General features: G+C 37.7%; 4 protein-coding genes and 1 pseudogene across 6 annotated transcripts; all 5 read left to right on the forward strand.

The window, feature by feature from the left end:
* Window positions 1-6179: 6179 nt before the first annotated feature.
* Window positions 6180-12450, forward strand: LOC143548247 (guanosine nucleotide diphosphate dissociation inhibitor 2-like). Its single transcript, XM_077039468.1, has 13 exons — window positions 6180-6329; window positions 9198-9260; window positions 9347-9430; window positions 9531-9638; window positions 9750-9922; window positions 10338-10449; window positions 10555-10635; window positions 10757-10819; window positions 10889-10990; window positions 11071-11195; window positions 11289-11499; window positions 11581-11655; window positions 12271-12450. The coding sequence occupies exons 1-13, from the start codon at window positions 6243-6245 to the stop codon at window positions 12319-12321; spliced, it is 1335 nt and encodes a 444-aa protein (XP_076895583.1). The 5' UTR covers window positions 6180-6242; the 3' UTR covers window positions 12322-12450.
* A 1986-nt stretch (window positions 12451-14436) lies between these two features.
* LOC143548248 (ankyrin repeat protein SKIP35-like) lies at window positions 14437-17116 on the forward strand. The gene is made up of 3 exons (XM_077039469.1): window positions 14437-15050; window positions 15128-15560; window positions 16292-17116. Exons 1-3 carry the CDS (start codon window positions 14437-14439, stop codon window positions 17084-17086), a joined length of 1842 nt encoding a protein of 613 aa, XP_076895584.1. The 3' UTR covers window positions 17087-17116.
* Window positions 17117-34037: 16921 nt separating this feature from the next.
* On the forward strand, window positions 34038-37362 carry LOC143548223 (uncharacterized; annotated as a pseudogene). Its single transcript, XR_013137913.1, has 2 exons — window positions 34038-35314; window positions 36452-37362. The product of XR_013137913.1 is annotated as an uncharacterized LOC143548223 (transcript).
* A 9102-nt stretch (window positions 37363-46464) lies between these two features.
* LOC143548249 (la-related protein 6B-like) lies at window positions 46465-51833 on the forward strand. Of its 2 annotated transcripts, none has more exons than XM_077039470.1 (10): window positions 46465-46920; window positions 48696-48777; window positions 48915-49009; window positions 49107-49178; window positions 49296-49375; window positions 49478-49577; window positions 49716-49763; window positions 49850-49915; window positions 50921-51076; window positions 51235-51833. In XM_077039470.1, exons 1-10 carry the CDS (start codon window positions 46465-46467, stop codon window positions 51505-51507), a joined length of 1428 nt encoding a protein of 475 aa, XP_076895585.1. In that variant the 3' UTR covers window positions 51508-51833. The 2 variants fall into 2 exon arrangements, with proteins under 2 accessions (XP_076895585.1, XP_076895586.1); XM_077039471.1 differs by having other exon boundaries at window positions 46882-46920; window positions 50915-51076.
* Window positions 51834-53800: 1967 nt separating this feature from the next.
* Window positions 53801-56929, forward strand: LOC143548239 (uncharacterized). Its single transcript, XM_077039462.1, has 7 exons — window positions 53801-53941; window positions 54732-54923; window positions 54999-55115; window positions 55212-55361; window positions 55450-55508; window positions 55585-55696; window positions 56663-56929. The coding sequence occupies exons 1-7, from the start codon at window positions 53801-53803 to the stop codon at window positions 56927-56929; spliced, it is 1038 nt and encodes a 345-aa protein (XP_076895577.1).
* The last annotated feature ends 15160 nt before the right edge of the window (window positions 56930-72089 follow it).

Consider the following 72089-nt stretch of genomic DNA (forward strand, 5'->3'; position numbering starts at 1 on the left):
AGTTTTTGGTTCTCCTCCCGGATAGCCCGCGCCTGAGCTACTTCTTTAGCGCGAGCTGCTTTTAACTTGTCGTTTTCACGACAAAGCAGCTCGACGCGCGGCTGCATCCGGGCGAGGAGAACCCGAAGCTCATTGCTTAGCCTACCCTCCTGGTAGCTAGCCATGGCTTCCCCCAACGCACCACTGGGAGCAGCGTGACGAGCCCATTCCACGCACTCCACAGGGGTACGAAGGGTTGTTCCTCGGAGTATGTTCCATCGCGGAACATACACTTCATTGGAATCCGACACTGCAAAAAACAAAAAAGCAGTTAGGAAAAAGATGATAAAAAATATAAGTGAAAAAGGGCCAAAGGAACCCTACGCACCTGTAGGGTCTATAACAGGCCGATAGCCGCCGAACCCATCACCTGAACCCAAAGGAAATCCATCCAAAAGGTCAGGCAGATGGGAAGGTGGCAAAGATTGGCGAGAGCCCCCATGCGTACCTGATGGGCCGGCCGTCGGTGCCGGTGGCGGGGGGCATGGTGGCTGCCGCCGCAGTCGCTGCCGCAGAATCCGCAGCAATCGTAACCGCCGGCTCGGTGAAGGAAGCTGTAAAAATCGCACTCACCGCCGGCGGAGACGTCATCTCGGCTGGAACAGTTGGCTCAAAGGAGTGAGCAACTGGACCAGCGGAAGCAGGCGCAGGCGCCTGGGTCGTCGCCTCAGGTAGGCTGACCAAGCCTACCGTCATTGGCGGGGAGGTACTACTCGGCACTCCACCCTGGAATGCGTCAACATCCACGCCTGCGTAAAGAAGAAAAGTGTTAAAAGAATATTAAACCATGAAGATAAAAGCTGAAGGAAGTTGTACTTACGGGTTTTCTTGAGCCTGAAAGTACGGACGGGCGGGGACGAACCCGATGGAGCCGGCCTCTTTGCGCCGGTCACCGTCGTCTTCTTGGGCTCTCCGGAGGTGACAGTCGCAACCTCCGGAGCAGTGGTCTTATCACCACCGGGATTCCCCGCCACCTCGTCGCTCTCTGTCTCCGAGTCAGACAGAGGCACCGGATCGGCAGTGGAGGCCACCTTCTCCTTTCCCTTCCCGCCGGCAGCCTTCTTCTTCCGCACCAACGGAGGACCATCTGCGGATTCCTCATCAGAACAGACGATTAGAGGAATTCCAGCAGAGGTTTCAACATTGAGGGGTCGAGGGTTGAAGAGCGCCTTACCTGGCCGCCTGGCGCTAAGGATCTCATGGCCTTGCGGATAGACCTCCACGAACCGATCCGCAGTTTGTTCGAGGATTGGCAACTCGTTCTCGTCAAGAGCGCGAGTACCCATCCGTACGGGACCGTCAGCCTCCCGCGGGTTGAGGAGCGACTTCAGGTCGTTCCCCTCTGAAATAAACAGAAAAAGTTAGAAGAAATTTAAAATCAACAAAGGGAAAGAAAGCATACCGTAAGGAACAGAGTTCGAACCGTATTCGAGGACGATCGGAACCTTCTGGTAGTTGGAGGCGTGAAGGCTTGGGAGAGCTTGCCCATTTTTAAACTTCATGGCAAGGGGAATGGCGCGGGCGGAATGGTTGTCAACGTGTACCACCCCTGGATGCACCTCCAAGTGTAGAAGGTCATCAGGCGGTCAACGTAGGGCTCAACACCCAGTATCCGGCACACCCACTCAAAATGGCGAATCTTGGCGATCGCCATGGGGTGCAACTCGGTCAAATGAACACCGTGTCTCTCAAGGACACGGTAAACAAACTTTGTCAATAGGAACCTAAGATTCCCATAGACAAAGAATGCTGCATAAACCCCGATCTTGCCTCTGGGGGCATCGTACACGGTCTGATGGGGTTCAGGAAACTCAGGCTCGAGATGATCGAGCATGAACTTCCTGACAACATACCGGTACAGATCGCCGGGCAGAGCACACTGGCACTCGCCAGCAGTACTCTTGTCATCGGCCGAAGACTCGAGATCACGTGAAGACATCTTGCAGAAAGAAGAAAGCGATTTCGGGAAAATGCTTGCCTGAAAAGGGGAGTATTTGCCAGAAATCGCTAAGAAGAAGAAGAGAAGGGTGAAAGTGTGGATTACAAAGAGGTCTCTCCCCCTTTATATACTAATCGCAATTAATGCGATGAATTTAATGCGGAGGAGAGAGAAATCGAAGGTGCAATGAAACTATGACACGTCAAAAAGCAAGCTGGCAACAGCTGTTGACAGGACGCGTACCATTAATTTCGCAGCCACGCGCCCGAAAAATCGCGCCCACGCGCCTGAAAAGCGTCTGGAATGACCATGTACTGTCACGTCACCATAACTTCCTGCACGTCCTGACAAAGTCAGAAGAAACCGTCGCACGACGTTTCAGAGGTTTGGACTGTTCCTATCTTTCCACCAACCTTTCGAATTTCAAAATTCAAAATTTAAAAATATTAAAAAGTAAGCGGGAAAATACCCCTTACCTTGGCAAACAAGTAACCGTAAGACGGATGCGGGTACAGTGTAAAGGCAAAACCCTTCACGTACCTAGCACCCGCAGGGAATTGAAGCCAAGTAAAACCTTGGCAAACAAGTAACCGTAAGACGGATGCGGGTACAGTGTAAAGGCAAAACCCTTCACATACCTAGTACCCGCAGGGAATTGAAGCCAAGTAAACTTTGGCGAACAAGTAACCGTAAGACGGATGCGGGTACAGTGTAAAGGCAAAACCCTTCACGTACCTAGCACCCGCAGGGAATTGAAGCCAAGTAAAACCTTGGCAAACAAGTAACCGTAAGACGGATGCGGGTACAGTGTAAAGGCAAAACCCTTCACATACCTAGCACCCGCAGGGAATTGAAGCCAAGTAAACTTTGGCGAACAAGTAACCGTAAGACGGATGCGGGTACAGTGTAAAGGCAAAACCCTTCACATACCTAGCACCCGCAGGGAATTGAAGCCAAATATTCCTCGGCAACCAAGTAACTATAAGACGGGTGCGGGTACAGTGTAAAGGCAAAACCCTTCACATACCTAGCACCCGCAGGGAATTGACGCCAGGAATACCTTGGAAGTAAAGTAACCGTAAGACGAGCGCTGGTACAGTGTTAAGGCAAAACCCTTCACATACCTAGCGCTCCGCTGGGAATTGAAACCAAGAAGGATCTTCTGGGCAATGCTTGCGGAAACGGAAATAACATCCCCGCATAGCGGGAACGTCGAGAACTACGTTGTTTGAAGCTCCAGGATGGAATTGGTGGTTTTAACATAATTGATCACTATGTTCAAAACTACCAAAACCTCATGGAGAGTCCACACAAGTGGGACTCAACGCTCCTGACTTGCGAGGAGGTTACAGACCTACCCGCATCATACCCAAAGACCAAGCAGGAAACTCGGGAATTTCTGCAAGTGACAAGGACTTCCGCGGGAAGAATCCCCATGGAAAACCTTAAAAAACCCTTTTCAAAACCCTTTGCTTAAGTCCAAAAGTTCACCTCACTTTATTAAACACGCATGAGAAGAACATTGGACTGGGGGGACTTGAAGAGGTAGGTCCCAGCAGAGCCCAGTTGGACCCGCAAGACTCACCTTAAACAGGGACGTCTGCGCAGAAACCAACTGGATCCGCAGGACCAACCATGCTCAGAGACGTGACGTCCTTACGCGCAGTACGCAAGCTGGTCCCGCAGGAAATGCCTCCCAATGGTGAAGGACTCCGCATGTCCCCGCAGCCTCGGATACAAGCCATTAGGGAAGGCCACCCGCGCAGCAAGGCTACACGCACAAGGCACTTAGCTCTCAATCATTCAGTGTCACCTGAAGGAATGAGCGAAGCCGGGAACAATCCCGCACAAGGGCGGGAGGGGGAATACTCCCGCCCAAATAAGCCAGTCCGTACGATACGGGAAGATCTTCTGTACTGTACCTGACGAGGTATGGGAAAAAGATCTGACTAAAGATACGACAGCTTATGGACAACAGTATGGCGAGCAGCATGCTCCTACACTGTATGTCACTATTAGCCGCTGCCTACTCACCAACTCTTGTCATACCACGTGCGTAGCCGACAGTTGGTGGAAAAGGAATAGTATACAGCAGGCCTGGTCGCTATCAGCCGCTACCTACCCACCAACTACCAGCAGGGCACGTGCGTAGGCTACTGTTGGTAGAACAGGAACACTGTTGCAGCCGGCCATACCTCCTTGGAAACCTACCTTCGGCTATAAATACCACAAATGGTATGACCATCATATCTTATCTTATATCATCATATTATACCTGATATCTGCTCTAGCAATCTCTTAATATACATTTATATTTAAAGAGCAATCTAGTCTGATTCTCACGCCGGAGGGTGGTCACAAGGAGGAACCCCCCCCCTTCTCAGTGACAAGCTCACGGTGTCTGTTTTGCAGGTTATCAGAAGAACCATCTTCTCAGGGTCTAACCCCTCGTGGGAAACAGCTATCTAACCCCCAGGTTATCCGTAATCTGCCCGGGGTCCGGTTAGTGTTTCTTCAATGCCTAACAACAATTGTGGTAAAATAGTGATTTTATACAAATATGAGTTGGAATGAATATTTAGCATCAAATTAAGATTCCAATATGATTGTGATTGGGTAGCTATGATCAGTAAAATTGTTTATAAACCGGAATAAATATCTTAGGGAAAAACGATGAAGTTGAAAGATCACAAGTAGGTGTCTCTTCATCAAAAGGTAAGTTACTATTCCATGTAGCTTAAACGTATGTGTAAGGCTTTTAACTTGTAGGAGAAATTAGCTGGGAGATTTATATTTTTAGCTAATTATATGTGAGCGTATTAAAAGAAAAGGGTATCTGTAACAGCCCAGCTACCACCCATTATGATACTATTCTCATTCGAGCACGCTTAACTGTGGAGTTCTCCTCTCATTCACTACCATTAAGCGCCTAAAACGCGTTATGATGGGGAATGTATCCACCTCCTTATAAATAAGGCTTAGTCTCCTCCCAAGCCGATGTCGGATGTCACTGTATTCAGGTACGTTTTTGTGTTTTGAAATATAACATGAGACGTCTAGTATTTTACTCAATGAAAATGCAGGTTATACAGGGAGGGTTTATTTCTTTCCAAAGTTAATATGGTTATGTTAGACTACCATAGTTTTAATATAGACTTGTCAATGCATTGTCGTTAGTAATAGAGCAAATAGATTGAAATACACTGTAAGTGGATAAACTTGGTTTCGACGATAAAGTAATACAAAAATGACGAGTTTTTAGTGCACTTGTTGGTAACGGGCTCAAAGAGGAGTTAGTAATGCCATTTCAAAACATTGACTTTCAAATCCATCCACTTTGAACAAAGTTGATGTTTGGTACGACTACTGCGCCAAAAAAACGACACTGAAAAGCGGCATGAACTGCTAACCAAAAATGGTTTTCCAGTTGTACGTTGTTGTAGCCCGTCACGTGTATCCAAGTTATTTCCAAAGCAATCTTGTCACCGTCAATCCACAGATTCGTGCGTGTTCTCAAGGCCATTTGTTGATTTGATAAAATTAAATGAGTTTTTAGAGAGAGAATCAGATGAAAGAGTAAAACTTTATGTTAAAAACGGTTGAATAGAGGTTAAATTTATAAGATAAATTCAATTTCAAATATAATAAAAAAAATGACCAATTGGTGTCCATATGACTCAGGAGAAGCCTCAAACACACCCCAATCGGGGTTTCTTTTTTCGGATCAAGCCCCCACGACCACGAGATGATGTTCCCGTCAAGGGCTCATCCTAGGGATGAGCTCGGAACCGTACCGGTACCGAAAATTCCGATACTGAAAATCATAAATTTTTGGTACCGGTACTGAAATGTTCGGTTCGGTACCGGTATTTAAGGTTAAATTCGGGAAATACCAGTACCGTACCGGTCCCGAAAACTCAAAACCTTGGTACCGATTTGATATCGACGGTACCAAATAGGTACCGATTTCGGTACCGGTACCAATCGGTAGCATACCGACTTTTGCTCATCCGTAGCTCATCCCGTGGGCGCGCCTTACATACATCAACTTGAAGGACTGATCTTGCAACTAAACAAAAATAAAAGTCAAATGTGTTGGTCTACTTATACCCCCCCACGAGGCAAAGCATCTATGTGTTTCTTCGGTTATATATATAAATCCAATCCCATAAGACACGCATTTGACTCCATTTTGAACAAACAAACCCTACCTGTACTGCATCTCATCCAGTTTACTTTCTTTCATTCACCGATTCGATCCGATATGGATGAAGAGTATGACGTCATCGTCCTCGGAACTGGCCTCAAGGAATGCATCCTCAGCGGTCTTCTCTCCGTTGACGGTCTCAAGGTATCATCATCATCATTTATGTATTTGAATTGATAAATCGGACTTATGTAACTTATATCTCGTTAATTTGTAGTTACGAATCTGATATGTGAAGAATTGTAGTTGATTCGTTTTTTTAGGTCAACATTTGCGTTCGATAGTTTGTACGGATTATTGGATCTGAAATGAAATGATTGATTAGGTGTGTATGCTATGTTAGAATATGTTATGATTGCGTGTTGTAATGATCCTAGGCTTTCGTGATATGAGAGCTGCTGCATTTTATCAAAGTGCGTGGATTCATTTTAAGCTTTGTGTATTTTTAAATTAGCAAAAAGTTGTGATTAGAGTTGCGAAGTATAAGGTGCTTTGTGAATATGTTGTATTGCTAATTATAAGTTTGTTCTAGTTAAATGTTTGTTGCGGTGTGAAATTGTTAACACTTGTCAGTTTGGATTTGAACTGGCTGCTATTTCGCTAATTATTATTTTGTGCTAGTTAAATGTCTGTTGATACAAAAGTTGGCAGTGTGTGAAGTTGGTTAATGTATGCGTCAATTTGGATTTGATCCGTCTGCTATTTTGTTAATTATAATTTTGAGCTAATTAAATGTCTGTTGATTCAAAAGCTGGCAGTGTGTGAAATTAGTTTATGTGTGCATTAATTTGGATTTGAATTGCCTCTGCTCATTTGCTAACTATAATTTTGTGCTAATTAAACGTCTGTTGATGTCGAAGTTGACGGTGTGAAATTGTTAAAACACGCGTTAAATATGGATTTGAATTGCCTCTGCTCATTTGCTAATTATAATTTTGTGCTAATTAAATGTCTGTTGATACAAAAGTTGGCAGCATGTGAAATTAGTTTATGTTATTTATTTATGCGTCAATCTGGATTTGAACTGTTGATTAATAAGGTTTAAGTTTTAATTTATTTGTTTTAAGTATGTGATGATTTTGTTATCAATCCACGGGGATCGAGTCTATTAGAGCTGCTGATCTAGCGAGATTTGATTTTTGGCATTTATTTTTGCAACTAGATGACACTATTAAGGTTAAAAATGATTTATATGCATTTTTGAGTTCTGAGACTATATAATAAAACAGAATGATAACTATTTTAGCTGATTTTGTAGTTTTGTTGTTTAAAGGAGACAATGTTACATATAAATATATTTGTATATCACTATCTAATACGTTAAGGTGAATTATAAGTAAACAGCAGTACAGTACATCAAAGCATCATCTAAAGTCAATCTTTTATCTGGATTATATATAGCCTAATTTTCACGTATGCTAATGTTTTTTACTTTTTGAGTACTAATGCGGTTAATAATCAGCGAAGGTACCCACAATCTCTTTATAATCTGTCTAAATACAATAATTACTGCAGCTTTTTATGAGTTTTCAAATAAATTATTTTGTGAATAAAGTATATTTTAAGCAAAGTATGCCTTCACGCTCTTATATATATGTAGTAGGGATTTGCCGTTTCTTCGTGGTCGTAACAATCACTTTCTTTTACAAAGGTTATCATGAATATATATATGTATGTAATCACTTTTAGATGAGTTATATGTTATTTGGTTACAGTTCTTTTTACTCCAGAAAAAGTTCTATTTGACATGTAATCTGATAAGACGTGGTTTTTAGATTATGAAAAAAAACCTTGTTACGCGTGCATGTGTGCGTGTGTATACACGTACATATCATAAAGTTATTTTTTCGTTAACTTTCTTTCTAAATGCTGAACATAGTAAATAGATGTATCGGTTACTTTTATTTTGTTATGCTGTCTAAGGCTAAAAATTGTGTTTATTTTGACGGATGCAAATATAGATATATATTCAAGCTATATTGAGATTTTTGAATAACAAATACCTTTCTTGAACAAATTGCATTCAATAAGGGTTTCGTATTTAATGACTACAGTATGTTAAGTTTATGGAACTTTATATTAAGTAATGTATATGTTTTCATTTTATGTTTTGAAGACTGATTTTTATCTTCAACCTTTAGTTAAAACTTAAGTTTTTTTATTTAAGAATTCTGATTGTTTCTTCTATGGTTGTCACTATCTACATTTTCTACAATCTTTTGACTCGGTAAATTATGGTTTTTGGACTTTTCTACCTTCAATTATGTGTTAGGTTTCTTTTTGTATTGCATTATGTATTTGGTGGAACCGTTGAGTTGGTATTATTTTGGTTAAAGTTGATTTTATAGAATATAAATGTACTTGATTGAAAATACGTTACTTGTCAATGGTAATATTTTGGTCAAATTTGATTTCATAGAATATAAATTTATTTATTTGAAAATCTGTTACGCGTCTGATGCGTTATGGTTAATACATGTATCGCTACAATATATAAGGTATCAACTTCTATTGTATATATTGAATGCAAGAATAAGAAGGAAACGAATACAAATAGAGACTGTAATCTACTTTTTCACTTTAGTATTGCATATTAAATCATCAACACACAAAACGCTGAAGCAAGGACCAGGTTTGCCAAATGATGTTGCCTAAGCATATTAGTGTTAATAGCATGATCTGAAATTTTGGTATTGTTTAAATTTAATTGTTGTGTTCTCAATCTAGTAATCAGTAGGCTGTCTTATAATTCGTATTATATTAGTTCCGGAGAAGATATTTTTAATTGAAATCTTGGATTTTTATTTGCTTATAAAGAAGTATACAATCTCAATGAGTTCTTCATTTGACAGATGTACACTATAGCTTTGTTCCACACTTGTTACGTGTTTTTTTTTATGTGGTGCACATGTTTGTGAGTTTGAAATGATATTTATTTTGAGTACGAAGTGACAATTTTCATGTTATCGGCCAAATAGATTAATGGCCTCTTATACTTTGTCTGTAAATCAGGTTTTGCACATGGACAGGAATGATTATTATGGGGGAGAATCAACCTCACTCAACCTTATTCAGGTTTTGTTTTTCGAACCTTGTTTAATATGATGTCTAGACACTGTTTGGTATCGATTTTAGTAACATAACCGGTTGAACAATTACAGCTGTGGAAGAAATTTAGAGGAAGTGATAAGCCTCCAGCTCACTTAGGGTCTAGCAGAGATTACAACGTGGACATGATCCCGAAGGTATCTATATCTTGTTAACTTTTTTTTTATCTGGCTCTAATTCTTTTTCTTTTTTTAACATTTTTATACCATCTTATGATATTTTTTTTTATTTTGCAAGTTTATAATGGCAAATGGGGCTCTAGTACGTGTCCTCATTCACACCGATGTCACAAAATATCTGTACTTCAAAGCAGTGGATGGCAGTTTTGTTTACAATAAAGGAAAGGTATGTTGTTTGTGTCAAATAACTGCGATTTCTACCTGGTTTTCTAACAACTGCCAATTTCCTGATATAATCTTTTAAGTCTTCTGCTATTTGATAATTTTAACTGCATAGGTGCACAAAGTTCCTGCTACTGACATGGAGGCCCTCAAGTCCCCTCTGATGGGTATCTTTGAGAAGCGTCGGGCCCGCAAGTTCTTCATTTATGTTCAGGACTACAATGAGAATGATCCCAAAACACACGAGGGGATGGATTTGACACGAGTGACAACTAGAGAGCTTATTGCGTATGCTTCTCGCTTTTTAAGATAAACGTCTCATAGTTATTTTTGATATTTTATCCTGCATTATACTATGTGAGATTTGGTTAACTGAGTTATATGGTATTTTCACATAGGCGCAAAACGATAGAATATCTATAGAGCCTCCAAGACTCTTCAACAATTAAATAAACAAGCCATCAATTATTGGCTTAGCACACAGCTTGACAGTGCATTATATCACTGGGAGATGATATGTTAGATTTCTGTATATCATTTTCTTTAGTGTGGCATAATTCACACTTGCGTATTAGATTAGTAAATTTATTCTCTAATTAAATAGAATTATTTTGGTGTAAATGCTAATTATGGGCTTTTGTAATATTATTAACATCTATTATTTTCATCTGAAAGCATTACTAATAATATATTATTTTTCCAGTAAATACGGTCTTGATGACAACACTGTGGATTTCATTGGCCATGCTTTAGCCTTGCACAGAGATGATCGCTACTTAAACGAACCTGCTCTGGATACAGTGAAAAGAATGAAGGTGTTAACATTTTATGATTTTTATCAATTATCAGTTTCTGTCATTTTCTATTGCTTTATAAATTAGATTATAACTAATTGATTTTCAATGTTACTTCTGCACTAGCTCTATGCTGAGTCACTTGCTCGTTTTCAAGGAGGGTCACCTTACATCTATCCTTTATATGGATTAGGCGAGCTTCCTCAGGTACAACTTTCATGCTACATTTCCTCTATATCTATATTTTATCATGTTACTTTGTTTACTTACAAAATAGTATTACTAAATATCAAGTCACTTAATGTTTGATTCCAATATATTTTCGTAGGCCTTTGCTCGTCTCAGTGCTGTTTATGGTGGAACCTATATGCTGAATAAACCTGAATGCAAGGTATTCCATATCACTATATTCTACATCTTAATGATTTTGGTCACTAAATACTTTTTAAAAATATATTAGGTTGAGTTTGATGAAGAAGGCAAGGTTTGTGGTGTCACTTCAGAGGGCGAAACCGCCAAGTGCAAGAAAGTCGTTTGTGATCCTTCCTATTTGCCTAACAAGGTATTATAAAATCATGTTAATTTTATATTTGTTTTTGTCATAATCCTTGTTCAAATTCATTTAAGCATGATTCATGACAGGTGAGAAAGGTGGGCAAGGTGGCCAGAGCAATTTGCATTATGAGCCACCCAATTCCAAACACAAATGACTCACACTCAGTTCAGGTTATTCTTCCACAAAAGCAGCTGGGCCGCAGATCAGACATGTGAGTGTAAACACAATATCTGAATATTTACATTCATCTTGGTTTATTTGAAATGCAATTATTTTACTTTACATTGTGATTTGAATTCTGCAGGTATCTCTTCTGCTGTTCATACTCCCACAATGTTGCTCCAAAAGAGAAGTTTATTGCGTTTGTATCTACCGAGGCGGAAACTGATCAACCTGAAATTGAATTGAAGCCAGGGCTTGACCTTCTCGGTCCTGTTGATGAAATCTTTTATGATGTTTATGATAGATACGAACCAGTCAACGAGCCATCTTTGGATAACTGCTTTATATCCACAGTAAGATTTTATAACTCATTTTTCTATACTTAGTTTTGTTACATAGTATCCGGTTGTAATTTTTTTTCTTATGTTCAATAGAGCTATGATGCTACAACTCACTTTGAGTCAACTGTGATTGATGTGCTCAACATGTATTCAATGATCACAGGAAAGGTATGTAAAGACTTCTGTTAAAATAAAGTTTCATTCTTTTTTGAATTGAACAAATTAAAAGGTTTGAAACATTTGGTTATGGCTATGGGCTACTTTCAACTCGATCTACTTGCTTCTTTTTCTGCCAGGCTAATGCATTATTATTACTGTTGTTAAAATAAAGTTTCAATCTTTTTGAATGGGACAATTTAAAAGACCGTAAACATTTAGTTATGGCTTTGGGCCACTTTCAACCTGATCAACATGTTTCTTTTTCAGCCAAGCGAATATTATTATTATACTAGCTTAAAGTAGATTTTCAAGCTTTTCTAGTAAAATAATTTAAAAGGCGATGAACATTTAGTTATGGCTATGGACTACTTTGTATTTGATCTATCTGTTTCCTTTTCCGCCAGTTAATATATTATTATACTTGCATGAAAATAAAGCTTCAATCTTTGTAAATAGATTAATTTAAAAGGATGCAAACATTTGGTTATGGTCATGCCCTACTTTCAACCCTAATCAGCCCGTTACTTTTTCAGCTATGTTTAGTTTACTTATTTAACCCGTTAGCTGAAAGAATAATACCCAAATCAAACTCTTTTTTACTAACATGCGCGTGTGTTGATGTAGGTTCTTGACCTGAATGTTGACCTAAGTGCTGCAAGTGCTGCTGAAGAGTAGAAAAACGAGAAGTATGTTGTTTCTCTATATCTACAAGACTGGTGGCAAAAAAAAACTTCACTTTCAGTTTTAAGTTTCTACTTTCAAGATATTATCTGTACTATTGTAAAATGCGACTTGTGGTGTGCAAATCTGTTCTTAATTGTTTCTCATAATTCTAGACGAAACGCATAGTTATTGACCCATGATATCTCGAGCTGTTCAATCCGAATAGCTCGATCATGGGTTAAGATTGATCAATCTGGTGGGCTTTGGTTTAGAGAGGGATTTAGGTTTAAATATGGAAGATATATTTTTTGTGGGTTTTGTATATTTGTGAGAGCTGAGAATCTCTGTAAAAGTGGGGCCCAAGGTGTAAGCAATCTGAAGTCTTGACCCCAGATGGCCATAACTTTATGGTGTGACGAGTCATTTTAGAATTGAATCGAGGCCCAACATGTCACTGTTAGACTTTAATGCGTTTATGACGGAGTCTCTACATGTCATTTTAAAAAAGTATACATATTTTACTAAAAGAAAAGTGCTATATTCTTTATTTTAAAACAAAACATATTCTTCATTTATAAATAGTTTTCATAATTACAATTTTATGTAAAAACATACAAGGGTTTCAGTTTCAAATACAACGAGAAAGTCAAGCAACTAACACTAAAGAACCTATACTATATGACTACTTTTAGCTATGAAAATAACGTACACCCTATTATACGTGCTATACAATTTCCTATTTAAAATTAATTATACAAAAATTACGCACAAGTATATTATACGCGCTCTTTGTAACATATTATACGCGTTGTACAATTTTCTATTTAAAATTAATTATAAAAAATTACGTACATGTATATTATTCGCACTTTACAGTTTTCTATTAAAAATCAATTACATAATCACCAAATTCCCCTTAAGCTATATTTATTTTTGATAAATTATCCGTATCTTAGCCTAACCCTTTCATTTCACTAATCCAAACCAAAACACGTTTATTTACACATTAAAATCACATCAACCGAACCACAAAAGACAAAACCTACCCAAAAACATAAACTCAAAATCAGGTTTAACCCAACCACCACCCATTTTACCTGCGTACAGTAAAAATCGAAAAACACAAACCATTATTATATATTTTATTATTATAGAAAACTCCAAGAACAATTTGGGCCCGAAAACAACAAGAGGAGAGAGAGGGTGAGAGGGTGAGACAGGAGTGGGGAAAGGAAAGGTAAAGGTGAGGCGAGAAACTCATTTCCAGAAAAACCAAACCAAACCAAGCCAAGCCTCTCTCACACACGCACTCTCCTTCCTTCAACCCTAGCAGCTAATCATATTATTTCATTCCATCAATCAATCAGGTTCAGTCTTCCTGCCTTATTCCTAACCCTAAGGCTAAGGGGTGTGGGGGCTCTAATGGGACTCCAGTGGGGGCTCCAGCCAATAATATTATGACGTGTGGCAGAGAGAGAAACTGGATAAGGGGGTGTTGGAGCCTCTGGCCCTGGTGTGGAGGGGCTCCAGCAGCGGCTCTAGCGGATTTTTTTTTTAGGTTTTTAAGGTTTTTTTTTTTATTAATTCTGAGCTCAACGGCTCTTTTGGGCATCCACACCAGCTTTTTCTCTCTCTTCTCCCGCGACCACACTCACTCCTGCCTGGGGGCTCGCGCTCGCGCCCCGTTCGCGCCCCGGTTCGCGCCCGGTTAGCGCCTGGGGGCGCGAGCGGAGGGGCTCTCGCGCCCAGGTTAGCGCCCCACACCACTCAGCCTAACAATCAATCTCTTTCTTCCTTTTCGCAATATAAGTTATTTTGTACTTTTTTATTATTATTGTTTGTGGTTAGTTTATATTGTTGCTTCTCTTTGCAGACTATGTTAACCTAGATCTGGTTTTGGTTGGTGGAGAGATATGAATCAAGGTTGAATTTGTTTTTCCTTTTCTTTTCTTTCCTTTCTCTGTTATTATTATTATTATTATTATTATCCGATTCGATCGAGTCGAGGATTTCGAGGATTCGGAGGATTTGAAGGATTTGATATCGTGATGCATTCGGCTGCTGCTTCGAGCGATTGATTTGTTGATAGTTAATTAACGAATCTCTAGTTGTTAATTGGGACTAGAAATGGATAAGAAGAAAGATGTGGCGGCCGTGGGAGACGAGGACGCGTTGTTCGTGTTAGGGAATCATGGAAGCCATGACGATGTGGGTGACGAAATGGAAACCGATCGTCCGGATGATGGAAGTTTAGTGTGCAAGTCGGAGTCAGACGAGAGGGATGAAAATGAAAAGCTTCTTGTTGTTAAAGAGCGTGGCGGTTGTACTTGTAACGATGGGAGTAAACTCAAATCCAGCTTGTTGACTACGGGTTCGGGAGTTACGAATGTTGAGAAATGTGGTCAAGAGAAGAAGCTTAGTAGGCAAGATCGGATTGAGCTGGGGCGGTTGTATCAGGGTGCTGTGAGTTCTCATGACTGGGAGCTTGCGGAGAGTTTGATATTGTTAGCGGATCCGCAAACGCTTAATGATGCTTTGTGTATTTCATTGGATTCGATTTGGTTCTTGACCTCCCATCAGGAGCTTGACGGGATTACGGGGTTGATTAAGACGATAATCTCCAATGGTGCTTCTGACTTCACACGAGCGGCTCTTAGGACTTCGTTCTTGGCGTCGTGTGTTTCAGCCTGTCAAAGCCGAACCATGAGCCTTGCAGACACTGTTTCTGTTATGGCACAACGGTAATCTTTATAACATCATTTTTAGATTGATAATATATTGAATCTTTATTAAATTAATAGTTATGCTTCGTTTTCAGTTTACATGAGCGATTACAAGAGTGTAACGGAGATGAGGTTTTGAAGGCGGAAGCTGGTGCTAAGGTCCAGAAGTTCACGGAATGGGCTTTGAAATGTATAGGGTTTCATTCCCGCTGCCAAGGGAACAAAGATAGGGTTAACCATAACTCTGCTGTTCAGGTTCAGTTACAGCTGTCAGCTTTCAAGACTTTCTTGGATCTAGCGGGCAATCATCTGACTGGAAAGGACTTCACAGAAGCATTTGATGCAGCTTGCTTTCCGCTTACTCTTTTCTCAAGCTCCTTTGATCCTGGTTGGGCTTCAGGCATGTCTGCAACTGCTGTTCAAGGGCTGCTAGCCATGTTGGTTGAAGGCGGTGCAGATAATGTTAATCAATGCTTTCTTGAAGCTTCACGGTTTGGAAGCACAGAACTCGTTCGCATATTGTTACAGGTAACCAGAAATATATAGGCTTGTAAACGAGCAGAATAAACACGAATGAGGCATGCTCATGTTCGTTCGTTTAACTTTTACCAAGCAAACGATCGAACAAGAACAGTTAAACGAACGGGGTCTTCTTTCTTGTGTTTGGCTGTTAAGAAATTGAGTGTGTTCATGTTTGTTCATCTATATTAACGAACGTATTTTGAACGTAAACGAACCAACATAACTGTATGCAGATTAACGAACATAACACCGATCAATCTGTTGGGTCTAAAACCTGTTATTAAAACTGAACTAAATTGTGATGGCTGTATTTCAATTTAAAAAAACTTGACTAATTTGTAGTGGGCCTAAATACGAACGAACCTACACAAACATAAATGAACGTAAGCAAACGGACACTGACGAGCATAAATGGACGAACACGACAGATGTTCATGTTCATTTTACTAAACAAACAAAAAGTCCCGTTCATGTTTGTCTGTTTATTAAATAAACGGACATAAGCGAACTTTCACTGAACGCTTCACGAGCCGTTCACTGCTTGCTTGGTTCGTTCACAAACTTAATCATATATAATATCTTATATATAAGAACATTTCTGTTTGTTTGTAACGATCATATTAGGACTTTGACTTGAATATATTTTTGTATACATATTGTTTGTTTATCATCTCATTCTTTTGCTTACTTGTTTTCTCCTTTTTGTATTTGTGCCAATCTGGGAGTTGACTTTTTAGATTGCTCAAAGGAACAGTTTGGATGTAGACGTTGACCTGGCATTGGGGTTTGCTTCCCACTATGGAAAAATAGGCACCATGGAATGCTTAGTGGAAGAAGGAAACGCAATGGCCTTTTTAGGCCCGTTAATGAGAGCCGCCGAGCGGGGCTGCATGCAAGTGGTCCAATGGTTTGTCAAACGAGGCTGCAGAGACATGGAACTTTGTCTAGCCCTAACAGCCGCCACATCCAGCAGTCAAGTTGACATCGCCGCCTATCTCCTCCCACACGTCCCACAACACGTCCTGGCGGCACTCAGCATTGAAATCCTCAAAGCTGCTGGCGAACGAAGCGGCGGGTCCCTCGATGGTGTCGCCTTTCTCCTACAATCCAACTTCCTTGGCGACCCAGTCGCCACGTATGCAGTGGCCGACACCATTTCCAGGTCAGACGACGACTCCGTCGCCCCCGAGCTGCGTGACTTCCTGCATGAACAGTGGTCTGAGGCGGCTTTCTTAGACGGGTTGGAACAAGGTCAGGTCCATTACTCTAACCTGGTTAGCATCTTGAAGTGGGGCGGGTCGCCCATATGCTTAATGGATCTGCCCGGCCCGTTAAGGGTTGCAATAGCGTACCTGCCACTGTACAGGGAGTGTGTGAAGGCGGGTGGGTGTTTGTTGTCCCAACAACTAAGGGGGCAGTTGGTGGAAGCGGCTAAGCGGTTGGGTGGTGTAGTGATGGAGGGGGCGGGCCAGGGGCAAGAGCTTTTGGCTGTTGTAGAGCAACATCTTCCTCCATTTTTGCTTCATGCATGAATGATGATGGTGAATGAAACATGTTTAAGAAGAAGAAAATTTTGGATCTTTGTGGGTCCTGTTTTTAATGAATGTATGTCAAATGATCAGTCTTATCTTAATAATCACACATTCATATATCATGGTAGGGGGTCATATATCGTAATCCGTTGAAACCCTCTGAACCGAAAAAGCTGACCGGCTTGGCCAGTTTAAAATATGTATGGTCTGGTTCATGGTTCGGTTTTATTGGTTTAATGGTTTATGATTCGGTTTAAAGTTTGGAACTTGGAACTGCCTGTGTAGACTGAATCAGCTGTTTTACATTCATGATTTAATATGCTTTTGTTTAAAAATACAAAGTTATGTATGACCATGGTTAGCTATTAGGCCCAAAATTTTCATCAAAACCAAGCGAATCGGATCAACAAATGTGTGCAACACAACTTGAGAATCGGGACCTAGCTATTGATTGATCAGTTCTAACAGTTAATTTGTGACCTTAGACAAGTTGTTGGGCTGACCCGCCACCAATTTCAGGGAAAACTCAATGTACTCTCCTCAATTTCCGCCCCTTTTCTCTAAGGTCACAAATTAACCTCGTTTGCGTTTCGTTTCTGTATTGCTCCTATTTTTCCATGATCGTTTCTTTACCATTTAGATAACAAGCAGTATAAGTTGAAATCTATTGAAAGTTTAAACGTCTAAGTTGAAGCAAGTTAGTCTATTTAGCCAGTCTAAGACTTACATTGTTAGGTTTTGACGTTTGGTGGCATACAATTTGGCTTTTGCATAAGTGTTTTGAACTAGAGTTGCAAGACGTGTTACAGTTTGGTAATTAGAGATTTAGCCGTTTCTACTTGAAGGACCAAAGTGTACAAGCTACGTAAAAGCCGTACTACGGTCCTAGTTTATCATGCTTGATAAAAGTTGAAATGTTTACATGCCACAGGGACTGGCGATGTTATTTAATATTTACTCTAGTTTTAGTAATAGGCACGTTAAAACTGTAGTTAAGTATTTGGCATTTCAAATTCATATTTGAGGTGAGGTTAAGATCTAGTTTCGGACATTGGTCATACGGTGGGTTACTTAGTTAACATGAATGGATACCGGATAGGCGGATACCAACTTCAAACCCAATACTTAATTAACGAGTAAAGAGTGTAAGACACAAATCATATATGAAATCATGTATGAGACTATGATTACTAAAACCCATCTCATGCTTATCCACCGACATCCTTAAGCTTTACCAATATTTTTTTTATTGAAACCGGCCAAACCGAATCGTGAATATCACTAAAACAAATGTTCTGATCCAATATTTGAAAGTTAATTCCACAAATAATGCATGTGGCTTAGCAAAATAACATTTTTTGCGGTCTAAAAATATAAAACACTTGTATGCTTCAGATATGTGGTTTTCATTGGTAATATTTTGGGGTTCTAAAACACAATTGCCGTTAAAAGAAATTATCAAATTTGTATAAAATGAATATTTTATCATTGACAGCCCAAATGAACTATTTGTTATATATATATATAGGGGAGGGATATTTTGAGAACCATATTGAGTTTTAAGAACTTAAGAACTCGATTCTAGGCCACACATTTAATTAAATGGATTGAAATATGTAGTTGAGATTAAATCTGACAAAAAAGTCAAAATAGGAGAGAGAATAAATATGTAAGTGGTTACACTAACTTTTACGTCCGTTACACATGTGAAAAAAGTCGACTCGGCACGTAAAAAATTCTGTAATTTTTTTACGTGTATGTAACTTACATATATTACGCATGTGTAAAAAAATTCAAAAAAAATCGTTACACTGAGTTCTTTCGAGTTCTTAAAACTCAAAGGGGTTCTTAATTGAAATCTCTCTCTCTCTATATATATATATATAAACATAAATGCAATAATAATACAAACTTAGCCCCTTCGTACCCCAACCCAATCTCTGTCAGTCTGTTGTAGCCGGCTAAGGACACGTGTATAATGGTGATTGGATCTTGTGTAATCCCTTATTGTCTGAGCCTACATGTCATCGTTTAATTGGTTTATTTTGAGTTTCTTATTATTTCACCTTCTCGAATGGTTTTTTTTCCTTCTCCTTTTTTCAACGACGAACGCTAGCAAAACCTTTGACTAAACCATTGGCGAATCCACTCATTGGTGCCTCACCCATGCTTAAACTCGAGAATGTGATAGGTGAGTGAGATTCAAATCCACAACGTCAAACGTAAAAAGCCCTTAGATGAGCTATGGTAACACTCTTGATCACCTACTCACCTCACCAAAGTGATGACGGCTCTTAAATGGGTTTATTTAGGATTTACTTGTTCATATATCTATTTTAGTGAGAGACTGGGTTTTTTTCGTTTCTATAAAAAAAATAATTTATTTTTAAACTCACATGTAAACACTTGTACTTAAATCTGACTCATTTATTTTGTTGAGTTGTTTGGTTTATTTAATGAAGAAGTTTTATCTTTAATAAATCACAACTCTTTATCTAATCATAGATCTTCAACAAGTAAATCTAGTAAGTTATAAAAGTTGTTTATTTTCAATCAAAAAGCTTATCTGAGGCACCAAATTAACCGATATAAGTTTTATTACAGCTTTACTAAATTACAAATCTCAGAAATAAAATAATGAACATTTTTAGCAAGTAACTAAAAGTATAATCCTTCTTTACATCTCTTAAAATTAACACAAACCATTTTAACCATAAAAAATGGACATTCACACCTTCACTTTGTGTCGACCGGCAGTCGCAGGCATGAAGGCGAACGCAGTCAGAACCGCCATTATGAAGATCGGAAGCAGCAACAGCATAAGCGGTGGCGGTGGAAGAGGCGGAAGTATCAGTGGCAGTAGCAGCAATGAAGCTGTCAGCCCTGCTAGCACCAACATTGACTCCATGCTGAAATAGCTCTTTGATTTTGATTTCGATTTCGGTTTCGATATCATCATTATCTTTTTTCCTCCTAAGTTATTGTTATTTGATGATGATCGGTTATCGTACTGTGCGGGTGTGTTTCGCCCTTGCTGAACCACCAAGGTGCCGCCAGCAGCGGTTTTATGGGAACTCGTATTCATATTCATATTCATTCTTCTTGCTTCCATAAAACTTATTGATCTACTTAAATTTTAATGGTGAGAGTTGTTGGCTGATTTTCAAAAGCATGTCAGATTGATTTGATCTGTAGATTTTCAACCTGTAATTCACATATGACATAAGTTAGATCATAAACCTTTATTAATGAAACGCCGGTATTAAGAATTTAAGAGGGTGTTTGGGATTCTTTATGAAAACTCCTTATAATTTTTTAATAAGTTAATAAGTTACAAAAATGTAACTTATTAACTTATCACTCTCACACCAAACGCAAACCCAAACAAGTTATTACTTTTCAATAAGTTAATAAGTAGGCTAAAATAAGCAACCCCCAACCGATCATCAACCGACAGATTATGAGCATTATGCTATATCTATACGGCTATACCGCCTTATTTGATTTCACACCGTCAAACTGTCATCCATGAAACACAAAAAAAAAAAAGGTCACACTTTATTGGTCATAAAGGCAGCAGTTTGAATAAAAACCGGAGCGACCATAGTGGGGCCAATCTTAGAAAATTATTGGCCACAATCTGAACGTTATGACTTCTGCCATACGTCATCATAATTATTGATTAGATTATTGAGTTCGTTTGAACATTGGCCGTAGTTATAAAGATATCAAACTTTGAAAATTATTGGCCTTCTACACATTCAAAATTAGTGGTGATAGGGCCGTGTGAACAAAATCCAGACGGCCGTTGTAACCATAGTGGAGACAAAAAAGGCCGTACGTTTTGGCAAATATTTAAATGGTCCATCTCATCTCTAATCATAGAGAGTTGGGGCTGTTTGGTAGCCTCATAACAATCATTTACCTCCGCTTAATGGCTCATAACCTTTTCTGGATGGACCATTCAAATATTTGAAAACGGCCATCCAGAAGGTCGTTCCAAAAACTTAAAAAAAAAACAGATTTAAAAGGAAAGTTAAAATCCATGGGCATGATTACAAAATCATGAATGCATGACAATTAATATCAACAATGAGATACACATTACCTGGCAGAAGCTGTTTGCTTCTTGGAAGGAAATTGTGGGTGGAATGAGAAGAGAAATGAGGGGATGTGAATAATGAGAAGAAGAAGAAGAAGAAGAAGAAGAAGAAGATGGGTGTGAAACGATGATTGATATCCATAGAAAGATGGATAGAGTAGGCGTGGTGGTCGGGTTCAGTGAATATAGCACAACAAGTGGGCGGGTGGGGGCTTTCCTCTTTTGAAACTGTGGGTGGTGGTTTTCTATACCGCCTGGATTGGTTTGGTTCGTCGTAACTGGACCATATCTTCGGTACTAGTCAATACTCTTTACCGCCTTTTTTACTCATCACGCTACGTTAACCATTTTTCAACCATCTATTTATATTATTATTATTATTATTATTATACAGAATTACAAATTTTGTCCTTTAAAATAAGACGAATTACGGTTCGTGTACTTTTCTAAGTTTCTTTGCAGGCGGTGTACTTTAAACTTTTTTTTCCTACAAGTTATGTCCTTTACGCTAACTGGGTTAGAAAAACTCTGTTAAATCCCATCACGTGAGAAGCATGTGAGGGTAGTTTTGTCTTTTTGCCTACCCTGCAACTTCCACTTCTCTCTCTATGTTCTACCACACCATCACCATAACCACTTCTCTCTCTAATAATAAACCACTGGTTAGGGTTTTGTTTGCCTGCGAAATTGGGGGTTAGGGTTTTGGTGACGAAAATGAAATCGGTGGTGGGAATGGTGGTGTCGAACAAAATGCAGAAGTCGGTGGTGGTGGCCGTCGACAGGCTCTTCCATAACAAGCTTTACAATCGCTACGTCAAGCGCACCTCCAAGTTCATGGCACACGACGAAACCAATCGGTGCAATATCGGCGATCGGGTATTATATATGTTTCTATTATTATTATTATTATTTGTTATGTTCTATTTAGATTCCAACAACTGCTTCGTGTTTCCTAATTCATCCAATTTGATGTATATAATGAATGACGTGTTACAATATGTATTTGCAGAAGAAACTTGTTTGATTCAAATTATCCCATACAGGTATTCAAAAGCAATATTACTATTTTTTAGGCGTAATCGACGGGCGGTGAGGCGACGGCGGTGGTGTTTTTTTCGTCTTTCTTTTTTGGATGGGAATAAGTTGTTGAGGATTGATTGTGGTGGTAGTGGTGGTGGTGGTGGCGGTGGCGGAGACGGCGGCGGGAGGTGGGTGTTGACCGGAGGTTGTGAATGGTGTAAAAGAATGTCTAAATTGTCTACACTTCTTTTTCTTTGTCTTTGTTTTCTTTTCTTCTTTTTAAGATAAAAGCTTGTGAAAAACTCTTTAGCATTGGACCCGGTTCTTTTCGGGTATGTTTTACCGGATTTTTGGTCGGAATCTTGAAACTCCGGCGATATTTCCGTCGGAGACGACGGTTCAGCCGCAAAATCGTTAATTTCTGGCACCATTTTTCTGGGTTCATTTTTCTGGATTTTTGGTCGGAATCTTGAATCCAAAGTGTGTGTGTTAATAGATACAGAAACAGAAGAAGAAGAAGAAGAAGAAGAAGAAGAAGTTGCAGGGTAGGCAAAAAGACAAAACTACCCTCACATGCTTCTCACGTGATGGGATTTAACAGAGTTTTTCTAACCCAGTTAGCGTAAAGGACATAACTTGTAGGAAAAAAAAGTTTAAAGCACACCGCCTTCAAGGAAACTTAGAAAAGGACACGAACCGTAATTCGTCTTATTTTAAAGGACAAAATTTGTAATTCTGTCTTATTATTATTATTATTATTTTTAATCTTCTTTTTCTTTTTTTTTTTTTGGGAATTTTATAGTATATATACTTGTCTTGAATTGGTAACCTAGATGGATGGATGGATGGATGGATGGATGATCTTTCTTTCTTTTCTATTCCTTTTTAATAAAGCATGTTGGTACCGGTTTTTGTTTTTTACTTTCATCTTTAAAGATTAAAATAATGGAACACACACGAATTCATCTGGATCAAGATTTTTGCTTAAATTAACTTTTTTTATTTTGCGCCTAGAAAGAATTTGGTATTGCTTTGAATCATTAACAAGGTGGAAGGGAAATAATTATCTATGCAATTTCTTGGTTAACTTATATAGTGGGATATTTATACTAATTTATTATTTGAGTTAAGACCACGTGTAGCGGATAAAAGTTCATGACGTCACTACCACCCACGTCGTATCCCTTTTGCAGGTTTCGGGTATGAGGTGGTGTTGTACACCACGCACTAGGAGGCGCGATGGCTTCGGCCTGAGCACATTAACAGCAGAAGAAGCAAGGGATGGCACAAATGGAACGTGGACTGTTGCTCCGATATGTCTTCGACGTGGGTGTTGGCATTAATCCACTACACCCCGTCTAATATAAGTCACTAATTAACCTATATAATGTGATTCACTTGATGTTTCTATTGACCCATTATCGGTCAACTCAAAGTTAACTTTATTAGCGGGTTATTATTAGTCTAAGCATATTAGTTGAATTTGAACATCGAGATTAAAGAAAAGAATCACATCATTGCAAGAGAAAAAAAGATGTGAAAACTACGAGTCAATAATAAGAGGGATTTTTTTTTTTTTGGACTAAAGAGATGTCATGAACATTTATAAGATTTAAGTCTTTCAATGTGATTATAACATATTTGTGTAGGTCACCAAGTCTTGAACAAAAATCTGGTTATTAGGGAACTAAGCGTTAAAAATATAATTTATGTTACTAAAATTGATAACTTTCAATATAAAACTATAGAATTAAGGTAGTAAAACTACTCACAAACTAAAGAAATTGCCCAGCGGATCATCAATATAATCCGTGGACCGCCAGTGAGTATCCGCGGGTCGCATAAGGAACCTCACGCGAATGAAGTTTTCACATGACAAACTGTTTTTAGAAGATTACCACAACATTCCCTGACAACGACATCAGCCAATAAAAGGAAGATAGCTGGACACCTGGTAGCCGCCCTGAACATGACCAGACTGTCATATCCTATAAACGCACGACACGTGTCCATTCAGGTGAAAAATGAATATCCTAGACAGTGCCAACTCCATCAATCACCTTTCCATCCCCGGCAATAAATACTTCTATCATCGACATGAGGTATTCATTCACTCCCCACTAATCACAACAATTACTAGTACTTTGTAGTTCACAATACAGTACGTATTCTCACGCCGGATGATGGTTACGGGAAGACCCCCGTCTTGTCCTTCCCGTAGCGAGTCTCACAGTTTGTTTCGCAGGAACTTGACTGGAATCTGATTTCATATGAAGTTTAGTGTGTTCGACAACCCGTACTTGTGGAAACATAGATCTGAACACCTCGGTTTAGATTCGTGCTTCTTCAAAAACAAATATATGTTACATATTTGCATACATTTACGGAGAATTCAAAATATTGCAAACGTTTTATAAAGTGCTAAAGAGTTCGTAGCCAAATTCGATACCTAGTAAGTTCTACGGAAGTTTTTAGTTGATTTTGCTTTGTTACATAGTTAATTTATTGTTTTCAATCTGTTTACTTGTTTCCACAAAGAATTCATTATTTTTGTTGATTAGTCAAAAATATTCTAAAATTGGCTTGAGGTTGAAATCATATTCATCACTTCATAGGATAAATTAAAATGCATAATCATCTTGGATTCTAACATTTGTTTTTTTAATAAATATGTATAAGAGGACACTTTTCTCTAAATAATGACGTAAGTTCAATTTTGCGTACAATTTATTAAAGAATAGATGTTTTTTTTAATGCTCACAACTTACTCTAATAAATCATATATACATGCATTTAAGTGGATTTGAACCCCAAAATTTTAAAATAAAGAGGACATAGCTTACTACTAGTATGTCTCAATATCATTCGTTGAACTGTCATATTTTCAATTTCCTATGTTTAGTGAGTCCTTTACTCCTTATTGAATAAATAAAAAGAAATTGGATGGGCATAGTGATGCACAAAGCTGGTTCATGACCAACCCAAACCGAGTTGGAAATATGGGTTCGATCAAGACAAACAAAATCAAAACCGATTCGACTGAAACCATATAAACTTCTGACTTAAAATGGGTTTCATCTCCAAGCCTGGCTTGGGTTGGTTTGATTATTCACTATACGGGCCTAATAAATTAATAGAAAATACTGGTATGTTGGATCCTAACTTATTTTTACACCAAATTGATGTTTTGAAAACTGGACTAGATCGTTAGGTTAAACTGTTCAACTTGAACCCGTGCATAGGGCCGGTTCGGTTTTTGGTTGGACAAGTTGGTTCGAGGCAGTCAGATCAGTGACTTGGTTTTATAATCAGATAAGTTCTAAACAAATCTATATTGTTTTTTTGTTGTTTTTTTTTGTTATTATTTTTTTTTGTAATTTATAAATTTGAACTAGGAGCTCTTGTATATATATATATTTTTTGAAATAACTTACCAACTATTCTAGAAAGAAATTGATACAATATATCATGATATCTTAATTAAATATACTTTACAACTCATTTATATATAAAAAAGGGTAATTATTCTATATATATATATATTATATTCTATACTTACAACTCATTTATATATAAAAAAACAGTAATTATTCTATATTATATGTAAAGTCCTAATGCATATAGGCATCTTTTCAACTTCCCATTCTCTCTCCTTAAGACACCGTAAAATTAAATGTACATTAACGCTCTGTCAACGACCTAATGCATGTTACCGATCTTACTCCGGCGACCATCAATTTCACTTCGGTTACGTAATGTAATAAGACGGGCCAAGCAATCAATTCCGTTCTTTAGACGTGTCAAGATGAATGCGAACCACCAGTGTCACTTTATAAGCCTACCTTTCGTTTCAATCCCTACACCTTTCAGGTCGCAACACCTATTTCACCTTTCAATTGTCGTTCCTTTGACCTCTAATCGCTTTCTTCTACAACTGCCATTATTCAGGTATTCAATTTCGCATCAAATTGACGTTCCAAATCACCAAATTGTATCAATTGTATACCTTATTTCATGGTTCGTAATTTCAGCAATTAATTGTAATATTTTTTTTAAAATTTTTTAGCGACTTATTTTGGATAACGACGGTAAATTGCTAACTTGGTAACTGAATGCATTCATTTGCTATGATTATGATGCGGGGCTTTAGCCTAAAGAGCGTAGGCGAGTAAAGGTTGGAAAATTATGGTAATGAGGCATGGATGGAGAAACAAATATAATATAAATATTATTTGCTTTCACTTTGAATGTATATGTAAGTTCATTCCTTTTAAGTTTTCATTTTTTTTTTGTTAGGGTCATCACCACATGCCCGAGACTAGATGACTATGTCTTTATGAGGAACAAAGTGTGAGTAAGTTAAGGACTTCTATAAACAAGATATTGGTTTATTTGGCACTTTTTGTTTCATTTGATTAGATTTATTCGGTTCATTTTCCGCTTAAACCGGTTATAATTTAGTTATTTAATTAAACTGGGCACAAAGATTTGTGGAACCAGTCACCGAACGGAACTGAATTCACAATATGGATGCGATTAGAAATCGATCAGATAACCAAATTTACCATTTGCTTCGGTTTTTTCAAGTTCCATTTTTTGCATTTTTTTGGTTTTTTGGCACAACTCTACGCGTAACTCGCGACCTTAGCTCGATAATTAATATATAACACAATATATTATTTTACTTATTATCACAATTTTATATACAATAATAACGTACCATAACGAACCAAGCCCCTAACGACCCCCGTTGCGACCCTAAATATCTATGTTCTTATATGAATTTTATTCAGAACCAAGTTTACCCGCTGCTAGGTGGATTCTATACGACGACTTTTTAGTCATCTAATCTCTTGCCATTTTAAATAAAACTCATATCGACGTGCCAAAAACCAAATTTCCGTTGTATCCCCATTGCAACACGCGACCGTCTTAAAAAGGTATCAATTTAACTCAGGGTCAAAACATGTTATAGGCAGTATAGTTGGTTGAAATGAGTTTTTTTTTAGAGTACCATAATAGACCGTTATATTTTCTTATAATTCTAAGCATTAGTTGATATGTTTATCTTAAAAACAACCTATCATAGTTTACTTTTTTTTTTCAACTTTCATTTCTTTAGTATAGTGGAATTAGCTGCAACTGTTGACCTTCTGATGGTTAAAACAGGTTAAATAATCAATAGTGGTAAAAAGTTTCAGAATAACATAAATATCAGGAAATGCATTATTTGCATATTAATTAAATTAGTTCATATTCATAAATATTTAGATTTCTGTTGTTTTCATTAGAATTTATTTATAATATTTGTTAGTAATTAAAACTTAGTTAAGTGTATTTTGTTGTTATTGGTTAAAACTGTTATTAATAGTATTTTATTATTTATAACTTATGATATTTCTATTATTGTTTTCATTGTAATCAATAGTATTAGTATTATTAGTATAACTATTTTAAATATTATTATTGTTATATGATTAAGTATGTCATGCTTGTGACATACTAATGCTATTAACTCCAAAACTTTAATTTAAATAAAACTATAAAATAAATAAATAAATAAATAAATAAGGAACCTAACAGATTATTCTACAGTATATCGCAATATGATTGACATAAACGAATAACGTCTTTCAAATTGTCTTGTGTTGACCTTAAACACTTCTCATTCTCTTTGTCTCATTTGTCTTGTTTTTACTAAACCTCTACTAAGATCTCTTGTATTGACCTATAGCGAACTACGATACAGTCATGAACCGTACCCGTGTCATCGAATATCTATAGCATCCCCACTCCAAACCAAATCATACCGACTGAATACATGTTGTATCCCCGCCGCAACGCGCGGGCACACCTACTAGTATACTTAAATATACTTGCAACTCATTTATATATAAAAAACGGTAATTATTCTAGATTTTAAGATTAAGATTAAACTTGTGACCTCTTATGTAAATGTTAAGCCCTTATCCACTATTTTAATATAATACTTTTGTTATCTTTCTATCTATATGAACTTAATATAATATCCTTTCTAGTTTCTAACAATAACCTATAGAATGTGATTCACTGAATGCTTCTTTCTATTGGCCCATTGTCGGTTAACTTAAAGCTAATTTATTTAACGGGTTATTAGAAGTCTAAACACTTTAGTTAAAGTCGAACATCAAGATTAAAAGAAAGAACCATATCATTGCAAGAAAAGTGAAAACTACAAGTCAACAATAGGAGGGTGTTTTCTGATTTAAAAAATGTCACAAACATTTATAAAATTTTAAATATTTTCAACATAACGGCAGTGGGTGACGAGTGAGATTATTTTTTTAAACCCATAATCATTACATGACAAATTAAATTGATTTCATACGACTATAAAAAGCCACTTAAGTTTACTATTTTGATGTATGCATATTTCCATTTATTATTGATGTAGTGCAAGCTATTATTATTGTTCGATGTAGTTGATTTATTATGTGAGTACAACACGATTTTATGAAAATAATAAATAATAATTCATCTAGTTTGCATAATATTCTAAAATTGGATTGAGATTAAAATCATATTCATCACTTAAAAAGCATGATTTAAAACGCATAGTCATTTAGGAATTAGAATTGTAGCATGTAATATTTAATAATAAATGTATTAGTAAGAGACTTTCTCTAAATAATGACATAACTATAGCGGAGTTGGTGGTCCAGTGACAAAAGCAAAGTCTTTTAAATACCCAAAGGTTATGATTTCGAGTTCCACGTAGTACAAAGAAGCTTGCCTTAGAAGAATAGTAAAGAAGAATTGTCTCTTGATATCCTACGTAGAATTGCCGTATAATTCCAATTTTCCATGTCTAGCGAGACCTAACGAATTAAAAAAAAAAAAAAAAAAAAACCCATATGTGGGCATAGTGGTGCGCATAACCGGTTTTAGCCCAAACCAAACTGAGTTGAAAAATAAAAAAAATGACTTGGAACGAGCCAAACAATGTCAAAACCACTTTGGCTCAAACCATATGCATTTAGAATTGTTTTTTCTACACTAGAAAACCATATTAGGTTGGATTAGATCGGCTTCAAATCAAATTCACAACCAATTCCATCTCTAGACTGGTTTCAAAACCGAATTCCAAGTATATACATCCAAACTGGTGTGGCTTGGTTGTGCAATATATATAGCCTAACATTTGGAGTCCTAACTTTTTAGAGACCTAAAAACCTTTCTTTTATGTTGTAAAGTTGACTTTGATTTTTTAGTTCTTAGTTAATAGCTATGATCAGTGTTTAAATATCAGCCATTTCAATCCAATTTTGTTAAAACATGTTAATTTGAGTTGCATTTTACTTAACTTGTAACACGAGAACGGGTCAAAACGTACTAAATATTGTCTACCACTTTATTATTACCTGCTAACTCTTTCTTTCTAAATGCTTTAGTAAATTATATTCAAAAAATTTAATACGAAAATGTCAAGTGTTGGTTGCAAATCGAAACGACAAATTCTAGCACGCACATAAAAAATTATATATTATTAGGCTTATGATGGATTAAGTATATGTGTGGCTTATGATGGATCAAGTATACGTGTGGTGTTCTTCTCGTCATCTAACTTAAATAAGAAAACAATATATTATTAGGCATTAGAAAAGTATTAGTAAGGTATCACAATATCCAAATGAATATTGTCATGGAGGGACCATATGTCTAGTTATATATAAAGACTTTATTGGTTAATTAATAAACTTATCAAATTGTCACAATATCATATAATCAAACAAACTCCTGATAACACTTGTTTCCTTGCAAAGCACATCAGTGGCCTACCTTAACTATTTAAATCATTCCTCTTTTTTCTTTTAAGAAAAAAAAAAAAAAACTATTCCATCCACATTTCCTCAAATCCTTGCATCCGGTTTGTTAATCATCATCTAAATTCTAATTAAATTAGTCATCCCTTTGCTTCTTGTTTCATATGGTATGATGGCAAAAAAAAACATAGTACCAATTCTAATATATAGTCAGTCATCCCTTTGACGTTGTTTTAGTGTCGGATGTTCGAAGGACCAAACATGAACATATGATGAAAATAGGACCAACTTCATAACGAGGGATGATATTTACTGACTTGATCGCTACAAGAACAATTTATATAATCCACCTTTTGAATTATGTGCCATTAACTTGCTCATTACTATTCTTGAACCTCATGCAAACCTACACCAATTTAAACATAACTCATAAACAAATCAAAGCTTTATGGAATCAAGATAAATATTCAAAACCAACATAAAAACAAATGTTTTCGAACATACGTAGATCAAGCAAATTTTTTAGCCAAAATCTAAAACACACGAATTTGATCGAAACGCTCAAAAAGAAATTCCAAATATACACCTAGGTATACTTAAAAAAAATTATTTAAAACCACAAAGGAAACCAAATCCTTTGAACCAAAGCCCACATAGATCTAGTCATCTAGAATCAAACCTAACACACAACACAACACAACGTAGATATATTGACATGAACCTAAGATAGATTTAAAGACCCACACATAATCCATGCGTCACATTCATACCCTAAACACATGTACATAGATCCAGGACGATAAGCAAATAAATATGTATATATAATATATATAATATTATATGGTCCAATTATCCTAAAAAGAGCAAATTCACAGCAAGCGTGAGAAGCAATCGGATTGTTACCAGGCATGAGAGGTAAATGCGTCCAACTTTTATAAAAATATGGACAACGAATTTACAAAATAATGACACACCGTTATATGAGATAGGTAGACTATGTTCTAGGTGGTCATTGAAGCTAGACCTAATGCTAAGAAAACCATGAAGCATCGAGTCTAATACTCGTTATTTTTTTTTTCCTAAAAGATGATATTTGACCATCGAGCCAATCTCATGATGCCTACTTCTAAGTTCTAACTTTAAGTTCTATCTCACAACCCAAATTAATTAATTAAAAGCCCATAATCAGTTTATTTTTATATATTGACAACCAAAACTTTTGAATGACTCTTTGTTAGCTCAGCCCACTTGGTTGGCTGTGTATATAAAAGTCTATCATTATCACAATTCCTATAATTTAACTAAAAATTATAATTTTTTAAAGGTTTACTGTCACAAATCTTATTTCCCATCCTACCTTTGTAGGCTTATATGCCATCATGCAATTGCCTTGTTTGAATACTCTTCTCTCTTTATTTAATTTGTGGTGATGAATACTTAATCCCTATATATAGGTATCTTCTTTAGCTTTCCTTAAAAATGTAGGGATGTGGTATGAGAATGAATAATGTGATGGCGTGGTATTTTTAGATGATTTCCTAAAGGATGACTATGTAGATAGGTAGTGAGTTGGAAATGCTCCAAACATATAGTGCGCGAGTGATATGACGATCAAGGATACAATCAATAATAGAGTTGCGGTGGATGTCGTGACTCGAGGATGCCTTAGCGATGATGCAACAATAGTGAGGCAACGAGAGGATGTGATGCGAGAAAATCACCAAAATGACCGTGGTCCTCATAACCAAATATCAAAATAACTAAGAAATGTCTAAAAGTTAGAGACTTCACAAAAATGAGGACTTCAGAACCTGACACATGGGTGAAGCGCCTGTACTTTATACGCTTTATCTAACAGCCAGACTCACCAATAAACTACTTATTTCATGAGACGTGGCACTTTTCAAAGGAAACGTCTACACATACGTCTTCTTAGGGATGTCTAATAACGTCTTCTCTGAAAAACCTAAATATTGACCTGAAGCGTCTAGCATCAGAGTAAACGTCTGAGCCTTAGACATTTCCATCGTCTTAGACAACTCAGACTCTAGCTCCACTTTTTATAGACGCTTTCGTTCGTTTTTTAGACTTTTTAAACATATCTATTTAAAAAAAAAATGCTTTGTACGATTTTTGACATTTTTGTAATTATTATTTTTAACTTATAAAAATAAAATGGCTTCTAAAAAATTAAAAAAAAAGGTAGGGAACAAATCATTTATTTATTGAAATATAGGGTTAGGTTCAAATAAGAAGTTTGATTTTCCTAAAAAGGCTAGAAAGGAGGGTATTTTATGGTATGTTTGGGAAAACTAGCTGGTAGCTGTTGGCTGGAGGCTTGAAGCTGGTAGTTGGTAACTGTAGCTTTTTAAATATATTTATATGTTTGGCAAAGTAGTTGGAGCTTTTAATAAAATGCATAAAATGACCAAAATGGACATAACTAAAAAAATAATAATATTAAATGTACTTATTTTGGAAGGTTATTTAAGTAATTAAAACACTAAAAGCTTGTAATTCCTTCTAAACGCTACTAGTTGGAGCTTCAAGCTTTAAGCTTTTTCTCATGACCTAAAAGCTTCAAACTCCCTTCAACCAAACAAGGCTTTTAATTGAGTATGAGTTTTTTCTTAAAAGCTTGAAGCTTGAAGCCCCTAAAAGCTCCTAAAAGCTCTTTGCCAAACATACCCTTAGTCTAACACTTAAATATCAAAACCCACTTAATTTTATTTAAAAAACCCACTTACATAAAACCTAATTACATATTTACTCTCTACAACCACCACCACTCCACCACCCACCGCCACCACAACTGTCACCCACCGCTACCACCTCGTCAGAAAAGTCCGGAAAATAACAATGAAAAACACTATGAAAAACACAATGTAAAAAACACAATGGAAAAAACACAATTGTATGACACAATGTAAAAGATACAATGGAAAAAACACAATAAAAAAAAAACACAATGAAAAATACTATTGTATAACACAATTTTGTAAAACACAATTTGTAGAAACCCACTAATTTTTTTTAAAATTTTATATTACAATATGGTACTCATATGAAAGATAAAAAGACACTCGTTATCATGGTGAATTTTTTTTTCAATAAAAACGTCATAAAAAAAAGTTATGGACGTTTTAAAATAATGGGGGAATTTGGCATGTGTCTTGCATGTGGAAAGAGAAAGTCAACAAATGTGTTATTTCTTTTATACCCTTTACCTTGTGTTCACACTTGATTTCCTCATAAACTAATCTCAAACCTTCATATTCAAAATCAATGGAAAAGATTACTTCTTACCCTTCCTACAAAAACTATACTTACTGTTATAACCTAACTCAATATAAATTAGTAACGTATATTTGAACATTAAAGTAGTGTATTCAATGAAAAGAAGTGAATAGCACCATTAAACTAAAGTTATATTTTTGAAATAAGCCTTTTTGTTTCAGAAAGAAAAAACCCCCCACTCCACTTGACTGCAATTCATTCCCCAAATCGAATCAAATCTTCCAGTGTTGCCGCTCGGTGATCGGCCAATTGGTATTAGGTTTCAGGCGATGCGTCAACATCAGGTATCACTACTACTTATGCTCTTCATTCAATTTCTTTTTATATAACATGCTGCACTCACTAATTGTTTCTTCAATTATGTCTGTTTTGACCTGTACTATCTATCTGCTAGGTTAATGGTGTAGAATTTAAGTAAAGTGTACGCGTGAGTATTTGCGCTAGGTTAAGTTTTTATTCTAGTTACAATACAATAGATAGTTGTTGATAATGTAAATACACCATTCAAAATGCTTTTTTAGGTTTACGGCTGGCATAATAGGTCGGTCAGATACAACACGATAACCACACTATTACTTGTGGTGCTAGACACAAATACGACACGATAATTGATAACTTTGATCTAGACATGGTTTGGGATTTTTTTTAGTGTTAGCCGGTACATTCATTTTGAAAAGTACAGCGTATCGTAGGTAGCGTGTTATTTAGAACTGAAACTATACAGATGTGTGCTGTTATTTAGATCTGTGAGGCTGGCTTAATATGCTAGGTATAGATGGTCAGAGTTTATAATTGGAACAATTTTGATACTCAGTTTTTGTTTTATCATCAACCGTGTTTCAGCAGACGTGTTCTAGATATAAGTTTATGATGATTTCATATGATTTGAGCTTCTTAAGTGTCTACAATCATAAGTTAAGTTCTCATCAGATCTGTTAATCAGTGTTTTCTGGCCTTTTCTAATGCAGCGTGACCGTTCATAATTTTTTCATTTATCGGATTCATTGTTTTAAAACTCTGAGAAATCAACTCAATGAGCATGGACAAACATATCGCTGACTGTCCATACCCTGGATGTTTCTTTTGTGTCATGAAAGAAGGTAACCCTAACAAACGGCGAACCAGCATCATGAAGTTTTTCAGAGAGCTTCCTTCACAAGATGATGATGGTCAGGTTCTCCCAATAAGTGGCCTTTGGAACACAGCTATGGCACATCCTAATGATCCTGAGTTTATTGAGTTGGGTATATTTGAATGCATGGCTGCACTCATTTGGAAGGGTTTAAAGAACCGCCGATGGCTAGCTCATGATCAAAACATCTACATACCTTATTATGCTGCTCATATTATTGGATCCTACACCATGAACATGGAAGATTTTGCTGAAACTGCAGTTAATGCTGGTGTAATCCCACCTTTGGTTGAACTTTTAAGGGGCCGGTTGACCTGGGTTGAACAAAGAGTTGCTGTTCGGGCTTTGGGACACTTAGCGACATATGCAAGCACTTTTCCTGCTGTTGCCAGTCACGGGGAGATCCTTGAACTTTGTATCCAGTTAGCAATGAGCTCACTTGAAATCGTTTATTCACATTTCTATCAGTATGCTGATAGAAGACTTAGTTACCACTGTGATCTTCTGACACGTGGCATGGGTGGTGTAGAGATGGAGTCAAGGAAAGCCGAAGAATGGGCTAGTCAGTTACAGTGTTGGTCTCTTCAACTTATAAATTGTTTTGCATTCAAACCCGAGTTCATTTCTACGATATGCAACCCGGAGTTTCTGGTCAAACTTCCTGGTATGTGGGGTGGACTTGTTAACGAAAATTCACCCGCGGGTATTGGCTTATTGAGAACAATTTGCCATCATAAGTTTGGAAGAGGACCTGCTAGCAGCTGCCCAAGTGTAATTGAGGCGTTATGTAATTTGCACGGTCATCGGATGACTGGCAGTATATGGCTATTGACTGTCTTCTATGGTTGCTTCAAGATCCCAGTACCTGCCATAAGGTAATAATATGTATTATACTGCAACATGTTTCTTGAATAGATTCTGTTTTAATTCAACACACTAGTTTCTGTCAGTATACATTATTGTTGATTGACCATAAAAAAGATGTAGGCCTGTAATGAATGTAGTTCGACACACTAGATTCTTTCAGTATCCATTATTGTTGGTTGACCATAAAAAAAGAGGTAGGCCTGTAAACGAACTGAACGAACATGAACGGAGTTTGTTCGTGTTTTGTTCGCTTAACTTTAGCTGAACAAATGAAGAACGCACACTTAAATGTAGGGATTTTCTTGTTTATGTTTGTTTGTTAAGATAATGTACGTGTTCATGTTTGTTCATTAGTATTCTAAATGAATGATGCATGAGCTTCAACGAGCACAAATTAATTCAAATGAACATAAACGAATGAACGAAAAGGAACACAAGCAAACATTATTAATTATAAATAAAGGTGAATATTCTAATTGGAATCTAAAATGCCATCATCTTTACAGTTACATCCAGCATTTTAAAACTAAACAAAGATATCATCAAACTGATTTTTAGTTGGATTTAAGGGCTTAAAAATATGAAAATCAAATTGATTTTAAACATAACACATCAATGCAAAAACCAAGGTCCGATTGCCTTTATAAAAAAGATTCGATTTGGGCTGATTTTGATCGACTGCCGATTAATGGACTGACATGATTAATGTCACTGACTCACCGATTAACTGAGATTTAATTAGAAACTCATTGATTACTGACTGCTGCTGATTTTTACAACACTGAACATAACAGAACTGACATAAGTGAACAAATATAAATGAACGAACATAAATGAATGTAAATCAACAAATGGACCATGTGTTTTATTTAAATAAGTAAAGAAAATTTTGTATTCATGTCTGTTCATTTAGTAAATGAACGAAAGTAATCGAACTTCTCGCTTAACGGTTCATGGAACGTTCGGTTCGTTTACATGCCTAAAAAGAGGTTGACTGCATGTCTTCTGTTTTCACCCATAAATCTGATATCTTTAACCTGTTCCCCTTTTCAAATTTTAGAACAAACATGCTTCTGCTAACATTTGATATATAACTCAATAACTCATGAGATGTATTCTTAAAGGGTGATAATACGTTATATTAGGTTATTGAAAAGGCAGCACCTGCGGTTTTAGACCTGGCAGAGATCCAAACCCTCGGGGATCACAAAAAGCTTGGAGATTCCATTCTCAACGTCCTTCAGGAATGCATTCAATCACACGAAACAGGTCGCAATTCAATCAGTAACCGAATAAAAGAAGATGTTGAAGAAATATTACATTCACGAGAACGCTTCAAATGGGAAAAAAGCATGCCTAAAGAAGATCTCCATATCTAACAAGCCGCAGCATTGGTAGTTAAATTAGAAGGCAATTCCTTATTCTCATCAGGCAATATATCTGGTGCAGCATCAAAATACTCAGAAGCACTCGCGTTATGCCCAGTAAGATCTAAAAAAGAAAGAGTGGTGTTATACAGCAATCGCGCGCAGTGTTATTTGTTATTGCAACAACCATTAAATGCTATAAGTGATGCCACACGCGCACTATGCCTTCATAATCCGGTTAACCGACATGCCAAAAGCTTGTGGAGAAGAGCACAGGCTTATGATATGTTGGGGCTGGCTAAAGAAAGCTTATTGGATGCTATTTTGTTTATAAACGAGTGTTCTCAATCGACAGATCCTGATTTGTCTTCTAAGCAGAATAAAGTGCCAGATTATGCTGAACGGTTGGTTAAAAAGCAGATGCGGGCTGCTTGGTTGTTTAGGGAAGCTGCTGTTAAACATGGTGGGATTGATTGCGAGGCTGATGCTGGTGATGCTTATGGGCAAGGGTCCGATGATTCTGAGTGGGAAACTGCTAGTGAAAGTGATGTGGGAAATGATGTTAGAAAAGAGAGGAGTAATGATGATGAGGGAATTACTGATAAGATTGACAAACATTCAAGAGGTAGTTATTTTTTATATATTTTCTTTTGAGAAAATTGCACAAATGGTCCCTGTGTGAAATTTGTATGTTTAGTCCCCACCGTTAATCTTAGTTGGTTTTTTATGGAAAAGTGACGTCATGTGCTATTCATGTCAGGGTAATTGGGTTTTTTTTAAAAATTTGGAACTGTTTCGAACTCCATGCCTCATAGCAAAGTCGAACGTGATGAAGTAGACATTAGGAGCTTTAGAGTTTGAATTTTGAAAGAGCATATTTTTTAGAATTCCAAATTTGTGAAGACCCAATTATCCTCACACGAATTGCACATGACATCAGTTTGGGGACTAAAATGTGCCACTCTCTCACAAATGATTGGACTACGCTTGCAATTTTTAAAATCTGCGGACCAAACTTCCAATATGGCCAAATCACGGGGACCATTGGTGCAATTTTCTCTTTTCTTTATTAATTACTGTTGTAGCTCATATGTATGTGCATATGCTAATGATTTGTTACATTGACATTTCGTTCAAAATACTGATTTGTTGCAGAAATGAAGCGTTAAGATTTGCAAGACGATCAACATGAAAGTAATGGTCAAAAGTCAACACCGAGCTGTAGATTGAACAAGTGTGTTGTTCAAGATGAAGTTCCAGTCTTTTCAGGTTCCTGCAAAGGCAGATGACCCGTTGAATCACCTATTATTATTGTGTGTTTTTATAGCTTTCTTTGTTGTAAAATGTGGTTGCAAGGTCTCAAAGGATTGTACATTATTATTATTTATTCGTGTGATTTTGGTGTGTATTTTATTTTTTTCGCGTGCAAATGTGTATAAACTCTCTGGGGGCTTACTAGTAGTAATAGTAGTTTATTTATTTAGATGTTCTATAAATGCTATGATTTAAGCATTAGAAGTGAGTCAGTGTTGCCATTTTAGTTTCTGAATACTTCATACATGTCTTGATCTAAGCCTGGTTTGAGGTGTGTGTTTGCTCCTCGGTTGCAGTGCTTAATACATATCTAAAAGGTTTCTTCTGTTTGTTTCTTTGCTTTTACACGGAGGTGAACCTGATCTCATGACTATTGTTAAGTTGGTCCTTTTTTTTGAACGGCCAACAAACATAGAATGTCTAGATATTCCGTACGGGGTGACCAATGGCTAAACGCCACCGCTGGCTGGCCCAACCCACCCGTACGGGGTTACCCAATTTGTAAACCTGCACTTACAAGAGGATCTCTTATTTGTATAAATTTTTTTCCTGAATATCCTGGTAAAATTTTAACGAAAACGAATTTAAAAAAAAATATATATCTAGTTTAGATCTCGTAACGACTTGGACACGTGTTTGGACTAGTAAATTTGGTGAAATATATTTACGTTTTTAACTACCCGACAACGATGAGTACTCGAATTTATATATTTTTGTTTTTTTAATTTTATGTTTATATATATTAGTTATAAATCAATGTTTTTAATTTAATTAGTTGGTAATGTTCTTAACTTGTACCGTTAATTTTACTGTTGATTATTAAATGGTGAATGACATGGCACAGTTGGTAAATTGATGAATTAATGAGTATTTCCTTGATAAGTGGAGCAGAGTGGAGTGTGATGTGGCGACGTCGTGGCATTATGAAGAACTTGGTGAATTCAAGAGTACACTTTATAGTCTTATGGCTTGATGAATCTTTGTATAGGATGGGTTATGAATAATTAGAAAGGTCTAGTTAGACAATTCTGAAAAGTTATTTGATTTACTTTTAAGGGAAAAAAACAGGAATAAAATAAAATGATAAAATTACTCTTATCCCAAAATAAAAAAAACAATCAAAAATAAAAAAAAAAGCTACAATGCCGATAGTGGTGTTAGTGGCGCGCGCTACGACGATGGTGGTGCGACAATGGTGGTGGTGGCAACGACAACGGTAGTGGTGGCGATGGTCAGGCGGTTGTGGTGGCGGTGGCGGTGGTAACATTGGTGGTTAGGTAGTTGTGTTGATTGTAGTGGCGGCGGCAATGATGGTGGTGGTGGCGGTCATGTGATGGCTGTGGTAGTGGGGGAAGTGCTGGTCAGGAGGAGGAGGCGACGATGGTGGTGGCGGAGGCGGCTGTGGCGTGGTGGTTGTTGTCAGGTGGTGTCATCGAGAGAGTGGGTTAAACATGAATTGAATGAAAAAGAAGAAGGGGGTGCAAATGAATGATTTTTGATGAAATGAGATTCCTTATGTAATGGTTAATTCCATTTTATTAACCAACCAAACATCCATTTTTTCTTTCTTACACAATGACTCATCATTACTCTAATCATTCTTGCATACCAATCGTCACATTAATGTAATTTTTATGATATTGAGTTTTGATACAATATGTAAATCTAACAAAGTCACTTGCGCTGGCTTTGGATTATACCGCATATTAACCACAAATACCCAAGTTTGATGAGATTCCATCTACTTTGAAAGACAACTTTCTGAAACTCTATTAGTTGTCATATCAATGTGTTTCTTCTTCGTTGCATATAAACCGTGAAACAAGTATAAACTATTGTATATATTTGTATAACATGTCATTGTGCCGCTTTAACTACTTTATTCCTTTTATATATCGCACATATTCTTCCTATTCTTCCTTTTCATTTATGGTTTTTAAAAATGATATCATTTGCTCATGATAACATAACATATATTCTATATATATTTCTAAATATGCACACATATGTGCATATACATATATATCATCAGCGTTGCAATGGTCACAATTATTGGTGTCTTCATCATTGTCATCGTGCTCATCATCACTAATCAGTTCCATCATATCATTGTTCTAAGTAGTGCAGACCCTTGTGGTTGAAGACTTCACCTAACTAGAGCCTTGTGGACATGGTAAATGGACCTCGTTCTTACTCTTGATAAAAAGTTAGTAGGTTATTTTGTAATGTAGTATCATCATTATAGTCATAGTTAGCTTTGCTGTTATCATCTTCACCATCATCATAATCATCAACATGGCCTCGTAGATCAAATTGCAACATAGGATTACTTGGGCCACCTTCTAGGTCGTTGTTATCAACTAATGGCGGTTCATTTATATTAAAATCTAACTGCTTCATTAGTCCGCACTTCCTTTATCAAACGTATCAATCATAAGGTGGTAATAACCTTATCAACTGTCTTTTTAACAATGCGCTTATGAGCATCTTTGCTCTACTTACTATCACACCACGTTGATTTCAATAACCCTTTCACGGATTCAATCAAAGCAGCACGGAAACAGTTAAGCAACTTACATTCTGTTTGCACTTTATATCCTCTATGCGTATCCCTTATTGCAACAAAATCTGTCTATGAAAACAAACAATAGCCATGCTTAGTTATCAGTCAGGCTTCAAATTTCTTGTCTCTAGAACTTTGTTAAAAATATGACTAAAGTGTGAACCGCCTAAAAACTTTGAATATGCGTATAGTTTTTAGTGGTATAAATTTTACAACCTTAAAAGTGAAGAATTTCAACACTTAATCCACAATTGCTAGAAGACGGCTTTTTAAATTTGATACACATAATTCAACCTAAATTTCATATACGTAGCAATAAATATTGTACAAATAATACTTGCTTTCTCTATCGCTTTGAAAAACTTTCACTTCACCCCGCAAGATAATTATTTCGTATACAATAAACTTTAACTTTAAGAAAACGTTTGATGTAAGAAAAGCAAATTCATATGTGATACATTTTTATTAGGAAATACAAGTCAGAAAATCCATATAGCAAGTCAACAAAACTACATAGCATCAAAAAAGAACTCTAATTGAACATAAACGAACTAACAACCAACCCTCCAAGTGGTGAAATAAAACTAGGAAGTTTAACATTACCTTGTGAATTCAATTTCATGGATGCTTGTTATACTTCTATGAATAATCAACATGTTGTAATTGATATATACAATATTTAGTTTCCTGCATGATGAAACTGTTTAGAAGTAATTAAGCATGTCCATTCTTAACAAATCAAAAGTTAATTGTAAAATAAACACAAAATTCTCGTTACCTATATTACTTAAAATAAGATAGAATTAAATGTAAGTAACAAATTCCTACCCTCAGATGATGATGACAACGATTTTCCTCTAACAATGGCAACCAAAAGTTTACCATTTAGGGCGGTCTGCAACGGCGTGCGGCGCTACTAACCACTAAACAGATGCCCTCTGATGAGATAACAAAAGAATTAGGTTTTGTGATTGTAAGGGAGTAGGGCATGCTATTTATGGACTTATATTATTGGGCCACTAAAGAAAATGTGTTGGACCTAGGAAAGAAAAATGAGCCGACGTTTCCAATTAATAAATTCTATGCTATAAATGGCGCACCACAATACAGTATTTTACAAGTTAAGATGCACGAGACACTACTCTTAAATTCTATAAATATGATATTCTTCTTTTCTCGTTACCAATTAATGAATAGTATTAATAAAATTAAATTAAATTATTGTAGAAAAATTGAATTTTTTTATTCTCACATTTTTAGATTGACCGACAACAATCTCACATCAGAAAATTACTGCCACCAGTCTCACATTTCACACAATTTGTTCGCACCTGACCCCGTTAAATAAAAACTTAACTCCATTAAGGTTTTTTTTCGGAACTTCAAACTGATGTTTAGGGCTTTTGATCAAAAGGAGGATATGTGTCGATTGGTATAGGACTTATCTCGAAACAGTGCTACAAACAACTTGATTTATGTTAATTGAAAGTTTAAATACCGGAATTGAAGGACCGTTTCGTCATTTGGAGCACCGTTTGAGGTAAGTTTAACATCAACGACTCGTATCATCCTTATGATCTAAAGCCATAAAACATCAATTTGAAATTCGAAAAAAAAACTTAATAGAGTTAAGTTTTTTTTAGCGGGTTAAATGTAAACAAATAGTGTGAAAGGTGTGACCAATGACTACAATTTTATGAGATGTGATATATTAGGGATAATCTTTTAAAATAGTAACTAATTTTTAGAAGTGTTTCACTTAGGTCACTCATCAAATATTTTTTTCAACCAGGTCATTAAAGTTTCTTTTGATGTATCAATCATATATTTTTAACCTGAAAGCAAGTCATCCATTCTATATGGCTTGTTATTCAAGTTTTTTCACTTTTAATACTGCATAACCAAATACGTTCGTGGGCATGTTCGTGTCTGCTCATTTAACATTAACCAAACACGAACACGAACATATAATCAAACGAAACTTTTTGTTCATGTTCGTTCGTTTAAAACCAAAACGAACAGTTTACGAACGTAAATGAATAAAAACGGCATGACATATAGTGATTTTATATTTGGGTATTGTTGATATTGCGGACTTTCAAATGTTAAGATGAAGGTTCTGAATTACACATCATTTTGTAACGATGCTATGGCGGATAGATCTAAACGTGTTGATTTGATAGTCTACACTTTGCCTTAAACGAGCTAGAAGTAAAAATTGTTACGGTAAATCAGTCATGTGGGTTGGTTTCAATCAATCAATCATGCCCAGTAAAATCCCACCGACAGCAAAGCTATAAGTAGGGTCTGGGGAGGGTGGGATGTAGGCACACCGTACCTCTATCCAAAGGAATAGAGAGGTGGCTTCCAGAGAGACCCTCGGCTCTAAGTACATGTGAATGAAGCAAAATAAAGGAAATCAAAGTTTAACAGTTATATAAAAACTACTACTAATTATAATAATATTAATAATAAGATCACAGTTTAACAGCTATATAAAAGCTAATAATAATTATAATAATAATAATAATTATAATAATAATTATAATAAACTACTACTAATTATAATAATATTAATAATAAGATCAAAATGGTTTGTATTTTTTATTTCAAATTCTTTGAATGTATGACCCTGTTTCTAGAAGAAAATTTCAATGTTACTTTTTTGTTTGCTGCTATTCTGAAGTAAAATACTAACAACAACAAAACCAAACACTATAATGAGTTAAAAGATGAAAAGCAGGCAAGCCAACTGCTTTGCATAGCTTTCAGATAGCTTGTGACAAGATTTTTTTAAATTTATAAATTGTATATACAAAATTTTTATACATGTACTATATGTCGAAGTATATATGTATGTATTTTTTACCTTTAATTTGTGTTTTTTAATTGGATCATATTATCAATTATAGATAAACATTGAGTCACCCCGTGTAATATACGGGTTCTAAAGCTAGTATATTGAAGAAACACTAAGTGACCCCGGCAGATTACGGATAATCTGGGGATTAAGTAGATGTTTCCCACGAGGGTTAGGTCCGGCAAAGATGGTTATTCTTCTGATGACCTGCAAAACAGACACCGTGAGCTCGTCACTGAGAAGGGGGGGTTCCTCCTTGTGACCACCCTCCGGCGTGAGAATCAGACTAGATTGCTCTGAATATAAGTGTATATTAAGAGAAATAACTAGAGAAGATAAGATGATGATACCGTTCCAAGGTGTTGGAGTATTTATAGCCAAAGGTAGGTTTCCAAGCAGGTACAGCCAGCCGTATAATATTCCTTTTCTACCAACTGTGGGCTACACACGTGCCATGCTGGTGGTTGGTGGGTAGGCAGCGGCTGATAGTGACATGACCGGCTGTGTACTATTCCTTTTCCACCAACTGCAGGCTATGTACGTGCCACGACAAGGGTTGGTGAGTAGGCAGCGGCTGATAGTGACATTTTGTACTAGAGCGTGCTCCTCCTCGTACTGTTGTCGGTGAGCTGTCACCCTGTGATTGGTTCATGGGCTGCTTTGGTCAGATCTTGTCTATTTTGTCCATACCTTGACAGGTATAGTACAAAAGATCTTCCAGAAGCGTACGGACTGGCTCATTTGGGCGGGAGTATTCCCGCCTTGCTCATTCCTTCTTCAGGTGACATTGCTGAATTATTGAGAGTTAGTGCCTTGTGCGTGTAGCCTTGCTATTAGTGCGGGTAGCCTTCCCTGATGGCTTGTATCCGCAGCTGCGGGAACAGCTGGCGTACTGCGCGTAAGGTCTTCATCTCTGAGCATTGTGGGTCATGCGGAACCAGTTGGTCATTGCGCAGACGTCCCTCTTCAAGGTGAGTCTTGCGGATCCAACTGGGCTCTGCTGGGACCTACTTCTTCATATATGTATGAATAATTGCGAAAATATATGTGTAATATTTTATTGTGTTCAAAAATAGAAGTCTTGTCGCGTAGCAAATAACTGTGCGAAGTGAACGCTGGCGACGACCTGGGTAAAGTTGAAAGTCAAAAAATTATTTAAATAAGTGGGAGTGACTTAAAATAATATATTATTGATGAAAATAATAATATTAAGTCAAAAACCGCGGTTCGTGAAACTTAGAAAGCACATGCGTAGGATCCGGTATAGCACACTGTAAGAGCACCAAACACCAACCATCGCAAAAACTTAAGTCAATAGCTCCATTCGCATCTTCTACCCACGGCAACCCAACATATCAGCGAACAATTACGCCAACATTGTCCCATAAAAATCCATTGCTTGTTTGGAAGTGCAGGTGTAATCATGTTTATCCTTACATTAATGAAGTTTAAAAGCTTTATCATGCAAAACTCTTGTTTAGTTTATGATTTGAACGGTGGGAATTTAATAGATATACGAGACATATGGGCTTTGAAAATAGAACGATTCTATAGCCAGACTCATGGCTCAAGAGACACGGCAAATGTGACATCATTTTTTCGAGTATCTTTCAAGATTTGTGAATGAAAAAATAGACGTTTCTTCATTAAGACAAAACTAACATGTGAATTAAATATTGTAATTTTTGTACTCTTTTCTTGAAAGCGGATTGTCCGGATGTGGAAATCTAAAATGAGTATGGACATGCATTATTATTTTATTTAAAAGACCATACCTATTTTGACCATGATATTCTTCTTGTACAATAGATATAATCATTGCATACATTGTGAGCATATGTGGAAGAGCTGAAAATACAATCTCTAAAGCTTAGATGATTTAATTAGACCATGCTGTGTTTTATACTCTTACTATTGGTATGCCTATGGTAGTAAGAATTCATATAGGAAAACATGATCTTCATTATAATCAAATTATTACAATTTTTACGGACTATTGCTCCCTGCCACCTTTAGTTTATCTTCTTTGACTGTACACAAATTTTACTCTCAAAAGTGTGCGTATAAAGTGTGAGTGATAATCCGATAATGATCAAGAGACTCTCTTAATCATTTTATACAAATGTATACTGATGAGCTAAGAGGGTGAAAGCGACATGTACCAGACCAATTACCAACAACTGATAGATAAATTGCTGATAAAACATAACAACCTATAAACAAATAACAAACTATTGATGAGCTAAGACTTTTATGTTTAACTTTACTAAACGTTCGATTTATTCACAGGCCTACAAATGTATACAAGGAAACAATCAATAATATTTGCATAGTTGAAAAGAAACAAAAGTAAAATTTAAGACCATTTATATACCGTCACTAACGTATACAAGGAAACAAAACTATCGGTCGAGCGCCCTTGCATCAAAAAATGAATGGAGCTAAGTGATTGGCCGCAGTTATGGGATGCAAAAATACATTGGTAGGGGAGCATTCCGCCTTGGAATGAAGCACCCGCGTGAGTGGTAGTGAGAATGTCTACTTGAGTAACACAAATATTGATGAGAATCCATCAATCCAATGATCCGAAATCCTAAGGTTTCCTTCGCAAAATTCGTCAGGGCTAAGTTCAGAAAAAAAATGTAGTCGATGGACAAAAGTTTACTCTTTTCTACATTTAATAAATTATAATAATATTAAATTTAGAAGGTAGATAAATAAGAAAGTTAATAATAAATCCTTTAGAAAGTTTATTATTATATATTTGTTTAGGCTAAAATTAAGATCGAGAAATATGATACACCAATCGTCTTTACTATTATTATATAACTCTAGTAGAATAGAATGAATATATATAAATATAAGTAAATAGGTAATGGTGGGTGTTGCAAGGCTAGTAGCAGCAGTACTATACTACTAGCTAGCGGGAGTAGGAGTAGTAGTAGTAGTAGTAGAGGGGATCTTGCTTTGCTTCATCTTCTTCATAATAATCATACAAACCCTAAAACCCTTATACATACACTATATCTATCTAAACCCCCAATTATTATTACTATGGCTCAAGAACCCCCCTCACAAACCCTAGACACTCCTCAGCAACCACCTTCTAACGAAAACACCAATCCATCACCATCACCGTCTCTCACACGTGACGTCTCATTCAGCCGCCTCAACGCCAAGGCACCGGAGTTCGTTCCACGAACCACCGATCTAACTCAGCCGCGGCTGGTGATTTCGCCGCCGCCGCCGACATCGCCAGGATTGATTCATGTTTATCCGAACCCTAATTCTCCGTTTCACGCGCCGATCGTGACTCATGTACCGGTTGCTGTGCCAAATCATCATCATCATCATGTTGCGATGCAGTATCATCATCATCAGCATCATAATCATCACCAGCAGCAGCAGCATCATAGTCATCAGAGGTTTTTGGATCAGAAGGATGGTTCCGGAGATCCGGAGTTGAAAGATGGGCTTACTGATGAAGCTACTCAGAAGATCGTTAATCAGGCACGATTATGCTCTTATTTATACTTGATTTTATATGTTTCTGGTGAAATTGATGCTTTGTTTAATTGCTTTTACTCTGCTGCTACGCGACCTGTCTGTTGATGATGTAGATGTGAATTCCGTTGATTTTAGATGGGCTGTTTATAGCATAATTAATGTTTATTGCACATATATATATTTTGTGGAAAACTTAGGGTTTATCAGATATGTATTTTAGATAGGGTCTGCATTTGAACCTAGGTTTGATAATTTTTTACTGAATACCGGTACTGTATCGACACCATACTGTTATCGTTACCGTACCAAGAACACAATTGGTAATTTTCTCGTTTTCAGTATTTTCGGTATCAGTACCATTCGTTGTTTTTTAATGGTAACGATACCGATTGAGTTCCTAACTGGCTATTTATACCTGATTTCATATGTTTCTGGTGAAATTGATTCTTTGGTTATTTGCTTTTACTCTGTTGCCACTTGAACTTTGTGCTGTTGTGTGTTGGTGATCTAGATCACAATTTCGATTCCATTGATTTTAGAAATGCTTTTTATAACATAATCTGTGTTTAATGCACGCATACGCGTATTTTGTGGAAAACTTTGGTTTTATCAGACATGTCTTCTAGATAGGGAGTGCATTTGTTTTGACGCTGGATTCTGTGTAGGGATGAGATCGGTAGTCGGTACCATACCGATACCAAAAACGAGTGAAACCACACACTGAGTATTGTACCATTCTTTTAGTTCGTACCAACCGGTATTGGTATCATTAAAATATCAAAAAATTACTGAAACCGAATGGTACCGATACCGGAAAAATGAAAATCGATTTACCAATTGTGTTCGGCACGGTATCGGTAAATGTCGTCCTTAATTTTGTGCGTCAATGTGCTCACTCATATTTGCAATTTCTGGTGGATTATTGGACATTGGCTAGCTTTCTAACAGTTTGATTGTTCTAGAAATCCATTGCTTTTGCACTTTCTAGTGATTGGGATAATCATCATCATCATCATCGTACTCAGTATATCCCACCAATAGCAATGCTATGGTAGGGTCTGAGGAGGGTAAGATGTAGACAGCCTTACCTCTATCCCATAGGGATAGAGAGGCTGCTTCCGGTGAGACCCCCGGCTCGATAGTAGTTTTGCATCAAGCCTTGGACATAAGGCACATAGCACTCAATCATCGGGACACCGGCTGATCGGTGCATGTGCCCTTGTCTTTCGGCTATCAACGCCACCACATGATGCCTGATTAACCTTCCGCCACTTTTAACGTTATTTTCACGAGATTAGTAAAATAACGTCAAAATTAGTGCAATTTTACTTTTGCCCACCCGAGGGTTCACACATATATACATTATATGCGCGCACCGCAAGCAGGGCACATGCACCAATCAGCCGGTGTCCCGATGATTGAGTGCTATGTGCCTTATGTCCAAGGCTTGATGCAAAACTACTATCGAGCCGGGGGTCTCACCGGAAGCAGCCTCTCTATCCCTATGGGATAGAGGTAAGGCTGTCTACATCTTACCCTCCTCAGACCCTACCATAGCATTGCTATTGGTGGGATATACTGAGTACGATGATGATGATGATGTGATTGGGATAACATATTCTGAATTCTGATACAACATTGAGATGTGTAAAATTGCTTGCATACATGATAAGGAAGTGCATTTTGAACTTGCTTTTAAGTTCTGTTGCTGCTTTCTTTATACTGAATTATTGTGTACCTTGATCTTCATTGACATTCTAGTAGTATGAATTTTGTAGGTGGAGTATTATTTCAGCGATATAAATTTGGCAACTACTGATCACTTAATGAGGTTCATCAACAAAGATCCTGAAGGATATGGTAAGATTAATCATTTCAATGTAAGATAAAGTATCTTTATACGTTCTGTCAATATCTGAGCTCGTATTATATTAATTTTTATATGTAGAATCCCTTCTATGGTAGCTTCTGAGCTATTTCCTAATTTTATTTTGCAGTGCCAATATCTATAGTTGTAGCTTTCAAGAAGATCAAAGCCCTTGTTAGCAGTAATGCTCAGCTTGCTAACATACTTCGGAATTCTGGAAAACTGGTGGTTTTTTTAAAAAACATTTTATAATACCAACTTTGAACATATTCTTATTTTTTTTTATGTCAATTGTGACTTCTAATGTTGCAACTTTGTATAGGTGGTTAGCGAAGACGGGAAAAAAGTCAAACGTCTACAACCTTTGACTGAACCAGATATGGAAGATCTGCAAGTGAGTCTATGATTTGTTTTTACATTGTTGCACATATTTAATAATTCTTTTCTGTTTTAACATTCTAGAGCATTCATGTTGCACATATTTAATAATTCTTTTTTGTTTTTTTGGTAGTCACGCATAATTGTTGCTGAAAATTTGCCTGATGACCACTGCCATCAGAACCTAATGAAGATTTTCTCGGCTGTTGGGAGGTACCATATTTCTATTTAGAACTTTTGAGTATGTATAGACTATAGACCTATTCATTAGGTATTATGCAAGTGATCTTATTATTTGAAGTTGTACTTGATTAGTGTAAAGACAATTCGTACATGTCAGCCACAAGCTTCCAATGGTGGGGCCACTTCAGCATCAAGAGCAGCAAAAGCAGATGGTATGCTCTTCAGTAACAAGGTAATCATGTTTTGATATATTAAGATTCATTTTTTTATGTTTCTGTTATACATATTTAGCAATACAATCACAGTCATTTTGCTCATATACTGTTTGAATAAATGACCTACTCTTTGTTTATACGTATTTTTGGCATAGTTACATGCTTTTGTGGAATATGAAACTATTGAGTCTGCTGAGAAAGCAGTAAGTGCCATCACTCTTTTAGATTACAGTATGCTTCATCGATCCATTTTCAAGAATTTAATCATATTATTTTTTTGTTTCAATAGGCCTTGGAGCTCAACAAAGAGGGTAACTGGAGACATGGTTTGAGAGTTCGTTTACTCAGACGCCCTGTATGTATCTTAACAATACTTTACTAATTGCTACTTTCTCATCTGACTAGTGCACTTTTATTGTTGAGCTTTTCTATAATTTGGATGGGAAATGCATATTAAGCTAAATACAATGATTCAATAGATCTAAAAGTAAAGAGTTGCATTTTGCCAAAGCTTGTCATAGGATTATAAGTATGGGTTAACATGGGCTCGACCTAAACATGTCATTTCTTAGTACGGTTGATTGGTTGAATGGGCTTGGTCTAGTTGGATTGACTAACAAATATATTCTTTTTGTTTTTAATTTTTGATAAATAATTAGAGTGCTCATTTTGATTACAGAAACACTATTATTACAATGATAATCTAATATGCCGAATTAAAATGATAAAATGGGGACAACTTTCAGCCCATGTGAAGTGTTCGACCCATTGCAATATTGTATATACTTTTACCCATTTTAATTGAAGTTGAACTCATATTAGCCTAAAATTGAACCCAAATTAGTCCATTCATAGGTAAATATGTCAAAATTGCCAATGGCACCTCAATTGGCAAGTATATGTTCAAAGTTGTTGCAAGTTAATCTTTAAACTGATCATTAAGAAAGTTGTAGGGGCTAGTGAAAGTATCTAGTTACAGTATTTATAGTATGGGCTATTATTGTTCTTTTGTTTATGGTATGGGTCAAGAGTCAAAGTCAAAGCAATCAAGGTCAAGAGTCAAAGAGTAAATCACGCAATCCTTGATTTAAGTATATGGGTTAAGTTTTTGGTCTATTTAAATGGGTGATATGATTCTAAGTTTATTTAGTCAAGTATGCAAGTTCATTCATAATAAAAGGAGTCTTAAGTGTGAAAATTTATTCATAATAAAATGTTTATCAAATCTGGTCCAACAAAAATCAGCAGATACCTTATTGATTACCTTAAAATGTCAACAATAATGATCTCTGATATGTAATTTGTTTGGTTGAGTATTTACGCAGCTGAATCTAAATTGTTATTTTCTTAAAAGTCTCAGGCAAAACCAACTCAATCACGTGGAAAGAAGGCAGGGCAAGAAGATGAGGCTGTTAATAAGGAAGATGACACGTCAACATCAGAGCAACATTCACAGAATGAGAAACAGTTAGATGACACTTGTCAGCAATCTGATGGCCCGTCACATGAACATGTAGTAAGTTCCTTTTACTTCGATCTAAATCTTATTATTTTGTGCTTTCCAGTATTTTTTCATGGTATAATGTGTTTATTTGGTTCCAAAAAGTTATATTTGTCTTTTTCATTTCCTTGTAACATGTCATGTTTTTATAATATAATAATTGTTAATTGTAGCAGGAAGATCACTCAAATGACAAAGAGGGCGGTCATAAAAAGGGGCGAAACCGTGGCAGAGGCAAAGGGCGTGGCCGACCTCAGTACAACAACCATCACAACAACCGCGGGACCCACATGGCCGCACCAACTTCAACTAATCCTGTTAACACTGAGCATCCGGTTATTGGGAAACAACCTCCTGGGCCTCGTATGCCAGATGGCACCAGGGGTTTCTCTTTGGGACGGGGGAAGCCCGTGAGTGTTCCAGTCGATAGTAGCATCGTGTCATGAGGCAAGTGATTGGATGGAATAATATGTGGTGATTGTTGGGAGTAGGAGAATATTTTCCCTTTTTACTGGTTTGAGTGTTGTGTATTCTAAAGTAAAGATATGATGATAATATGGGTCAAAACAGAATGTGGGTTTTTTGATATACTGTTTTTAGAGGTTGATTCCCCTTGTGTTTCTTGTTTGTTAATGTAGAATGCAAGAAGAAAACACCTTTGTGGGAGTTGTGTCGGGTTGGGTGCAGATGTAATTGAAGTGAGTAAACACGATATGATTGATGAAGATGTATCGGTTAAGGGTTCTTTCTGTCCACAAAATTTCATCTGCTTTATGTTTGGTTTGTGTCATGTCATAGATATATTTATTATCCTTGATACATGCTGCAAGTTAGTATGTACTAGGGTTTGGACTAAGGCTGAGCAGGATTCGAGCTGGATTCAGTAATCTGTATATCCGTCTCGAATTGGTTCGAGACCACTTGATTCTCTGTTTTAGTTTTTGGTGTGAAATTCCGGTTTGATTTGGTCCGGTTTGGGTAAAAATAAAAAACTGTATGGTCATGTATGAAAACAGTAAATCTCTGTTTTGATATTGGTTTTCTGGTGAGCTTGGTCCGGTTTGGTTTCAGTTCAAATCACACCCCTACACTATGGGCATAGACGTGTTCTTGCGTTTCTACTCGGACCTGATTCTAGGTTTAAAATGCTTTTAATATAAATTGTTATTTTTGTGTCTAGTAATCGATATTACTTTAATGCGAATTCACTTATATTTTTCCACTTGATTTGCCCTTGGATGGGCTTTCCAGTTACAGGTGACTTGACCTGACTTGGTTGTGGTAAGATGCCCACTCTGGCTTATGTCCCATCCCATGGCTTCATGCAAGTAAACCAATTTGAACACTATCAGAATTTTGGAATTTTGGATGAGTCATCATGGTCTTCATGTGAAATTAATTAATAATTATATTATGTTTTTGAGAATAAATGCAATTTTTCATGTATAATATCAACTAACACCAACAAAATTTGTGTATCAACTTTTATCTTTGCTTATACAAAACTTTCAGTCTTACTATTTGCTGAGTAAAATATTTTATAATCATAAACCATTTAAACATACAAATACAGTTTACTTTCATTCCACTCTAATTATTATTATTATTATTATTATTATTATTATAAAATGTGAATTGTATCGTTAAAAGAAATCTCAAATCTTGATAATTCGGCAACTAATGTATTCACCAATACATGCATTTATCCAATTAGTTATTAGTTATTACGATATAATTATTGTGGACTAGGGATGGGCTCGGTGTCACACCAGTACTGACCGGTGCTGTCCTGAATTTCTCGATTCCGCTTTTCTTAAAAACTTAATACTGGTATTGAAATGCTCGTTTTGTTAGCGGTGGTTCCGTACCAGTACCATTTGCTCAACCATATTGTGGACTAAAAAGCACAACTCTTGTTCACGATAACAACCAGGTAAAGTATTCATGGTATACGAGTAAGTTATTAAAAATTGTAAAGCATGTTTGCTAGGCATGCACTTGGTTATCAAACTTAGACTCGACACGCCCGACAAAGTGTATTCACCATTTCACTTGGTTATCAAACTTAGACTCGACACGCCCGACAAAGTGATTTATGATAGCTTCTAAATATTTATTGGTTATCATTTGAACCGAAAACAAACACACATGTGCTATTCATATAGTCCGGATAATTTCTACTGAATATTGTACACTATCATGTCTGTCAATTAAAGTATTATTATATCACATTCTACACAAACATACGAGCTCATATAAAACCCTATATTGTTTTATATGAGCCCATATAACATCTTTCTAAGATCATACCAACATTTAACGATTTGTGATGTTTCATGATGTTTGTATATGCTAATCAAAATGGATGAGCAAATGCTACAGAGTGTTAATTTGGTACCAAATATTTAAGATTTCTGGATCAGTACATTACCTATATTTTACCGATTTTTTCCTTTGATACCGGTACCGCAGACAATTTTTGGTACCACTGTCTGGCTTGTAATATTATTTAATTTAATTTAATATTAAGAGAAAGACAGAAAGGGTAGAAAAAGGAAAGGAGAGGAAGCTAAAAAACGGAACACCTTTATTTTTCTCCTCAAATTTCCAACCCCACTACTCTATCTTTGTTTTACACAGACAGACACAGGCTACAACCCCACAGTCAGTAGATAATATTAACAAGCCAAAAACCTCCGATCAGTTAACCGTCGGCGAAGGAGAATTGAATTGAATTGAATGACGTCATCATCGAGGCTGCTATTGTTGTCTCTTGTCACCTCTTCCTCCGTCACCATTGCCGCTGCTGCTTCACGCCTCTTTTCTTCTTCTTCTTCTATAAATTTTAGGTCGTCTGGTCCACAATTCAGTAAGAAGCCGGTAATACCTCAATTTTAATTTCTGTGTTGATATGATCTGGAATTCATTGATTACTTGATTGATTTGATATGTTTTAGGGCGTGTATTATATGATTTCATTTTATTTTTATGTATACAGTGTTTGATTTCATTTACAATTGTATGTATTCAGATATTTTGTCTTTATAAATTTTGTTTGTAGAAATGACCTGATTAGGTCTTGATAAAATCCTTTAGTTTTAGTTGTATCATTTTCGGTCCCGTTTTCGTTGAAGAAGGTGGTACTAATTTTCTTAAACAGAAATCCCAATTAATTCATCACATTGTGACTTTGGATGCCTTTTAAGTTTCATTACTTGGACTCCTTGTTTCAAATGATAACAATATTTTCATAGATTATTTAATGATATGAAGGTGTTTTCGACTCTGAAATTCACGTAATAGTGAATCAAAGGACAGCTTGTGCACAAGGTTACAATGAAATGACAGCGTATACCCAAGGCCATTTCCAATGCATGTACACCAAGAACAACATATGATGCTTTAGTGTAACAAATCACTTCCATCGAAGACACAAAATTTAGTGTACAGCTGCTATTGTTCAAAGCTGATTATCTGGCCCCTAAATAATCAGAAGTAAAAGAAAATATATTTATTCAAATTCCAAACAATGAAGACTGAATATTGCGAATAATTGGTTTCAAAACACAAATCCAAGCACCCTCGATATATGATTGTCAACTTGAGCTTGATAATTATTTGTTTGAATGCTCAGTTTATAATTTACTACCAGGGCCCTCTGTTTTTATAGTGGCTTTGTGGCAAAAGACATCAAGGCATTGTTTGTTTAAGGATTGAAGATGGAAACGAAGTCAGTTTGTTTGGCGGTTCTGACGATGAATTTGGAAGTCAACTTCCAACTCAGGCCCAAAGCGTTGTCGAAGGCTCGGGTGCGGTTCTTGTCTCAGAATATAAACCTTCCCCTGATGTCGATTATTTACAGGTATGTGTTAATGCCATATCTTCTTGTCACTCATTTATTGTTACTTACTAGTATAATGGTGTATTTATTTCTCAGGAGTTACTAGCGATACAGCAACAAGGGCCACGAAATATTGGCTTTTTTGGGACACGGAATATGGGGTTCATGCATAAAGAGCTCATTGAGATCCTCAGTTATGCTATGGTCATAACGGTACATACACGGATTGATTACTTATTTTAAGAGGAATGCATAGTCATGGTGACAGAAAACAGTATTATCACAATATTAATATAGATTTTGTTGCAGCAAAATCACATCTTTACTTCAGGAGCTTCTGGGACGAATGCTGCTGTAATTAGAGGTGCCCTAAGAGCCGAGAGGCCAGAATTACTAACTGTTATATTGCCTCAAAGTTTGAGAAAACAACCTCCTGAGAGCCAAGAGTTACTTTCAAAAGTAAGGCTTTAGTTATTTCCTCATGTGTTTAATCGGATAATATTCATTTTACGGGGTGAAAAGAAAGATGATTTCCTGAAATGTGCAGGTGAAAAATGTGATTGAAAAACCTTACAATGATCATCTGCCATTGATTGAAGCCAGCAGGTTTCTTAAATATATAAATTAACCGACTTTTTATTTATATCTTGTTTTGATTTAGTTATCAAGGATGAATTTGCAGGCTGTGTAACATGGACATCATATCTCAAGTGCAGCAAGTCATCTGCTTTGCGTTTCATGACAGCCGATTATTGATGGAAACATGTCAAGAAGCAAAGAATCTTAGGAAGATTGTAACTCTATTTTACCTAGATTGATTTATTGATTCATTGATTGTGTACACATCAAAATGCAGCACACCACTACTCATTTCTGCCTTTTTTTGTTGCAATCGTTATAGCCCCTTCGCAATTTGATTGTGTTGTTATTATTGTTATTGTTTCTTAGACAAAGTAAACAAGTTGAAAGGTGTAGGGATACAGTTATGTGCATTATATATTTGATTATTTTCTTTTTGTACGCACTTTAATGTCAAAGGGCATGCATATACATTGGATATACTTTGATATGGAATCAAATGTACTAAACCAGTAGTCGTATGTTGATATATCAAAAAATTCAATTCCATGTATTGTTTCTGTGTATAAAAAGAATTAGGGGCTGAGGGGTTTGCCTGGGACTTAAACTCACGTTAAGAAAACTTAAGTATTTTGGGTGTCATGCAATGGGGTTAAGGTGTTGGAGTGGTTGCTTCCTTGCGAGATTGGAAGGCCAATGTTGGATGTGAAACTATTTGGGGGCGCCGTTAGCCGGGATGTGGGGTTCATCAGTAGTATGTCGTGAAAAGGGCATCTCGCGCGGCGGAGTTGATGAGCTGTTTCTATTATTGACAATGGCCTTCGGGGGGCGATAGAGGATATTGTGGTTTGTGGTGGTGCCTTCTTTGGAGATTTTCAATGGATGTTCTTCCGACCGGTATTGGAGGTTTGGGCTTATGTTCGACGCATCTACAAATGCACTTGTGGCATCGAGGGCACAATCTTGGAAATTGCAGGACCACATTCTTCGAGGTTATGGTATTGATGGGTTTGACTCCGATTAGGGAGTGCGATAGATCGCTTGCACATGCCACTTCTCGATTTCAATCTTAGCGGTTTCTCTGATAAAGACCACCCCACCTAAGAGCCCAGTATGCTTTGGCGATTTATAATGTAATTGTCCAAAGTTTGAAAGTGAAGTTTGATTTATCCTCTGGTCAGAAAGCGGTGTTTGAGTGCTTTCGAGCTCAGAATTTTCTAATGGTTATCCCCATTGAAGGACTAGGCCAACATATGTCGGCTTTGGAGTACCAGACCATTCTTAAGTATCGGCTAATGATCTCTTTGTTTACGACAGACAAGCCTTGCCCGGTTTGCCGCAAGGTTTATTTGGATACTTTTGGCGAACATGCAGTTCACTACAAGGAGTTATCTGGGTTTAAGTACAGACATGATTTGGTGAGTGATGTTTTATGTGATTTATGCTAAAAGAGAGGCCCTAGTGAACATTGCGACCGACCGATATACTTGTTTTGGGTGGGTAAGAGGGAAGCACGCTTGTGTGGACCTCACGGGAGTGTCCCTTCATGTCAGGCTTAGGGACACTATGTTGACATCCGTCATTTCAAATGACAAGTGTGAATAGTGACTATGTACTGTGGCCGACTAATTGATTGACAACTCTTCTTTTTCTTTTTATTATTTTACTTTTTCAAACAACATTATTTAAAAAACAAAATAATTAATTATTAAAAAATACATTTTGTCAGACATCTACCATTTGAAATGGCGAGAGTCTTCCTGACATCCGCCATTTCAAATGACAAGTGTGAATAGAGACAACATCTGACTTTGATTGACAGATCGGTTTCATTTGTCTTTTTATATGTTTTTTTAATTTTATTTTACTTTTTAAAAATACATTGTTTAAAAAATAATGCAATTAATTATTAAATAATAATTTGTACTATTAAAAACACTAATATGTTTTTAATTTTAATTATAAAAAAATCAATTAGTATATTAATATTACTTTAAAATAATAAATAGATGAGTTCAGCCATATCTTTTTTGGGTTTTGGTTTTTTATAATACTAAGTTCCGCCATTTGAAATGGCAGGTATCTTCCTGACATCCGCCATTTCAAATAGCACATGTGAACAGTACCCGTGCTATCGGATCTGACCTATATTTGACAGCTTATTCTTTTAATATATTAATGTTTCTTTATTTTACATTTATGAGTCTTTTTATATTAAAAAATATGACTAGTAATATATTAATATTAATTGTTTAAAAGACTATATATGTTTTTACTTTTATTATTAAAAATTCTAATTATTAAAAATTCTAATAATTAGTATTATTAACTAATATTAATTAGTACATTAATAATACTTTTATTAATAAATATAAAAATTTAGTTAAGCGATTGGGTTTTTGTTTTTGTTTTTGTTTTTGTCTTTTGTTTTTTTTAATAATATTGAGTTCTGCCATTTGTAATTGTAAGTGTTGTCTGGACATTCGTCATTTCAAATGACAAGTGTGAACAATAATCGTACTACCATTTTTTTTAAAGTTGTATCATTTTTTAATTATTTTAGTATAGTAAATTGTATATATTATATTTATAAATAAAATAGTGCAAAAAAGTTCATAAAAATTAAACTAGTAACTTAATTACTAATAAAATTTTAAACCATTACATTTATCTAATTTTGGGAACAAAGTTGACTTCTCCAACTTACATGACAATTACACTTGAATACAAATATAATACACTATTTTTGAATACATAATGTCACACCCCTACGCTTCAAGGTGAAAGAGCAAAATACGGGAATTCTTAAGGAATTTCCAACAATAAAAGACAATCTACTAAAATTAAGAGAATTTAAAAATATTTTGAAAGTTGAGGCATAACCTCGAAACTTGTGTGTGTGCAACAAATAAACAAGATAAATACAATTTAAATAATTAATCTAAGCAAGCTGTAAACAATTTATTAATTAGCACATAAGACAGTTTAGATAAGCACGCATAGGGTTCCTAACATATGTCTAGGACCATTTTTAACGACCTATCTTATAACCTTCGGCTCTGATACCAATCTGTCACACCCCAACCTAAGGCGGAAATGCCGGGGCGTGATCCGATTGCTCACAGCTCGAAGATACTATCATATATAAAATGTGACAATATCTAATTAATTATTTAATTCAAATAATACATAATATTCAAATACAAAAATACAATTCAAATAAATAAATACAATCAGTTAAATTTAAGTTTGTCTTCAATATAACCCTAAGGTCTTTCTAAGTGTCATCCTTCAACTTAGGCAACCTGCATATACGTAGAAAATGGAGTGTGATCAACAACACATGTTGAGTGAGATGATTATCAATTTTGAACAACAAATAATAATATATATAAATAGATAATTGAGAAATGATAAATGATAAATGCGCAAACTAATCTAGGTGGTAATAATCAATCAAACCTTAACCAATCAAAATCAAGTATATTCGTGTGCCAATGAATCGTTGCCAAGCGAATCGGGCATTGATTACAATGACTAAATTGTCGGTTTACCTTTGCCAAGCGAATCGGGCTCCGGTTACTAAGACGGTCGTATGATCATACTAATGAGAACCCTATACAAAAGGGGATATGTTGGACCTCTCAGAAACGTTATCAAGTAAACAATTAAACATGTAGCAATTAGCAAATAGCATTCAACTGATATTCACACAATAATTTTGTTTGCGATTTTTGAGTATATATATATATATAATAGAAAATATGAGTAAGTACGCATATGTCCCCAAAACGTTAGAAAACAGTGTATAAAAAGGGGAATGATCAAACTCACCTTAGATTAAAGGCAAGTGAATACAATTAAGAATAAACGAACTAAAGATTAAGCGAGTCATCCACTACACGTCGAACGAGATTAATGACCAGAACCTGAAACTTTGAGATATGATAATATAAGTAAAAAAGAACTCGTGGCCACTGGAATCAATCTAAACGGATATCTAGAACTCCGGTTATGTTAAATTAAAGATTTAAGCGAGCTGGTACTGAACAGAATCCGAACAGCGAGTCAGAAGTCAGGTTTTGGTCAGTAGCCTTAAAATCACGTTACGAGAATAAAAGTCTTCTGGACCGAACGTTGAATCTGACCAGAAGTGTGAGAAAACGCAAAGTCAAACTTGTTGACTGTTTTACCCTTTATCGGGTTTTAAAGCAATTGACCAGTCATCACCCTTCAACCACCGAAATTGATTGAAGTTTATTGACTAGGGAATATGTATGAACGATTTTACAGTTTACAACTTACTCGAAAAGTGAAAGGATTAATGAGAAACGGAAGTCAAAGGTTGGTGCATAAGCAAAGTCGCTCCGAGTCTTGTATCTTTAACAAATAATCAAAACTGAGCAAGAGGATGATGGCCAAAGGTTGATGACGGTTGGGAGATGAATATTTAGGGTTTAGGGAAGTTGGTGGTAGAAGAATATGATCTTGTTTATATAGGAAAAGCATAAACGAATTAATTATGGACTTTTGGCCCGTTTAAGCAAGTATACGCGATTTAAAGGAAAGAATCATGAAAAGATTCATAAAGATCTGATCTTGGACTATAAGAAACGAATTGAGGGTTATATTTTAGTTGTTTGATGGTTACTTGGTCCTTACTTCTCTCAAACGAGCCTAAAATAAACGATTTGGTACCTTAAACGAGTTAGGAAACGTATTAATGCAAAACGATCTGACCTGTATGGCCATAGCTGTGACATCTGACCCGATCCGACCCGACCCAGGTACCCGTTTCTCCGATCCGATCTCTTTCTTTTATGATTTAATATTTATTTATACTTATACTTTATTTTTAATAATAATATTTTCCTTCCCGCCTCTTCCTCTCTTTTCCTTTCCTCCGTCCCGTCCCTCTTCTTCTCTCCGCCTTCTTTCTCTCTTGTCGCCGTCCCGCCCTTAAGCCTTGAACCCCTTCTCTTATTTTTGTGTCCTTTGTTTCTTCCCGCCTAAGGTTGTCTGCGCAGCTCCGCGCGCCAGACTCCTTACAAGGAAGCCTGCGCGAAGACCAGTTGTTCCTGCGATACGCGAGGCGAACTGTTCTCGCAGCGCGCTAAGAATTGTAGTTCTTCTCGCAGCGCGCTAAGAACGGTAGTTCTTCCCGCGACGCGCTAAGAATTGTAGTTCTTCTCGCAGCGCGCTAAGAACGGTAGTTCTTCCCGCGACGCGCTAAGAATTGTAGTTCTTCTCGCAGCGCGCTAAGAACGGAAGTTCTTCCCGCGGCGCGCTAAGAATGGTAATTCTCCCCGCGGCGCGCTAAGGATAATAGTTCTTCCCGCGGCGCGCTAAGGTTTGTTCTGTCAGCCTTCGCCCTCGCGCGTGCGCTCGAGCCTTCTCGCGCTAAACCCTTTGAGTTTTCTTCTGTTTAATCTAGCTGTTTACTTTTGTGATGTCTTATCTTCTGTGTTGTTGACCTGACCTATCTTATGTCTGAAAAGTTACTTTCGGCGCAGCATGCGCACCAACCCCATTGGTTGACAGAAAAAGTGACTGACATTATCTTTTGAGATCTGCTTTTCCATGCTTGACCAGTACCTTTATCTGACCCTCCCATGCCTGTTTACTGTTACCTGTCAGCTTTTCCTTTGCCCCCTGCAGCTGCCATATCTTTTGATATCTTTTGCTTTTGGAATCTTTTGCTTTTTGAGATCTTTTCCCCTTTTCTAGGGATTGTGTTCCCTAGGGTTTCTCTATAAATAATAATCTTATTTTCTTTCTAACACATCACACACAAACACTTAATTTAACCTCCTCCTTGCTCTCTCTGCCGCCTCCCTCTCTGCCTCCGTCTTCCTCCCTGTTCTGCCCTGCTTTTCCGGTAATATATATTATATATAATAATTTACTTATTAATTATGCTAACTTATAATCAAAACTTAAAGCAAATCGTTAAAACAATAATCTTTAATTATAGGTTAACTTGTGCTTGTTTAAAGTTGGTTCTTGCTTTATCTTTCACCGCATCGTTTATCAAGTGAGTAATCTCGTACCTAATCCCTTTTTATTTTAATGTTTTGGGATGTTCATGTGTTCGTACAAACTTAGAGTCTTAAACTTGTTTATGAACTTTAGTCGCGCAGTATCCCATGTGTTGAGGACGTAGACTTGGCTGTTTATTTGTATGTGTGGATCATTAACCGTCTTGTCGGTCTATTCCGCAGTTCTCATGGTACCATTAGATGAACACGGGAGAACAATCGTTTATGATTTTCTCTTTTGTTTACACTTGCACAGTCTTTCTTGTTTGTGAGCTCAATTGCGAGCACTGGCAGTCTATGAATCTTAGAGTTGGTCCCGATCAGATTACACCCTTGTTGAAAACCAGACATACACATGTTGCGCGCAGATTTATTGTTATCTATGTATTGTATTTAAACTTGATTTCTCACCAACACGCAAGTGTTTGACGTTTTATTTTAACACATGTTCAGGTTTGCTGTAGCTACATTCGGAGCTTGTGGACACGTAGGACGTTTTTACTTTTGGACCGAGATTAAAATGTATCAAGACAAGTTATTGTTGTTCGAATATTTTGTCTTATAATATATTGATTTATGTTGATTTATGTTACCTTGTGTTTACGTTGCGCGTGCGCGAATGAATATATTTATTAAATATTGACACCCAATAGTGTCACGAGTAATGAAACAATATGTGGCGCCCCGATGTATAATCCGCCTTTGGTCGGGGTGTTACAGATTGGTATCAGAGCTCGTTGACTTTAGGATAGGTGGTTAGACGTAACGGCCTAGAATACCTAAGAGTCCCTTCTCGCGCATGAGAGAAATCTCATGTTTGCGCGCTTATTGTTAATTACTCGTTATTTATAGATATGCTTGCGCAGACGCAGCGTATGGTTTTATGGTTTATTTCGCGATATTTCAATTTTTGCTGAATTTCGATTTTTATTGATTTTTCTTGCATATTCGTTTGTTGGGATTTGAAAATCCGAAAAGTCATGGTGATACATGAATAGTCGATTTTCAATTTCCATTTACGATTATGTTCTGAGGTTGGAGACTTGAAAAGTCATGGTGATACATGAATTGTCAACCTCCAATACTCATTTTCTTGTATATTTTATATTGAGGATTGAAAAGTCATGGTGATACATGAATCGTCAATCTCCAATACTCGTTTACTCGTCATTTTAATTTAGAATTCGGAAAGTCATGGTGATACATGAATTGTCGATTCTCGATTCGAATTTGTTATCTGTATTAAGTTTGCATTCAGATTCATGTTTTACTTTAACTGTTGATGGTATCTAACTCCGCGAAACCAAGCTTTATAAGATTAAACTTTGCGCTAAAACCAAGATATTAACAAAAATTAAAACTTTTATAGAATGCCTCCACTATCTCGCCGCCATCAGAGGAGAGAAGCCTCGCGCAGACGTTCGCAGCAACGTTCCCAGGAAATGGCCGCCGCAATAGCCCAAGCCTTGAGCCAAAACAATACCTCCAGTTATAACATTAAGTCCTTTAATGCGGGTAACCCTCCGAAGTTCACAGGGCTTGAAGGAGCCACCGTGATGCTCCAATGGCTCGAGAAGATAGAAAACACTTTCCTCCATACCCAATGCCCTCCTGACAGACGAACCCTATATGCTTCCAATGTCCTGGAATCCAGAGCGCTCACATGGTGGAATGGAGTAGCTCATGCGCGTGGCGCAGAGGCTGCTTCCAGCATGCTCTGGGATGAATTTAAGGATCTCTTGACGCGAGAATTCTGCCCTCCCAACGAGGTAAAGCGCCTGGAGGAAGAATTTTGGAATCTTAAGCAATACAGTGGCGAAGCGCGCGAGTACGCGACGCGCTTCCATGAACTAAGCCTGCTTGTCCCTCACCTTGTTACCCCTTCCCGCCGAGCCATAGAGAAATTCCTTGGGGGTCTCCCCATGGAAATTCAAGATTCTGTATGGGCCAGAAACCCAGCAACCCTCTCTGACGCCATTGAGTTGGCCGCTGTGCTCAGCGACAACCATGTCAGAGCAGGAACCCTGTTCCTGCGGGGAGCTGAGAAGACTAAACCCACCAAGACTGCCCCTGAACCAACAGAAACCAAGCCAGAACCCTCAAACCGTAACAACCTCAAGCGCAGGCGCAAAGCCTATGCGCTTACCAGCCCGCCCATAGTCCAGCAACCCGCCTACCAACCTCTAGTATACGCGCCTAACCCACTGTCAACCTACCCAACACCTCCTGTAGTCCATAACTATGCCTTAACCAATCCGGCACTTCCTGCCCCGCCAACTAAGAAACCTTACACAGGAAACCACCCCTTTTGCCCAACCTGTAGACTCCACCACCCACCTCAAGTCCCATGTCGACTTTGCAACCAATGTGGCCGCGCTGGTCACCTTGCAGAAAACTGTAGAGTCCTTCCCGCCAATCCAATTGCGCCAACACCACCAGTCTACCCGCAGAACCCACAACCAACCTACCAAAACCCACGACCCAGATCGTGCTTTAACTGCGGTGATCCCAGTCATTTCCGGAACGCGTGCCCGAGACTACAAGTTCAGATTACGCAAGCGAATCCGGTGAACCAGATTTCGAACCAAGTGACGCGTGGACGAGCTTTTAACATAACCGCGCACCAAGCGCAAGCGAATAATGACGTAGTTAATGGTACATTTTTGCTTAACGGATTTTATGCTTCTGTACTTTTTGATACTGGCGCCGATCGAAGTTTTATTTCTCGCGCGTTTGAGTAGAAGCTTGCGCGACCGCGCGATAATTTAAAAGAAAATTTTTCAGTTGAATTGGCTAATGGTGAAACTGTTTTAATTAACTCAGTGATTAAGAATTGCACGCTTAACCTTAACGAAAACGATTTTCTGATCGACCTCATCCCCATGCCTCTTGGAAGTTTCGATGTTATTATTGGCATGGATTGGCTCTCGAATAATCGCGCCGAAGTTATTTGCGCCAAGAAGTTGATTCGCATTCCTCGAGAAAATGGTGATCTTCACATCTACGGCGAGAAACCCTCCCGCGGTCTTAAACTTATGTCTTGCGCCGAAGCCCGAAGACTCATGCGGAAGAAGTGTATTGCATTTTTAGCCCATGTGGTTAAACCCGATGAAGGAAAGAAGAAGCTTCGCGATATCCCTGTTGTGCGTGATTTCCCTGAAGTTTTTCCTGATGATCTTCCTGGTATCCCTCCCGCTCGTGAAGTCGAGTTCCGTATTGATCTTGTCCCTGGTGCTTCCCCCGTAGCTAAATCTCCTTATCGTCTTGCGCCCGCTGAGATGCAAGAATTGGCAAGTCAACTTCAAGAGTTGACCGCTAAAGGATTCATTCGCCCTAGCTCTTCGCCCTGGGGTGCTCCGGTGTTGTTCGTTAAAAAGAAAGATGGATCGTTTCGCATGTGTATCGATTACCGCGAGTTGAACAAACTCACCATTAAGAACCGGTATCCCTTACCGCGTATTGACGACCTCTTTGATCAACTCCAAGGTGCCTCTTGTTTCTCCAAGATTGATCTCCGCTCTGGCTATCACCAGTTGCGCATCCGCGATGAAGATGTTCCGAAGACTGCTTTTCGAACTCGTTATGGCCACTTTGAATTCTTGGTCATGTCCTTCGGTTTAACCAACGCACCCGCCGTTTTCATGGATCTAATGAATCGGGTGTGTAGGCCTTTCTTGGATAAATTCGTGATTGTGTTTATCGATGATGTTCTGGTGTATTCTAAGACCAAGACCGAGCATGAGCAACATCTTCGATTGGTATTGCAAAAGCTTAGAGCCGAGCAGCTCTTTGCCAAGCTCTCCAAGTGTGAATTCTGGTCTGATGAAGTAAAGTTTCTTGGTCATGTTGTAAACAAGATGGGTATTCATGTCGACCCATCCAAGATTGAAGCAATCAAGAACTGGATTACGCCATCCACTCCTACCGAGATCCGTTCCTTTCTGGGCTTAGCTGGTTATTACCGGCGCTTCATTTCGAACTTCTCGAAGATCGCATTGCCTTTAACAGCTCTAACGCACAAAGGTAAACCGTATATTTGGGGCTCGAAGCAAGAAGAAGCCTTTCTGACGCTCAAGCGTTTGTTGTGTGAAGCTCCTGTTCTTGCGCTACCTGAGGGTAATGAAGATTTTGTCGTGTATTGCGATGCATCCAACCAAGGTCTCGGTTGTGTTCTTATGCAACGAGGCAAGGTTATCGCTTACGCATCAAGGCAACTCAAGGTTCATGAAAAGAATTATACAACTCACGACCTCGAACTAGGCGCAGTTGTTTTTGCCTTGAAGATCTGGAGACACTACCTTTATGGTACTAAGTGTATCCTCTACACTGACCATAAAAGCCTTCAGCATATCTTTGATCAAAAGGAACTCAACATGAGGCAACGCCGATGGAACGAACTCATCAGCGATTACGATTGTGAGATCCGGTATCATCCTGGCAAGGCTAATGTGGTAGCTGATGCGCTCAGCCGTAAACCCAGCCAGCTTAACTGTATCTTGCCGCGCACGCAGCTTCACTTTGCGCCGATTCAGAGCAATCTTGAATCACGCATTCGTGACGCGCAGCGCGCATCCATCAGTAATGGTAACCTTCGCGCCGAGTTAGCGTGTGGCGCGGAAGCGCACTTTGGCCCTAATCTGAGTGGAATTCTCTGCTATCTCAATCGCATCTGGATTCCCTTTGATGAGATTCTTCGCGCTGATATCCTGAGTGAAGCGCATAAATCTCGGTATTCTATTCATCCCGGCGCTGATAAGATGTACAAGGATTTGCGCATTACTTATTGGTGGCCCGGTATGAAAAAGGATATTGCTGTGTTCGTAACTAAATGCCTGACTTGTTCTAAGGTAAAAGCTGAACACCAACGCCCATCTGGTTTGCTCGAACAACCAGAAATTCCTTCGTGGAAATGGGAAGGTATAGCGATGGACTTTATTACCAAGTTACCTTTGACAGCAAGCAAACATGATAGCATTTGGGTAATAGTGGATCGTTTGACTAAGTCTGCTCACTTTCTGCCCATTCGTGAAAACTACCGTGTTGAGCAAATCGCGCAGCTTTATGTCAAGGAAATTGTCTGCCGCCATGGTACTCCTTTGAGCATCATATCCGATCGCGATGGCCGTTTTATATCTCGCTTTTGGAAATCTCTCCAATCTGCGCTAGGAACTCGCTTGGACATGAGTACTGCATATCATCCTCAGACTGACGGACAGTCTGAGCGAACTATTCAAACTCTTGAGGATATGCTCCGATCTTGTGTTCTTGATTTTGGAGGTAATTGGGATTCGCACCTGCCTTTGATCGAGTTCTCTTATAATAACAGCTATCATTCCAGTATTGGTATGGCCCCATTTGAAGCACTTTACGGTCGTAAGTGCCGCTCCCCGATTTGTTGGAGCGAAGTGGGTGAAGCTCAAATCACAGGACCCGAACTTGTTCAAGAGACAACCGATAAAATCGCCAAGATCCGTGATCATCTGCTGACTGCCAGAAGCCGACAGAAGAGTTACGCAGATCGCAGGCGAAAGCCTCTCGAATTTCAAGTTGGTGATCTTGTTCTCCTCAAAGTGTCGCCCTGGAAGGGTGTTGTCCGCTTTGGGAAGAAAGGTAAGCTTGCTCCTCGTTATGTTGGTCCATTCAAGATTCTCGCGCGTGTGGGAAAAGTTGCCTACAGACTTGACCTGCCGCCCGCGCTCAGCAATGTACATCCAACGTTCCATGTATCCAATCTCAAGAAGTGTTTAGCCGACGAGAACCTTCACATCCCACTTGATGAAGTTCAAGTTGATGAATCTATGCATTTCGTTGAGAAGCCTGTTGAGATTATGGATCGCGAGGTTAAGCAAACCAAGCGCAGTCGTATCTCTATCGTGAAAGTTCGCTGGGAGTCCAAGCGCGGAGCCGAGATTACATGGGAAAGGGAAGATCAAATGAAGATCAAGTACCCGCACCTGTTCTCTGCGCAGCCTACTTCGAGATAAATTTCGGGACGAAATTTCTTAAAGTAGGGGAGACTGTGACATCTGACCCGATCCGACCCGACCCAGGTACCCGTTTCTCCGATCCGATCTCTTTCTTTTATGATTTAATATTTATTTATACTTATACTTTATTTTTAATAATAATATTTTCCTTCCCGCCTCTTCCTCTCTTTTCCTTTCCTCCGTCCCGTCCCTCTTCTTCTCTCCGCCTTCTTTCTCTCTTGTCGCCGTCCCGCCCTTAAGCCTTGAACCCCTTCTCTTATTTTTGTGTCCTTTGTTTCTTCCCGCCTAAGGTTGTCTGCGCAGCTCCACGCGCCAGACTCCTTACAAGGAAGCCTGCGCGAAGACCAGTTGTTCCTGCGATACGCGAGGCGAACTGTTCTCGCAGCGCGCTAAGAATTGTAGTTCTTCTCGCAGCGCGCTAAGAACGGTAGTTCTTCCCGCGACGCGCTAAGAATTGTAGTTCTTCTCGCAGCGCGCTAAGAACGGTAGTTCTTCCCGCGACGCGCTAAGAATTGTAGTTCTTCTCGCAGCGCGCTAAGAACGGAAGTTCTTCCCGCGGCGCGCTAAGAATGGTAATTCTCCCCGCGGCGCGCTAAGGATAATAGTTCTTCCCGCGGCGCGCTAAGGTTTGTTCTGTCAGCCTTCGCCCTCGCGCGTGCGCTCGAGCCTTCTCGCGCTAAACCCTTTGAGTTTTCTTCTGTTTAATCTAGCTGTTTACTTTTGTGATGTCTTATCTTCTGTGTTGTTGACCTGACCTATCTTATGTCTGAAAAGTTACTTTCGGCGCAGCATGCGCACCAACCCCATTGGTTGACAGAAAAAGTGACTGACATTATCTTTTGAGATCTGCTTTTCCATGCTTGACCAGTACCTTTATCTGACCCTCCCATGCCTGTTTACTGTTACCTGTCAGCTTTTCCTTTGCCCCATGCAGCTGCCATATCTTTTGATATCTTTTGCTTTTGGAATCTTTTGCTTTTTGAGATCTTTTCCCCTTTTCTAGGGATTGTGTTCCCTAGGGTTTCTCTATAAATAATAATCTTATTTTCTTTCTAACACATCACACACAAACACTTAATTTAACCTCCTCCTTGCTCTCTCTGCCGCCTCCCTCTCTGCCTCCGTCTTCCTCCCTGTTCTGCCCTGCTTTTCCGGTAATATATATTATATATAATAATTTACTTATTAATTATGCTAACTTATAATCAAGACTTAAAGCAAATCGTTAAAACAATAATCTTTAATTATAGGTTAACTTGTGCTTGTTTAAAGTTGGTTCTTGCTTTATCTTTCACCGCATCGTTTATCAAGTGAGTAATCTCGTACCTAATCCCTTTTTATTTTAATGTTTTGGGATGTTCATGTGTTCGTACAAACTTAGAGTCTTAAACTTGTTTATGAACTTTAGTCGCGCAGTATCCCATGTGTTGAGGACGTAGACTTGGCTGTTTATTTGTATGTGTGGATCATTAACCGTCTTGTCGGTCTATTCCGCAGTTCTCATGGTACCATTAGATGAACACGGGAGAACAATCGTTTATGATTTTCTCTTTTGTTTACACTTGCACAGTCTTTCTTGTTTGTGAGCTCAATTGCGAGCACTGGCAGTCTATGAATCTTAGAGTTGGTCCCGATCAGATTACACCCTTGTTGAAAACCAGACATACACATGTTGCGCGCAGATTTATTGTTATCTATGTATTGTATTTAAACTTGATTTCTCACCAACACGCAAGTGTTTGACGTTTTATTTTAACACATGTTCAGGTTTGCTGTAGCTACATTCGGAGCTTGTGGACACGTAGGACGTTTTTACTTTTGGACCTAGATTAATGTAACACCCCGACCAAAGGCGGATTATACATCGGGGCGCCACATATTGTTTCATTACTCGTGACACTATTGGGTGTCAATATTTAATAAATATATTCATTCACGCACGCGCAACGTAAACACAAGATAACATAAATCAACATAAATCAATATATTATAAGGCAAAATATTCGAACAACAATAACTTGTCTTGATACATTTTAATCTAGGTCCAAAAGTAAAAACGTCCTACGTGTCCACAAGCTCCAAATGTAGCTACAGCAAACCTGAACATTTGTTAAAATAAACGTCAAACACTTGCGTGTTGGTGAGAAATCAAGTTTAATACAATACATAGATAACAATAAATCTGCGTGCAACATGTGTATGTCTGGTTTTCAACAAGGGTGTAATCCGATCGGGACCAACTCTAAGATTCATAGACTGCCAGTGCTCACAATTGAGCTCACAAACAAGAAAGACTGTGCAAGTGTAAACAAAAGAGAAAATCATAAACGATTGTTCTCCCGTGTTCATCTAATGGTACCATGAGAACTGCGGAATAGACCGACAAGACGGTTAATGATCCACACATACAAATAAACAGCCAAGTCTACGTCCTCAACACATGGGATACTGCGCGACTAAAGTTCATAAACAAGTTTAAGACTCTAAGTTTGTATGAACACATGAACATCCCAAAACATTAAAAATAAAAAGGGATTAGATACGAGATTACTCACTTGATAAACGATGCGGTGTAAGATAAAGCAAGAACCAACTTTAAACAAGCACAAGTTAACCTATGAATAAGATTATTGTTTTAATGATTTGATTTAAGTCTTGATTATAAGTTAGCATAATTAATAAGTAAATTATTATATATAATATATATATTACCGGAAAAGCAGGGCAGAACAGGAGGGAAGACGAAGGCAGAGAGAGGAGACGGCAGAGGACAACGGCAGAGAGCAAAGGAAGATAAAGATAATAAGTGTTTGTGTGTGTAGTGTTAAGAAAATAGCATTATTATTTATAGGGAAACCATAGGGAACACAATCCCTAGAAAAGGGGAAAAGATCTCCAAAAAGTAAAAGATTCCAAAAGCAAAAGATATCAAAAGATATGGCAGCTGCAGGGGGCAAATGAAAAGCTGACAGGTAACAGAAAACAGGCATGGGAGGGTCAGATAAAGGTACTGGACAAGCATGGAAAAAGCAGATCTCAAAAGATAATGTCAGTCACTTTTTCTACCAACCAATAGGGTTGGAGCGCATGCTGCGCCGAAAGTAACTTTTCAGACATAAGATAGGTCAGGTCAACAGCACAGAAGATAAGACAACACAAAAGTAAACGACTGGATTAAACAGAAGAAAAGACTCAAGACATAGCGCGAGAAGGCTCGAGCGCACGCGCGAGGGCGAAGGCAGACAGAGAACAGTCCACAGCGCGCCGCGGGAAGAACTAAAATCCTTAGCGCATCGCGGGAAGAACTACCATTCTTAGCGCGTTGCGAGAAGAACTACAATTCTTAGCGCGTCGCGGGAAGAACTTCCGTTCTTTGCGCGCTGCGAGAAGAACTACAATTCTTAGCGCGTCGCGGGAAGAACTACCGTTCTTAGCGCGCTGCGAGAAGAACTACAATTCTTAGCGCGCTGCGAGAACAGTTCGCCTCGCGTATCGCAGGAACAACTAGTCTTCGCGCAGGCTTCCTTGTAAGGAGTCTGGCGCGTGGAGCTGCGCAGACAACCTTAGGCGGGAAGAAACAAAGGACAGTTAGGGGTTCAAGGCTTAAGGGCGGGACGGCGACAAGAGGGAAAAGAAGGCGGAAAGAGAGAAGAAGAGGGACGGGACGGAGGAAAGGAAAAGAGAGGAAGAGGCGGGAAGGAAAATATATTATTATTATTAAAAATAAAGTATAAGTATAATTAAATATTAAATCATAAAAGAAAGAGATCGGATCGGAGAAACGGGTACCTGGGTCGGGTCGGATCGGGTCAGATGTCACAGTCTCCCCTACTTTAAGAAATTTCGTCCCGAAATTTATCTCGAAGTAGGTTGCGCAGAGAACAGGTGCGGGTACTTGATCTTCATTTGATCTTCCCTTTCCCATGTAAACTCGGCTCCGCGCTTGGACTCCCAGCGAACTTTCACGATAGGGATGCGACTGCGCTTGGTTTGCTTTACCTCGCGATCCATAATCTCAACAGGCTTCTCAACGAAATGCATGGATTCATCAACTTGAACTTCATCAAGTGGAATGTGAAGGTTCTCGTCAGCTAAACACTTCTTGAGATTGGATACATGGAACGTTGGATGCACGTTACTGAGCGCGGGCGGCAGGTCAAGTCTGTAGGCAACTTTTCCCACACGCGCGAGAATCTTGAATGGACCAACATAACGAGGAGCAAGCTTACCTTTCTTCCCAAAGCGGACAACACCTTTCCAGGGCGACACTTTGAGGAGAACAAGATCACCAACTTGAAATTCGAGAGGCTTTCGCCTGCGATCTGCGTAACTCTTCTGTCGGCTTCTGGCAGTCAGCAGATGATCACGGATCTTGGCGATTTTATCGGTTGTCTCTTGAACAAGTTCGGGTCCTGTGATTTGAGCTTCACCCACTTCGCCCCAACAAATCGGGGAGCGGCACTTACGACCGTAAAGTGCTTCAAATGGGGCCATACCAATACTGGAATGATAGCTGTTATTATAAGAGAACTCGATCAAAGGCAGGTGCGAATCCCAATTACCTCCAAAATCAAGAACACAAG

This window comes from Bidens hawaiensis, unplaced genomic scaffold (genome assembly GCF_021521415.1).
Source record: "Bidens hawaiensis isolate Kalapana, Puna unplaced genomic scaffold, B.hawaiensis_p1.1 tig00014981_1, whole genome shotgun sequence".
Lineage (NCBI taxonomy): Eukaryota > Viridiplantae > Streptophyta > Magnoliopsida > Asterales > Asteraceae > Bidens > Bidens hawaiensis.

Bases quoted from the DNA above. Each gene is read 5' to 3' on its own strand.
- LOC143548249 (XM_077039470.1), top strand. From the start codon at position 46,465: ATGGCTCAAGAACCCCCCTCACAAACCCTAGACACTCCTCAGCAACCA. The intron at 49,376-49,477 runs GTACCATATTTC...GTACTTGATTAG, and splicing joins ATTTTCTCGGCTGTTGGGAG to TGTAAAGACAATTCGTACAT. The intron at 49,764-49,849 runs GTAAGTGCCATC...TTGTTTCAATAG, and splicing joins TTGAGTCTGCTGAGAAAGCA to GCCTTGGAGCTCAACAAAGA.
- LOC143548248 (XM_077039469.1), top strand. From the start codon at position 14,437: ATGGATAAGAAGAAAGATGTGGCGGCCGTGGGAGACGAGGACGCGTTG. The intron at 15,051-15,127 runs GTAATCTTTATA...CTTCGTTTTCAG, and splicing joins GTTTCTGTTATGGCACAACG to TTTACATGAGCGATTACAAG. The intron at 15,561-16,291 runs GTAACCAGAAAT...TTGACTTTTTAG, and splicing joins TCGTTCGCATATTGTTACAG to ATTGCTCAAAGGAACAGTTT.
- LOC143548239 (XM_077039462.1), top strand. From the start codon at position 53,801: ATGACGTCATCATCGAGGCTGCTATTGTTGTCTCTTGTCACCTCTTCC. The intron at 54,924-54,998 runs GTATGTGTTAAT...TTTATTTCTCAG, and splicing joins CTGATGTCGATTATTTACAG to GAGTTACTAGCGATACAGCA. The intron at 55,509-55,584 runs GTTTCTTAAATA...ATGAATTTGCAG, and splicing joins CCATTGATTGAAGCCAGCAG to GCTGTGTAACATGGACATCA.
- LOC143548247 (XM_077039468.1), top strand. From the start codon at position 6,243: ATGGATGAAGAGTATGACGTCATCGTCCTCGGAACTGGCCTCAAGGAA. The intron at 6,330-9,197 runs GTATCATCATCA...TCTGTAAATCAG, and splicing joins TCTCCGTTGACGGTCTCAAG to GTTTTGCACATGGACAGGAA. The intron at 11,656-12,270 runs GTATGTAAAGAC...GTGTTGATGTAG, and splicing joins ATTCAATGATCACAGGAAAG to GTTCTTGACCTGAATGTTGA.